The 72089-nt window shown below is 41.6% G+C and overlaps 1 protein-coding gene across 1 annotated transcript; it reads right to left on the reverse strand.

Annotated features, from left to right (window-relative positions):
• Positions 1-23687: 23687 nt before the first annotated feature.
• On the reverse strand, positions 23688-58088 carry LOC124272766. The gene is made up of 14 exons (XM_046707971.1): positions 57958-58088; positions 55490-56754; positions 53753-53836; positions 52971-53488; positions 45091-45115; positions 44751-44920; positions 34293-34368; positions 34120-34136; positions 33509-33536; positions 33194-33259; positions 32363-32422; positions 31689-32188; positions 27870-30683; positions 23688-27467 (listed from the first exon to the last, which is right to left on the reverse strand). The coding sequence occupies exons 2-14, from the start codon at positions 55614-55616 to the stop codon at positions 23838-23840; spliced, it is 8115 nt and encodes a 2704-aa protein (XP_046563927.1). The 5' UTR covers positions 55617-56754; positions 57958-58088; the 3' UTR covers positions 23688-23837.
• Positions 58089-72089: the final 14001 nt, after the last annotated feature.

The raw sequence follows: 72089 nt of genomic DNA on the forward strand, positions 1-72089 counted from the left end.
TTCACAGGAGATCCCTGACTGCCTTATGTATAAAGTTCACAGGAGGTCCCTGACTGCCTTATGTATAAAGTTCACAGGAGATCCCTGACTGCCTTATGTATAAAGTTCACAGGAGGATCCCTGACTGCCTTATGTATAAAGTTCACAGGAGGTCCCTGACTGCCTTATGTATAAAGTTCACAGGGAGTCCCTGACTGCCTTATGTATAAAGTTCACAGGAGGTCCCTGACTGCCTTATGTATAAAGTTCACAGGAGATCCCTGACTGCCTTATGTATAAAGTTCACAGGAGGTCCCTGACTGCCTTATGTATAAAGTTCACAGGAGGTCCCTGACTGCCTTATGTATAAAGTTTTCAGGAGGTCCCTGAATGCCTTATGTATAAAGTTCACAGGAGATCCCTGACTGCCTTATGTATAAAGTTCACAGGAGATCCCTGACTGCCTTATGTATAAAGTTCACAGGAGGACTGCCTCATGTCCTGACTGCCTTATATATAAAAGTTCACAGGAGGTCCTGACTTCCTTATGTATAAAGTTCACAGGAGGTCCCTGACTGCCTTATGTATAAAGTTCACAGGAGGTCCCTGACTGCCTTATGTATAAAGTTCACAGGAGGATCCCTGACTGCCTTATGTATAAAGTTCACAGGAGGTCCCTGACTGCCCTTATGTATAAAGTTCACAGGAGGTCCCTGACTGCCTTATGTATAAAGTTCACAGGAGATCCCTGACTGCCTTATGTATAAAGTTCACAGGAGGTCCCTGACTGCCTTATGTATAAAGTTCACAGGAGATCCCTGACTGCCTTATGTATAAAGTTCACAGGAGGTCCCTGACTGCCTTATGTATAAAGTTCACAGGAGATCCCTGACTGCCTTATGTATAAAGTTCACAGGAGGTCCCTGAATGCCTTATGTATAAAGTTCACAGGAGATCCCTGACTGCCTTATGTATAAAGTTCACAGGAGGTCCCTGACTGCCTTATGTATAAAGTTCACAGGAGGTCCCTGACTGCCTTATGTATAAAGTTCACAGGAGGTCCCTGACTGCCTTATGTATAAAGTTCACAGGAGGTCCCTGACTGCCTTATGTATAAAGTTCACAGGAGGTCCCTGACTGCCTTATGTATAAAGTTCACAGGAGGTCCCTGACTGCCTTATGTATAAAGTTCACAGGAGGTCCCTGAATGCCTTATGTATAAAGTTCACAGGAGATCCTGACTGCCTTATGTATAAAAGTTCACAGGAGGTCCCTGACTGCCTTATGTATAAAGTTCACAGGAGGTCCCTGAATGCCTTATGTATAAAGTTCACAGGAGGTCCCTGACTGCCTTATGTATAAAGTTCACAGGAGGTCCCTGACTGCCTTATGTATAAAGTTCACAGGAGGTCCCTGACTGCCTTATGTATAAAGTTAACAGGAGGTCCCTGACTGCCTTATGTATAAAGTTCACAGGAGGTCCCTGAATGCCTTATGTATAAAGTTCACAGGAGGTCCCTGACTGCCTTATGTATAAAGTTCACAGGAGGTCCCTGACTGCCTTATGTATAAAGTTCACAGGAGGTCCCTGACTGCCTTATGTATAAAGTTCACAGGAGGTCCCTGACTGCCTTATGTATAAAGTTCACAGGAGATCCCTGACTGCCTTATGTATAAAGTTCACAGGAGATCCCTGACTGCCTTATGTATAAAGTTCACAGGAGGTCCCTGACTGCCTTATGTATAAAGTTCACAGGAGCTCCCTGACTGCCTCATGTATAAAGTTCACAGGAGATCCCTGACTGCCTTATGTATAAAGTTCACAGGAGATCCCTGAATGCCTTATGTATAAAGTTCACAGGAGATCCCTGAATGCCTTATGTATAAAGTTCACAGGAGGTCCCTGACTGCCTTATGTATAAAGTTCACAGGAGGTCCCTGACTGCCTTATGTATAAAGTTCACAGGAGATCCCTGATGTATGCCTTATGTATATAAAGTTCACAGGAGATCCCCTGACTGCCTTATGTATAAAGTTCACAGGAGATCCCTGACTGCCTTATGTATAAAGTTCACAGGAGGTCCCTGACTGCCTTATGTATAAAGTTCACAGGAGATCCCTGACTGCCTTATGTATAAAGTTCACAGGAGGTCCCTGACTGCCTTATGTATAAAGTTCACAGGAGGTCCCTGACTGCCTTATGTATAAAGTTCACAGGAGGTCCCTGACTGCCTTATGTATAAAGTTCACAGGAGATCCCTGACTGCCTTATGTATAAAGTTCACAGGAGGTCCCTGACTGCCTTATGTATAAAGTTCACAGGAGATCCCTGACTGCCTTATGTATAAAGTTCACAGGAGGTCCCTGACTGCCTTATGTATAAAGTTCACAGGAGGTCCCTGACTGCCTTATGTATAAAGTTCACAGGAGATCCCTGACTGCCTTATGTATAAAGTTCACAGGAGGTCCCTGACTGCCTTATGTATAAAGTTCACAGGAGATCCCTGACTGCCTTATGTATAAAGTTCACAGGAGATCCCTGACTGCCTTATGTATAAAGTTCACAGGAGGTCCCTGACTGCCTTATGTATAAAGTTCACAGGAGGTCCCTGACTGCCTTATGTATAAAGTTCACAGGAGATCCCTGACTGCCTTATGTATAAAGTTCACAGGAGGTCCCTGACTGCCTTATGTATAAAGTTCACAGGAGGTCCCTGACTGCCTTATGTATAAAGTTCACAGGAGGTCCCTGACTGCCTTATGTATAAAGTTCACAGGAGGTCCCTGACTGCCTTATGTATAAAGTTCACAGGAGGTCCCTGACTGCCTTATGTATAAAGTTCACAGGAGATCCCTGACTGCCTTATGTATAAAGTTCACAGGAGATCCCTGACTGCCTTATGTATAAAGTTCACAGGAGGTCCCTGACTGCCTTATGTATAAAGTTCACAGGAGATCCCTGACTGCCTTATGTATAAAGTTCACAGGGAGATCCCTGACTGCCTTATGTATAAAGTTCACAGGAGATCCCTGACTGCCTTATGTATAAAGTTCACAGGAGGTCCCTGACTGCCTTATGTATAAAGTTCACAGGAGATGTATAAAGTTCACAGGAGGTCCCTGACTGCCTTATGTATAAAGTTCACAGGAGGTCCCTGACTGCCTTATGTATAAAGTTCACAGGAGGTCCCTGACTGCCTTATGTATAAAGTTCACAGGAGATCCCTGACTGCCTTATGTATAAAGTTCACAGGAGATCCCTGACTGCCTTATGTATAAAGTTCACAGGAGGTCCCTGACTGCCTTATGTATAAAGTTCACAGGAGATCCCTGACTGCCTTATGTATAAAGTTCACAGGAGATCCCTGACTGCCTTATGTATAAAGTTCACAGGAGGTCCCTGACTGCCTTATGTATAAAGTTCACAGGAGGTCCCTGACTGCCTTATGTATAAAGTTCACAGGAGATCCCTGACTGCCTTATGTATAAAGTTCACAGGAGGTCCCTGACTGCCTTATGTATAAAGTTCACAGGAGGTCCCTGACTGCCTTATGTATAAAGTTCACAGGAGGTCCCTGACTGCCTTATGTATAAAGTTCACAGGAGGAGGTCCCTGACTGCCTTATGTATAAAGTTCACAGGAGGTCCCTGACTGCCTTATGTATAAAGTTCACAGGAGGTCCCTGACTGCCTTATGTATAAAGTTCACAGGAGGTCCCTGACTGCCTTATGTATAAAGTTCACAGGAGATCCCTGACTGCCTTATGTATAAAGTTCACAGGAGGTCCCTGACTGCCTTATGTATAAAGTTCACAGGGAGATCCCTGACTGCCTTATGTATAAAGTTCACAGGAGGTCCCTGAATGCCTTATGTATAAAGTTCACAGGAGGTCCCTGACTGCCTTATGTATAAAGTTCACAGGAGGTCCCTGACTGCCTTATGTATAAAGTTCACAGGAGGTCCCTGACTGCCTTATGTATAAAGTTCACAGGAGGTCCCTGACTGCCTTATGTATAAAGTTCACAGGAGGTCCCTGACTGCCTTATGTATAAAGTTCACAGGAGATCCCTGACTGCCTTATGTATAAAGTTCACAGGAGGTCCCTGAATGCCTTATGTATAAAGTTCACAGGAGATCCCTGACTGCCTTATGTATAAAGTTCACAGGAGAGTCCCTGACTGCCTTATGTATAAAGTTCACAGGAGGTCCCTGACTGCCTTATGTATAAAGTTCACAGGAGATCCCTGACTGCCTTATGTATAAAGTTCACAGGAGGTCCCTGACTGCCTTATGTATATAAAGTTCACAGGAGGTCCCTGACTGCCTTATGTATAAAGTTCACAGGAGATCCCTGACTGCCTTATGTATAAAGTTCACAGGAGGTCCCTGACTGCCTTATGTATAAAGTTCACAGGAGGTCCCTGACTGCCTTATGTATAAAGTTCACAGGAGGTCCCTGACTGCCTTATGTATAAAGTTCACAGGAGGTCCCTGACTGCCTTATGTATAAAGTTCACAGGAGGTCCCTGACTGCCTTATGTATAAAGTTCACAGGAGGTCCCTGACTGCCTTATGTATAAAGTTCACAGGAGGTCCCTGACTGCCTTATGTATAAAGTTCACAGGAGGTCCCTGACTGCCTTATGTATAAAGTTCACAGGAGGTCCCTGACTGCCTTATGTATAAAGTTCACAGGAGGTCCCTGACTGCCTTATGTATAAAGTTCACAGGAGGTCCCTGACTGCCTTATGTATAAAGTTCACAGGAGGTCCCTGACTGCCTTATGTATAAAGTTCACAGGAGGTCCCTGACTGCCTTATGTATAAAGTTCACAGGAGATCCCTGACTGCCTTATGTATAAAGTTCACAGGAGGTCCCTGACTGCCTTATGTATAAAGTTCACAGGAGGTCCCTGACTGCCTTATGTATAAAGTTCACAGGAGATCCCTGACTGCCTTATGTATAAAGTTCACAGGAGGTCCCTGACTGCCTTATGTATAAAGTTCACAGGAGGTCCCTGACTGCCTTATGTATAAAGTTCACAGGAGGTCCCTGACTGCCTTATGTATAAAGTTCACAGGAGGTCCCTGACTGCCTTATGTATAAAGTTCACAGGAGGTCCCTGACTGCCTTATGTATAAAGTTCACAGGAGGTCCCTGACTGCCTTATGTATAAAGTTCACAGGAGGTCCCTGACTGCCTTATGTATAAAGTTCACAGGAGGTCCCTGACTGCCTTATGTATAAAGTTCACAGGAGGTCCCTGAATGCCTTATGTATAAAGTTCACAGGAGATCCCTGACTGCCTTATGTATAAAGTTCACAGGAGATCCCTGACTGCCTTATGTATAAAGTTCACAGGAGATCCCTGACTGCCTTATGTATAAAGTTCACAGGAGGTCCCTGACTGCCTTATGTATAAAGTTCACAGGAGATCCCTGACTGCCTTATGTATAAAGTTCACAGGAGATCCCTGACTGCCTTATGTATAAAGTTCACAGGAGGTCCCTGACTGCCTTATGTATAAAGTTCACAGGAGATCCCTGAATGCCTTATGTATAAAGTTCACAGGAGATCCCTGACTGCCTTATGTATAAAGTTCACAGGAGGTCCCTGACTGCCTTATGTATAAAGTTCACAGGAGATCCCTGACTGCCTTATGTATAAAGTTCACAGGAGGTCCCTGACTGCCTTATGTATAAAGTTCACAGGAGGTCCCTGACTGCCTTATGTATAAAGTTCACAGGAGGTCCCTGACTGCCTTATGTATAAAGTTCACAGGAGGTCCCTGACTGCCTTATGTATAAAGTTCACAGGAGATCCCTGACTGCCTTATGTATAAAGTTCACAGGAGGTCCCTGACTGCCTTATGTATAAAGTTCACAGGAGATCCCTGACTGCCTTATGTATAAAGTTCACAGGAGGTCCCTGACTGCCTTATGTATAAAGTTCACAGGAGATCCCTGACTGCCTTATGTATAAAGTTCACAGGAGATCCCTGACTGCCTTATGTATAAAGTTCACAGGAGGTCCCTGACTGCCTTATGTATAAAGTTCACAGGAGGTCCCTGACTGCCTTATGTATAAAGTTCACAGGAGGTCCCTGACTGCCTTATGTATAAAGTTCACAGGAGGTCCCTGAATGCCTTATGTATAAAGTTCACAGGAGGTCCCTGACTGCCTTATGTATAAAGTTCACAGGAGGTCCCTGACTGCCTTATGTATAAAGTTCACAGGAGGTCCCTGACTGCCTTATGTATAAAGTTCACAGGAGGTCCCTGACTGCCTTATGTATAAAGTTCACAGGAGATCCCTGACTGCCTTATGTATAAAGTTCACAGGAGGTCCCTGACTGCCTTATGTATAAAGTTCACAGGAGGTCCCTGACTGCCTTATGTATAAAGTTCACAGGAGGTCCCTGAATGCCTTATGTATAAAGTTCACAGGAGGTCCCTGACTGCCTTATGTATAAAGTTCACAGGAGATCCCTGACTGCCTTATGTATAAAGTTCACAGGAGATCCCTGACTGCCTTATGTATAAAGTTCACAGGAGGTCCCTGACTGCCTTATGTATAAAGTTCACAGGAGATCCCTGACTGCCTTATGTATAAAGTTCACAGGAGGTCCCTGACTGCCTTATGTATAAAGTTCACAGGAGGTCCCTGACTGCCTTATGTATAAAGTTCACAGGAGGTCCCTGACTGCCTTATGTATAAAGTTCACAGGAGGTCCCTGACTGCCTTATGTATAAAGTTCACAGGAGGTCCCTGACTGCCTTATGTATAAAGTTCACAGGAGATCCCTGACTGCCTTATGTATAAAGTTCACAGGAGGTCCCTGACTGCCTTATGTATAAAGTTCACAGGAGGTCCCTGACTGCCTTATGTATAAAGTTCACAGGAGATCCCTGACTGCCTTATGTATAAAGTTCACAGGAGATCCCTGACTGCCTTATGTATAAAGTTCACAGGAGATCCCTGAATGCCTTATGTATAAAGTTCACAGGAGATCCCTGACTGCCTTATGTATAAAGTTCACAGGAGGTCCCTGACTGCCTTATGTATAAAGTTCACAGGAGATCCCTGACTGCCTTATGTATAAAGTTCACAGGAGGTCCCTGACTGCCTTATGTATAAAGTTCACAGGAGGTCCCTGACTGCCTTATGTATAAAGTTCACAGGAGGTCCCTGACTGCCTTATGTATAAAGTTCACAGGAGGTCCCTGACTGCCTTATATGTATAAAGTTCACAGGAGATCCCTGACTGCCTTATGTATAAAGTTCACAGGAGGTCCCTGACTGCCTTATGTATAAAGTTCACAGGAGGTCCCTGAATGCCTTATGTATAAAGTTCACAGGAGGTCCCTGACTGCCTTATGTATAAAGTTCACAGGAGGTCCCTGACTGCCTTATGTATAAAGTTCACAGGAGATCCCTGACTGCCTTATGTATAAAGTTCACAGGAGGTCCCTGACTGCCTTATGTATAAAGTTCACAGGAGGTCCCTGACTGCCTTATGTATAAAGTTCACAGGAGGTCCCTGACTGCCTTATGTATAAAGTTCACAGGAGGTCCCTGACTGCCTTATGTATAAAGTTCACAGGAGGTCCCTGACTGCCTTATGTATAAAGTTCACAGGAGGTCCCTGACTGCCTTATGTATAAAGTTCACAGGAGGTCCCTGACTGCCTTATGTATAAAGTTCACAGGAGATCCCTGACTGCCTTATGTATAAAGTTCACAGGAGATCCCTGACTGCCTTATGTATAAAGTTCACAGGAGGTCCCTGACTGCCTTATGTATAAAGTTCACAGGAGATCCCTGACTGCCTTATGTATAAAGTTCACAGGAGGTCCCTGACTGCCTTATGTATAAAGTTCACAGGAGGTCCCTGACTGCCTTATGTATAAAGTTCACAGGAGGTCCCTGACTGCCTTATGTATAAAGTTCACAGGAGGTCCCTGACTGCCTTATGTATAAAGTTCACAGGAGGTCCCTGAATGCCTTATGTATAAAGTTCACAGGAGATCCCTGACTGCCTTATGTATAAAGTTCACAGGAGGTCCCTGACTGCCTTATGTATAAAAGTTCACAGGAGGTCCCTGAATGCCTTATGTATAAAGTTCACAGGAGGTCCCTGACTGCCTTATGTATAAAGTTCACAGGAGATCCCTGACTGCCTTATGTATAAAGTTCACAGGAGGTCCCTGACTGCCTTATGTATAAAGTTCACAGGAGATCCCTGACTGCCTTATGTATAAAGTTCACAGGAGATCCCTGACTGCCCTTATGTATAAAGTTCACAGGAGGTCCCTGACTGCCTTATGTATAAAGTTCACAGGAGATCCCTGACTGCCTTATGTATAAAGTTCACAGGAGGTCCCTGACTGCCTTATGTATAAAGTTCACAGGAGGTCCCTGACTGCCTTATGTATAAAGTTCACAGGAGATCCCTGACTGCCTTATGTATAAAGTTCACAGGAGGTCCCTGACTGCCTTATGTATAAAGTTCACAGGAGATCCCTGACTGCCTTATGTATAAAGTTCACAGGAGATCCCTGACTGCCTTATGTATAAAGTTCACAGGAGGTCCCTGACTGCCTTATGTATAAAGTTCACAGGAGATCCCTGACTGCCTTATGTATAAAGTTCACAGGAGGTCCCTGACTGCCTTATGTATAAAGTTCACAGGAGGTCCCTGACTGCCTTATGTATAAAGTTCACAGGAGGTCCCTGACTGCCTTATGTATAAAGTTCACAGGAGGTCCCTGACTGCCTTATGTATAAAGTTCACAGGAGATCCCTGACTGCCTTATGTATAAAGTTCACAGGAGGTCCCTGACTGCCTTATGTATAAAGTTCACAGGAGGTCCCTGACTGCCTTATGTATAAAGTTCACAGGAGATCCCTGACTGCCTTATGTATAAAGTTCACAGGAGGTCCCTGACTGCCTTATGTATAAAGTTCACAGGAGGTCCCTGCCTTATGTATAAAGTTCACAGGAGGTCCCTGACTGCCTTATGTATAAAGTTCACAGGAGGTCCCTGACTGCCTTATGTATAAAGTTCACAGGAGGTCCCTGACTGCCTTATGTATAAAGTTCACAGGAGGTCCCTGACTGCCTTATGTATAAAGTTCACAGGAGATCCCTGACTGCCTTATGTATAAAGTTCACAGGAGGTCCCTGACTGCCTTATGTATAAAGTTCACAGGAGGTCCCTGACTGCCTTATGTATAAAGTTCACAGGAGGTCCCTGACTGCCTTATGTATAAAGTTCACAGGAGGTCCCTGACTGCCTTATGTATAAAGTTCACAGGAGGTCCCTGACTGCCTTATGTATAAAGTTCACAGGAGGTCCCTGACTGCCTTATGTATAAAGTTCACAGGAGATCCCTGACTGCCTTATGTATAAAGTTCACAGGAGGTCCCTGACTGCCTTATGTATAAAGTTCACAGGAGGTCCCTGACTGCCTTATGTATAAAGTTCACAGGAGGTCCCTGACTGCCTTATGCATTAAGTTCACAGGAGGTCCCTGACTGCCCTTATGTATAAAGTTCACAGGAGGTCCCTGATTGCCTTATGTATAAAGTTCACAGGAGGTCCCTGACTGCCTTATGTATAAAGTTCACAGGAGGTCCCTGACTGCCTTATGTATAAAGTTCACAGGAGATCCCTGACTGCCTTATGTATAAAGTTCACAGGAGATCCCTGACTGCCTTATGTATAAAGTTCACAGGAGGTCCCTGACTGCCTTATGTATAAAGTTCACAGGAGGTCCCTGACTGCCTTATGTATAAAGTTCACAGGAGATCCCTGACTGCCTTATGTATAAAGTTCACAGGAGGTCCCTGACTGCCTTATGTATAAAGTTCACAGGAGGTCCCTGACTGCCTTATGTATAAAGTTCACAGGAGGTCCCTGACTGCCTTATGTATAAAGTTCACAGGAGGTCCCTGACTGCCTTATGTATAAAGTTCACAGGAGGTCCCTGACTGCCTTATGTATAAAGTTCACAGGAGGTCCCTGAATGCCTTATGTATAAAGTTCACAGGAGATCCCTGACTGCCTTATGTATAAAGTTCACAGGAGATCCCTGACTGCCTTATGTATAAAGTTCACAGGAGGTCCCTGACTGCCTTATGTATAAAGTTCACAGGAGATCCCTGACTGCCTTATGTATAAAGTTCACAGGAGGTCCCTGACTGCCTTATGTATAAAGTTCACAGGAGAGGTCCCTGAATGCCTTATGTATAAAGTTCACAGGAGGTCCCTGACTGCCTTATGTATAAAGTTCACAGGAGGTCCCTGACTGCCTTATGTATAAAGTTCACAGGAGATCCCTGACTGCCTTATGTATAAAGTTCACAGGAGGTCCCTGACTGCCTTATGTATAAAGTTCACAGGAGGTCCCTGACTGCCTTATGTATAAAGTTCACAGGAGATCCCTGACTGCCTTATGTATAAAGTTCACAGGAGGTCCCTGACTGCCTTATGTATAAAGTTCACACTGGAGAAGTTCACCCTGACTGCCTTATGTATAAAGTTCACAGGAGGTCCCTGACTGCCTTATGTATAAAGTTCACAGGAGGTCCCTGACTGCCTTATGTATAAAGTTCACAGGAGATCCCTGACTGCCTTATGTATAAAGTTCACAGGAGATCCCTGACTGCCTTATGTATAAAGTTCACAGGAGGTCCCTGAATGCCTTATGTATAAAGTTCACAGGAGATCCCTGACTGCCTTATGTATAAAGTTCACAGGAGGTCCCTGACTGCCTTATGTATAAAGTTCACAGGAGGTCCCTGAATGCCTTATGTATAAAGTTCACAGGAGATCCCTGACTGCCTTATGTATAAAGTTCACAGGAGGTCCCTGACTGCCTTATGTATAAAGTTCACAGGAGGTCCCTGACTGCCTTATGTATAAAGTACACTGGAAGTCCCTGACTGCCTTATGTATAAAGTTCACAGGAGGTCCCTGACCTGCCTTATGTATAAAGTTCACAGGAGGTCCCTGACTGCCTTATGTATAAAGTTCACAGGAGGTCCCTGACTGCCTTATGTATAAAGTTCACAGGAGATCCCTGACTGCCTTATGTATAAAGTTCACAGGAGATCCCTGACTGCCTTATGTATAAAGTTCACAGTATAAAGTTCACAGGAGGTCCCTGACTGCCTTATGTATAAAGTTCACAGGAGATCCCTGACTGCCTTATGTATAAAGTTCACAGGAGATCCCTGACTGCCTTATGTATAAAGTTCACAGGAGATCCCTGAATGCCTTATGTATAAAGTTCACAGGAGATCCCTGACTGCCTTATGTATAAAGTTCACAGGAGATCCCTGACTGCCTTATGTATAAAGTTCACAGGAGTCCCTGACTGCCTTATGTATAAAGTTCACAGGAGGTCCCTGAACTGCCTTATGTATAAAGTTCACAGGAGGTCCCTGACTGCCTTATGTATAAAGTTCACAGGAGGTCCCTGACTGCCTTATGTATAAAGTTCACAGGAGATCCCTGACTGCCTTATGTATAAAGTTCACAGGAGATCCCTGACTGCCTTATGTATAAAGTTCACAGGAGGTCCCTGACTGCCTTATGTATAAAGTTCACAGGAGATCCCTGACTGCCTTATGTATAAAGTTCACAGGAGGTCCCTGAATGCCTTATGTATAAAGTTCACAGGAGGTCCCTGACTGCCTTATGTATAAAGTTCACAGGAGGTCCCTGACTGCCTTATGTATAAAGTTCACAGGAGATCCCTGACTGCCTTATGTATAAAGTTCACAGGAGGTCCCTGACTGCCTTATGTATAAAGTTCACAGGAGGTCCCTGACTGCCTTATGTATAAAGTTCACAGGAGGTCCCTGACTGCCTTATGTATAAAGTTCACAGGAGGTCCCTGACTGCCTTATGTATAAAGTTCACAGGAGGTCCCTGAATGCCTTATGTATAAAGTTCACAGGAGGTCCCTGACTGCCTTATGTATAAAGTTCACAGGAGGTCCCTGACTGCCTTATGTATAAAGTTCACAGGAGGTCCCTGACTGCCTTATGTATAAAGTTCACAGGAGGTCCCTGACTGCCTTATGTATAAAGTTCACAGGAGGTCCCTGACTGCCTTATGTATAAAGTTCACAGGAGATCCCTGACTGCCTTATGTATAAAGTTCACAGGAGATCCCTGACTGCCTTATGTATAAAGTTCACAGGAGATCCCTGACTGCCTTATGTATAAAGTTCACAGGAGGTCCCTGACTGCCTTATGTATAAAGTTCACAGGAGGTCCCTGACTGCCTTATGTATAAAGTTCACAGGAGGTCCCTGACTGCCTTATGTATAAAGTTCACAGGAGGTCCCTGAATGCCTTATGTATAAAGTTCACAGGAGATCCCTGACTGCCTTATGTATAAAGTTCACAGGAGGTCCCTGACTGCCTTATGTATAAAGTTCACAGGAGGTCCCTGACTGCCTTATGTATAAAGTTCACAGGAGGTCCCTGACTGCCTTATGTATAAAGTTCACAGGAGGTCCCTGACTGCCTTATGTATAAAGTTCACAGGAGATCCCTGACTGCCTTATGTATAAAGTTCACAGGAGATCCCTGACTGCCTTATGTATAAAGTTCACAGGAGGTCCCTGACTGCCTTATGTATAAAGTTCACAGGAGATCCCTGACTGCCTTATGTATAAAGTTCACAGGAGGTCCCTGACTGCCTTATGTATAAAGTTCACAGGAGATCCCTGTATGCCTTATGTATAAAGTTCACAGGAGGTCCCTGACTGCCTTATGTATAAAGTTCACAGGAGATCCCTGACTGCCTTATGTATAAAGTTCACAGGAGGTCCCTGACTGCCTTATGTATAAAGTTCACAGGAGATCCCTGACTGCCTTATGTATAAAGTTCACAGGAGGTCCCTGACTGCCTTATGTATAAAGTTCACAGGAGGTCCCTGACTGCCTTATGTATAAAGTTCACAGGAGGTCCCTGACTGCCTTATGTATAAAGTTCACAGGAGGTCCCTGACTGCCTTATGTATAAAGTTCACAGGAGATCCCTGACTGCCTTATGTATAAAGTTCACAGGAGGTCCCTGACTGCCTTATGTATAAAGTTCACAGGAGGTCCCTGACTGCCTTATGTATAAAGTTCACAGGAGGTCCCTGACTGCCTTATGTATAAAGTTCACAGGAGGTCCCTGACTGCCTTATGTATAAAGTTCACAGGAGGTCCCTGACTGCCTTATGTATACAAGGTCCCTGACTGCCTTATGTATAAAGGAGGTCCCTGACTGCCTTATGTATAAAGTTCACAGGAGGTCCCTGACTGCCTTATGTATAAAGTTCACAGGAGAGGTCCCTGACTGCCTTATGTATAAAGTTCACAGGAGATCCCTGACTGCCTTATGTATAAAGTTCACAGGAGATCCCTGACTGCCTTATGTATAAAGTTCACAGGAGGTCCCCTGACTGCCTTATGTATAAAAGTTCACAGGAGGTCCCTGAATGCCTTATGTATAAAGTTCACAGGAGGTCCCTGACTGCCTTATGTATAAAGTTCACAGGAGGTCCCTGAATGCCTTATGTATAAAGTTCACAGGAGATCCCTGACTGCCTTATGTATAAAGTTCACAGGAGGTCCCTGACTGCCTTATGTATAAAGTTCACAGGAGATCCCTGACTGCCTTATGTATAAAGTTCACAGGAGGTCCCTGACTGCCTTATGTATAAAGTTCACAGGAGGTCCCTGACTGCCTTATGTATTAAGTTCACAGGAGGTCCCTGACTGCCCTTATGTATAAAGTTCACAGGAGCTCCCTGATGGCCTTATGAATTAAGTTCACAGGAGGTCCATGACTGCCTTATGTATAAAGTTCACAGGAGGTCCCTGACTGCCTTATGTATAAAGTTCACAGGAGGTCCCTGACTGCCTTATGTATAAAGTTCACAGGAGGTCCCTGACTGCCTTATGTATAAAGTTCACAGGAGATCCCTGACTGCCTTATGTATAAAGTTCACAGGAGATCCCTGACTGCCTTATGTATAAAGTTCACAGGAGATCCCTGACTGCCTTATGTATAAAGTTCACAGGAGATCCCTGACTGCCTTATGTATAAAGTTCACAGGAGATCCCTGACTGCCTTATGTATAAAGTTCACAGGAGATCCCTGACTGCCTTATGTATAAAGTTCACAGGAGGTCCCTGACTGCCTTATGTATAAAGTTCACAGGAGATCCCTGACTGCCTTATGTATAAAGTTCACAGGAGATCCCTGACTGCCTTATGTATAAAGTTCACAGGAGGTCCCTGACTGCCTTATGTATAAAGTTCACAGGTCCCTGACTCCTTCATGTATAAAGTTCACAGGAGGTCCCTGACTGCCTTATGTATAAAGTTCACAGGAGGTCCCTGACTGCCTTATGTATAAAGTTCACAGGAGATCCCTGACTGCCTTATGTATAAAGTTCACAGGAGGTCCCTGACTGCCTTATGTATAAAGTTCACAGGAGATCCCTGACTGCCTTATGTATAAAGTTCACAGGAGGTCCCTGACTGCCTTATGTATAAAGTTCACAGGAGATCCCTGACTGCCTTATGTATAAAGTTCACAGGAGATCCCTGACTGCCTTATGTATAAAGTTCACAGGAGGTCCCTGACTGCCTTATGTATAAAGTTCACAGGAGGTCCCTGACTGCCTTATGTATAAAGTTCACAGGAGGTCCCTGACTGCCTTATGTATAAAGTTCACAGGAGGTCGATGACTGCCTCATGTATAAAGTTCACAGGAGGTCCCTGACTGCCTTATGTATAAAGTTCACAGGGGTCCCTGACTGCCTTATGTATAAAGTTCACAGCAGGTCCCTGAATGACTTATGTATAAAGTTCACAGGAGGTCCCTGACTGCCTTATGTATAAAGTTCACAGGAGGTCCCTGTTGCCTTATGTATTAAGTTCACAGGAGATCCACGACCGCCTCTTGTATAAAGTTAACAGAAGGTCCCTGACTGCCTTATGTATAAAGTTCACAGGAGGTCCCTGAATGCCTTATGCATAAAGTTCACAGGAGGTCCCTGACTGTCTTATGTATAAAGTTCACAGGAGGTCCCTGAATGCCTTATGTATAAAGTTATGTATAAAGGTGAGGAGATCCCTGACTGCCTTAGGTATAAAGTTCACAGGAGGTCCCTGACTGCCTTATGTATAAAGTTCACAGGAGGTCCCTGACTGCCTTATGTATAAAGTTCACAGGAAATCCCTGACTGCCTTATGTATGTAAAAAGTTCACAGGAGGTCCCTGACTTGCCTTATGTATAAAGTTCACAGGAGATCCCTGACTGCCTTATGTATAAAGTTCACAGGAGATCCCTGACTGCCTTATGTATAAAGTTCACAGGAGGTCCCTGACTGCCTTATGTATAAAGTTCACAGGAGATCCCTGACTGCCTTATGTATAAAGTTCACAGGAGATCCCTGACTGCCTTATGTATAAAGTTCACAGGAGATCCCTGACTGCCTTATGTATAAAGTTCACAGGAGGTCCCTGACTGCCTTATGTATAAAGTTCACAGGAGATCCCTGACTGCCTTATGTATAAAGTTCACAGCAGGTCCCTGACTGCCTTATGTATAAAGTTAACAGGAGATCCCTGACTGCCTTATGTATAAAGTTCACAGGAGCTCCCTGACTGCCTTATGTATAAAGTTCACAGGAGGTCCCTGAATGCCTTATGTATAAAGTTCACAGGAGATCCCTCACTGCCTTATGTGTAAAGTTCACAGGAGATCCCAAAATGCCTTTTGTATGAAGTTCACAGGAGATCCTGACTGCCTTATGTATAAAGTTCACAGGAGATCCCTGACTGCCTTATGTATAAAGTTCACTGGAGGTCCCTGTTTGCCTTATGTATAAAGTTCACAGGAGATCCCTGACTGCCTTACGTACAAAGTTCACAGCAGGTCCCTGAGTGCCTTATGTATAAAGTTAACAGGTGGCCCCTGACTGCCTTATGTATAAAGTTCACAGGAGCTCCCTGACTGCCTTCTGTATAAAGTTCACAGGAGGTCCCTGAATGCCTTATGTATAAAGTTCACAGGAGATCCCTGACTGCCTTATGTATAAAGTTCACAGGAGATCCCTGAATGCCTTATGTATAAAGTTCACAGGAGATCCCTGACTGCCTTATGTATAAAGTTCACAGGAGATCCCTGACTGCCTTATGTATAAAGTTCACAGGAGATCCCTGACTGCCTTATGTATAAAGTTCACATGAAGGTCCCTGTTTGCCTTATGTATAAAGTTCACAGGAGATCCCTGACTGCCTTATGTACAAAGTTCACAGGAGGTCCCTGAGTGCCTTATGTATAAAGTTCACAGGAGGTCCCTGACTGCCTTATGTATAAATAAACTGTTCACAGGAGCTCCCTGACTGACTGCCTTATGTATAAAGTTCACAGGAGGTCCCTGAATGCCTTATGTATAAAGTTCACAGGAGATCCCTGACTGCCTTATGTGTAAAGTTCACAGGAGATCCCTGATGCCTTATGTATAAAGTTCACAGGAGATCCCTGACTGCCTTATGTATAAAGTTCACAGGAGATCCCTGAATGCCTTATGTATAAAGTTCACAGGAGATCCCTGACTGCCTTATATATAAAGTTCACAGGAGGTCCCTGTTTGCCTTATGTATAAAGTTCACAGGAGATCCCTGACTGCCTTACGTATAAAGTTCACAGGAGGTCCCTGAGTGCCTTATGTATAAAGTTCACAGGAGATCCCTGACTGCCTTATGTATAAAGTTCACAGGAGGTCCCTGACTGCCTTATGTATAAAGTTCACAGGAGGTCCCTGAATGCCTTATGTATAAAGTTCACAGGAGATCCCTGACTGCCTTATGTATAAAGTTCACAGGAGATCCCTGACTGCCTTATGTATAAAGTTCACAGAAGGTCCCTGACTGCCTTATGTATAAAGTTCACAGGAGATCCCTGACTGCCTTATGTATAAAGTTCACAGGAGATCCCTGACTGCCTTATGTATAAAGTTCACAGGAGATCCCTGACTGCCTTATGTATAAAGTTCACACTGAAGGTCCCTGACTGCCTTATGTATAGTAAAGTTCACAGGAGATCCCTGAATGCCTTATGTATAAAGTTCACAGAGAGATCCTTATGTATAAAATGCCTTTTGTATAAAGTTCACAGGAGATCCCTGACTGCCTTATGTATAAAGTTCACAGGAGATCCCTGAACTGCCTTATGTATAAAGTTCACAGGAGCTCCCTGGATGCCTTATGAATACAGTTCAAAGGAGGTCCCTGGCTGCCTCATGTATAAAGTTCACAGGAGATCCCTGACTGCCTTATGTATAAAGTTCACAGGAGATCCCTGACTGCCTTCTGTATAAAGTTCACAGGAGGTCCCTGAATGCCTTATGTATAAAGTTCACAGGAGATCCCTGACTGCCTTATGTATAAAGTTCACAGGAGGTCCCTGTCTGCCTTATGTATAAAGTTCACAGGAGATCCCTGATGCCTTATGTATAAAGTTCACAGGAGATCCCTGACTGCCTTATGTGTAAAGTTCACAGGAGATCCCTGACTGCCTTATGTATAAAGTTCACTGAAGGTCCCTGTCTGCCTTATGTATAAAGTTCACAGGAGATCCCTGACTGCCTTATGTATAAAGTTCACAGGAGATCCCTGAATGCCTTATGTATAAAGTTCACAGGAGATCCCTGACTGCCTTATGTATAAAGTTCACAGGAGGTCCCAGACTGCCTTATGTATAAAGTTCACAGGAGCTCCCTGGATGCCTTATGTATAAAGTTCACAGGAGGTCCCTGGCTGCCTCATGTATAAAGTTCACAGGAGGTCCCTGACTGCCTCATGTATAAAGTTCACAGCAGGTCCCTGAATGACTTTCGTATAAAGTTAACAGGAGGTCCCTGACTGCCTTATGTATAAAGTTCACTGGAGGTCCCTGTTGCCTTATGTATTAAGTTTACAGGAGATCCACGACCGCCTCTTGTATAAAGTTAACAGAAGGTCCCTGACTGTCTTATGTATAAAGTTCACAGGAGGTCCCTGAATGCCTTATGTATAAAGTTAAGAGGTGATCCCTGACAGTCGTAGGTATAAAGTTCACAGGAGGTGCCTGACTGCCTTATGTATAAAGTTCTCAGGAGGTACCTGAATGCCTTATGTATAAAGTTCACAGGAGATCCCTGACTGCCTTATGTATAAAGTTAACAGGTGGTCCCTGAGTGCCTTATGTATAAAGTTCACAGGAGCTCCCTGACTGCCTTCTGTATAAAGTTCACAGGAGGTCCCTGAATGCCTTATGTATAAAGTTCACAGGAGATCCCTGACTGCCTTATGTGTAAAGTTCACAGGAGATCCCTGACTGCCTTATGTATAAAGTTCACTGGAGGTCCCTGTCTGCCTTATGTATAAAGTTCACAGGAGATCCCTGACTGCCTTATGTATAAAGTTCACAGGAGATCCCTGACTGCCTTATGTATAAAGTTCACAGGAGATCCCTGACTGCCTTATGTATAAAGTTCACTGAAGGTCCCTGTCTGCCTTATGTATAAAGTTCACAGGAGATCCCTGACGGCCTTATGTATAAAGTTCACAGGAGATCCCAAAATGCCTTTTGTATGAAGTTCACAGGAGATCCCTGACTGCCTTATGTATCAAGTTCACAGGAGATCCCAGAAAGCCTTCTGTATAAAGTTCACAGGAGCTCCCTGGATGCCTTATGTATAAAGTTCACAGGTGGTCCCTGACTGCCTTATGTATAAAGTTCACAGGAGATCCCTGACTGCCTTATGTATAAAGTTCACAGGAGGTCCCTGAATGCCTTATGTATAAAGTTCACAGGAGATCCCTCACTGCCTTATGTGTAAAGTTCACAGGAGATCCCTGACTGCCTTATGTATAAAGTTCACTGAAGGTCCCTGTCTGCCTTATGTATAAAGTTCACAGGAGATCCCTGACGGCCTTATGTATAAAGTTCACAGGAGATCCCTGACTGCCTTATGTGTAAAGTTCACAGGAGATCCCTGACTGCCTTATGTATAACGTTCACTGAAGGTCCCTGTCTGCCTTATGTATAAAGTTCACAGGAGATCCACGACTTGCCTTTTGTATGAAGTTCACAGGAGATCCCTGACTGCCTTATGTATCAAGTTCACAGGAGATCCCAGAAAGCCTTCTGTATAAAGTTCACAGGAGCTCCCTGGATGCCTTATGAATACAGTTCAAAGGAGGTCCCTGGCTGCCTCATGTATAAAGTTCACAGGAGGTCCCTGAATGCCTTATGTATAAAGTTCACAGGATATCCCTGACTGCCTTATGTATAAAGTTCACAGGAGATCCCTGACTGCCTTCTGTATAAAGTTCACAGTAGGTCCCTGAATGCCTTATGTATAAAGTTCACAGGAGCTCCCTGAATGCCTTATGTATAAAGTTCACAGGAGCTCCCTGACTGCCTCATGTATAAAGTTCACAGGAGATCCCTGACTGTCTTATGTATGAAGTTCACAGGAGGTCCCTGACTGCCTCATGTATAAAGTTCACAGGAGGTCCCTGACTGCCTTATGTATAAAGTTCACAGGAGATCCCTGACTGCCTTATGTATAAAGTTCACAGGAGGTCCCTGACTGCCTTATGTATAAAGTTCACAGGAGGTCCCTGAATGCCTAATGTATAAAGTTCACAGGAGGTCCATGAATGCCTTATGTATAAAGTTCACAGAAGGTCTCTGAATGCCTTATGTATAAAGTTCGTAGGTGATCTCTGAATGCGTTATTTATAAGGTTCACAGGAGATCCATGACTGCCTTATGTATAAAGTTCACAGGAGATCCCTGAATGCCTTATGTATAAAGTTCACAGGACATCCCTGACTGTCTTATGTATAAAGTTCACAGGAGGTCCCTGAATGCCTTATGTATAAAGTTCACAGGAGATCCCTGACCGCTTTATGTATGATGTTCACAGGAGGTCCCTGACTGCCTTATGTATAAAGTTCACAGGAGATCCCTGAATGCCTTATGTATAAAGTTCACAGGAAATGCCTGACTGCCTTATGTATAAAGTTCACAGGGGGTCCCTGACTTCCTTAGGTATAAAGTTCACAGGAAATCCCTGACTGCCTTATGTAAAAAGTTCACAGGGGGTCCGTGACTTCCTCAGGCATAAAGTTCACAGGAGGTCCCTGGTTGCCTTATGTATAAAGTTCACAGGTGATCCCTGACAGTCGTATGTATAAAGTTCACAGGAGGTCCCTGACTGCCTTATGTATAAAGTTCACAGGAGATCCCAAAATGCCTTTTGTATAAAGTTCACAGGAGATCCCTGACTGCCTTTTGTATGAAGTTCACAGGAGATCCATGACTGCCTCATGTATAAATTTCACAGAAGGTCCCTGACTGCCTTATGTATAAAGTTCACAGGAGCTCCATGAAGGCCTTATGCATAAACTTCACAGGAGGTCCCTGACTATCTTATGCATAAAGTTCACAGGAGGTCCATGAATGCCTTATGTATAAAGTTAACAGGTGATCCCTGACCGTCGTATGTATAAAGTTCACAGGAGGTCCCTGACTGCCTTATGTATAAAGTTCACAGGAGGTACCTGAGTGCCTTATGTATAAAGTTCACAGGTGGTCCCCAACTCCTTTATGTATAAAGTTCACAGGAGCTCCCTGAATGCCTTATGTATAAAGTTCACAGGAGGTCCCTGAATGCCCTATGTATAAAGTTCACAGGAGGTCCCTGACTGCCTTATGTATAAAGTTCACAGGAGGTCCCTGAGTGCCTTATGTATAATGTTCACAGTAGATCCATGACTGCCTTATGTATAAAGTTCACAGGAGATCCATGACTGACTTATGTATAAAGTTCACAGGAGGTCCCTTAATAAGGACATTCGAAAAGATCCTCAGAAATCCACTGTATTTTCTGACACTGCAAACTTATTCACTCACTAGATGACCAATAAGTATCTTCCTTCAAGCAGCATATATAGGATACCATGTTATACATGCTTTCCGTCTATGCGTGTTCGTTCAGTGGTGATTCGGAGTATAGATATCTTCCCTACAACATATGTTTGTTATGAGAGTTAATAAGCATCGGCAATATAGGTGACTGTCACTGTACTATATGTTTGGGCAACATAGAACTTTGTGGTCCAAAATCGACTATTTATAGATCAATGGCACATAGTTGGACTGTTGTTGGGTGTGGCGGTATACAACTATTAATGCATCAAAGTAGTTTGAAGGCCCACTTCAGCCTATGTAATAACGTGTTGAAGATTGTGTGTGCAATCTTAGTTTTGTTGTTCTACCATTGGGAAAGACGGCAGATGTATAGATAAGCATGTCGGCATATTTTATATGACTTTATGCCACAGTCATCGTTGCGTGTTTTCGTTATCAGTCTGGTCAGTACGTGAAATTCGTTGACAACATTTCATGGCTAATGGTTTGAGGACAAATTGTTGTATGTTAATTCTTACCCGCAATCACTAGGACGTTTCCTAAATCTCATTACACGTGTCGAACCGTTCCTACTTCACTGATTGATATTGAACAAACGTCAAATATTGATTGTGTAAAATACCAGAACATGGAGGTCAGGGTGGAGATATAGAAATGTTTCTTCAGTCTGCTCTAAAGACAAAACAGGTCATTTATGCAGGCAGTGGTGTCTCATTTCTTTTGAGCGAGAAAACATGACTAAGATTTGAAGGCTCCTTGCTTTGTTTCAGACATATTTAATCGGTGTCAACAACTTTGCATTTAAAGTCGCGTTTATTGTGACAAAAGACAAACCCTTATACTCACGTTCGTCGTGGTCGGATGCCATTTCATCGATTCCAACAGTCGATCAATGGAAACTAGGTTAGAACTTGATACAGGCCCAGGTTATAATCAGACACACAGCATTCAAACCGCGTCCTGACATGGTATAGTTACAAAGTTTCATTAGAACAAACAGGATACATATAAGCTGTGGACATGCTATCAACCATTCACAGACCCGTATTGCCCCTGACGTCATCGGGTATGGATTAAACGAAAGATCCATTGCGTTCACGAAAATCATGTCATCGTTATTATCCCTGTCAAATGCTTGTAAATCTATTTCTCTCGTTCGTGAAAACATTCAGGTCATATACATGGTGTAAATACGCCCAAGAATATATCCACACACGATTCAGGTATTTTTGAAGCTTTATTCTTAGCAAGCACAAAACAAAACACAAAACACTTAAGAATATGCAGTGCTAAAGATTCTACATTACATAAATTACTTTTACAAATACTTGTTTCTCAACTTGTTATACAAATGACATGAAGTAATAAAATGCACTTCGTCTTCAACTGCAGTTACATTCAAATTAGCAAAACAATATTTACATGTTCCTCTCCAGCAACTCTTCCCCTCTATACAGACTAGTCACAATGTATATCATTAGGAGTTATAATGATTAAGTTTCACATCCCCAAAGGTAAATGAAGCATTGATATATACTCTTTAAAAAAGTAGGGGAACTACTTTTTTAATTTACGATTGAAAACATTTGGAGATATATCGGAGTTAATCAATGTTGACATAATAATAACGAATGTATTGAGAGTGCATCACTTGCACTTCCTTATGAATAGTTGTTTGTCCAGTAATCGCTCTTGACAAATGATTTGTGTATGACGTGTAATTTGCACGTCTCCGATCTCATTTTCGAACAGAAAACCCGGCTAGAAACAAACACTAACAACTGTGTGATGCAAGATGAGTGTTAAAATTAATGGTCTACAGTGATTTATCGACCTTCTTGAAACCGTCAAAATGAAAAAAATGGCACCCCATGCATGCACGTGTATGGGGCCACTGTGGTGCATGCCATGCGTTGTGTTTAGGGGAGGTGATAAAGAGACATGGTGGTGCGTTCATAAAATATCTGTCTTTGAAAAGTTTATTAACGTACGTTTTGTAAGAGAATATTTTTCAACCTCACAGGATATATAGGATTTATATTGTTCAAACGGAGGAACGTAGAATTGAGAATATTTTATCATTTGTTAACATTTGGAGAAAAGCCTACCCAATACGTTTAAATCTTATCTCTTTTGAAATAGTAAATCAAGTGCCGCTCATAAAGGGCCCAAATTAGATTTGTTCAAACTATACTAACACAATGTGACCTAAAATATTGTTGTCACACAATCTCTTCAAGTGAAAAGGCAAACTGGATATTTAAAGCTGATAAATTTGTGAACAAAGACGGTGACATCTGATCTGAAATTTCCTGTTACTCTAATTCATGTATATATCTATGAAATACAGGGTTGAAAGTTTAGACAGATATATTAAACTGTACGGAAATTATTTTAATATTCTAGTAACTCGCATGTGCACTTATACACATTTCTACTGGACGTTCTTGACATCATGCTGGTTAATGTTGGGGTTTCAGTGTCAACACGTTTGGGTACCACTTTGAAAAATATCATCACCCCAATGACAACATTTGTGCTCAATGCATTCAAAACACATCTCGAAGTATTTGTTTCTTGTCCAAATCTTCAGTTATACATATGGCATGCAACGAAGTGACCGTTCCAATAGTAACACGCGTCCTCATTGTGTTCTTTCTGCTGAAAAGGTTACGCATCATCTCTCGGGGTCCCTTCTATATTGACGTAAGAATACTAACAACATCATCGTGGCCACGTGATTCTGCAACTTGCAAGGGAGTGTGACAACGCTTGTTCTTTTCATCATCTCATCAGCCATACCTTTTGTGACAAAGTACTTGAGGATGTCGACATTGCCACCAAGAAATGTCATATGAAGAATGGTGTCCCATCCCCAACCACAACTGACAGATCACACCCTTTACTCACAAGGAAGTCAAACAGTTCTCTGTGACCCTTGTTTGCTGCTATCATCAAGGGTGTCCTGTTGTATTGTCCTCTACTCTCTATTCCAACTATGTCGTTTGAGAGGAGGTACTTGCAGATGTCGACATTACCACCAAAACATGCCACGTGAAGAATGTTGTTCCCATCCCCATCCACAACTGACAGATCACACCCTTTACTCACAAGGAAGTCAAACAGTTCTCTGTGACCATTGCTTGCTGCCACCATCACGGGCGTCCAGTTGTATTGTCCTCTACTTTCTATTCCAACTATGTCGTTTGAGAGGAGGTACTTGCAGATGTCGACATTACCACCAAAACATGCCACGTGAACAAAGTTGTCCCTGTTCCCATCCACAACTGACAGATCACACCCTTTACTCACAAGGAAGTCGAACAGTTCTCTGTGACCCTTGCTTGCTGCTACCATCACGGGCGTCCAGTTGTATTGTCCTCTACTCTCTATTCCAACTATGTCGTTTGAGAGGAGGTACTTGCAGATGTCGACATTGCCACCAACACATGCCACGTAAAGAATGGTGTCCCCATCCCCATCCACAACTGACAGATCACACCCTTTACTCACAAGGAAGTCGAACAGTTCTCTGTGACCCTTGCTTGCTGCTACCATCACGGGCGTCCAGTTGTATTGTCCTCTACTCTCTATTCTAACTATGTCGTTTGAGAGGAGGTACCTGAAGATGTCGACATTGCCACCAACACATGCCACGTGAAGAATGTTGTCCCCATCCCCATCCACAACAGACAGATCACACCCTTTACTCACAAGGAAGTCAAACAGTTCTCTGTGACCATTGTTTGCTGCCATCATCACGGGTGTCATGTTGTATTGTCCTCTACTCTCTATTCCAACTATATCTTTTGAGAGGAGGTACTTGCAGATGTCGACATTGCCACCAACACATGCCACGTGAAGAATGTTGTTCCTGTTCCCGTCCACAACTGACAAATCACACCCTTTACTAACAAGGAAGTCAAACAGTTCTCTGTGACCATTGTTTGCTGCCATCATCACGGGTGTCATGTTGTATTGTCCTCTACTCTCTATTCCAACTATATCTTTTGAGAGGAGGTACTTGCAGATGTCGACATTGCCACCAACACATGCCACGTGAAGAATGTTGTTCCTGTTCCCGTCCACAACTGACAAATCACACCCTTTACTAACAAGGAAGTCGAACATTTCTCTGTGACCCTTGCTTGCAGCTATCATCAAGGGCGTCCTGTTGTATTGTCCTCTACTCTCTATTCCAACTATATCTTTTGAGAGGAGGTACTTGCAGATGTCGACATTGCCACCAAAACATGCCACGTGAAGAATGTTGCTCCTGTTCCCGTCCACAACTGACAGATCACACCCTTTACTCACAAGGAAGTCGAACATTTCTCTGTGACCCTGGTTTGCTGCTACCATCACGGGCGTCCAGTTGTATTGTCCTCTACTCTCTATTCGAACTATGTCGTTTGAGAGGAGGTACTTGCAGATGTCGACATTGCCACCAAGACATGCCCGGTGAAGAATGTTGTCCCCATCCCCATCCACAACAGACAGATCACACCCTTTACTCACAAGGAAGTCGAACAGTTCTCTGTGACCCTGGTTTGCTGCTACCATCACGGGCGTCCAGTTGTATTGTCCTCTACTCTCTATTCGAACTATGTCGTTTGAGAGGAGGTACTTGCAGATGTCGACATTGCCACCAAGACATGCCACGTGAAGAATGTTGTCCCCATCCCCATCCACAACTGACAGATCACACCCTTTACTCACAAGGAAGTCAAACAGTTCTCTGTGACCATTGCTTGCTGCTACCATCACGGGCGTCCTGTTGTATTCTCCTCTACTCTCTATTCCAACTATGTCGTTTGAGAGGAGGTACTTGCAGATGTCGACATTGCCACCAAGACATGCCACGTGAAGAATGTTGTCCCCATCCCCATCCACAACAGACAGATGACACCCTTTACTCACAAGGAAGTCGAACAGTTCTCTGTGACCATTGCTTGCTGCTACCATCAAGGGCGTCCTGTTGTATTGTCCTCTACTCTCTATTCCGACTATGTCGTTTGAGAGGAGGTACCTGCAGATGTCGACATTGCCACCAAGACATGCCACGTGAAGAATGTTGCTCCTGTTCCCGTCCACAACTGACAGATCACACCCTTTACTCACAAGGAAGTCGAACATTTCTCTGTGACCCTTGTTTGCAGCTATCATCAAGGGCGTCCTGTTGTATTGTCCTCTACTCTCTATTCCAGCTATGTCGTTTGAGAGGAGGTACTTGCAGATGTCGACATTGCCACCAACACATGCCACGTGAAGAATGTTGCTCCTGTTCCCGTCCACAACTGACAGATCACACCCTTTACTCACAAGCAAGTCGAACATTTCTCTGTGACCCTTGTTTGCAGCTATCATCAAGGGCGTCCTGTTGTATTGTCCTCTACTCTCTATTCCAGCTATGTCGTTTGAGAGGAGGTACTTGCAGATGTCGACATTACCACCAAAACATGCCACGTGAACAATGTTGTCCCCATCCCCATCCACAACTGACAGATCACACCCTTTACTCACAAGGAAGTCAAACAGTTCTCTGTGACCATTGCTTGCTGCTACCATCACGGGCGTCCAGTTGTATTGTCCTCTACTCTCTATTCCAACTATGTCGTTTGAGAGGAGGTACTTGCAGATGTCGACATTGCCACCAAGACATGCCACGTGAAGAATGTTGTCCCCATCCCCATCCACAACAGACAGATCACACCCTTTACTCACAAGGAAGTCGAACAGTTCTCTGTGACCATTGCTTGCTGCTACCATCACGGGCGTCCTGTTGTATTCTCCTCTACTCTCTATTCCAACTATGTCGTTTGAGAGGAGGTACTTGCAGATGTCGACATTGCCACCAACACATGCCACGTAAAGAATGGTGTCCCCATCCCCATCCACAACTGACAGATCACACCCTTTACTCACAAGGAAGTCAAACAGTTCTCTGTGACCATTGTTTGCTGCCATCATCACGGGTGTCATGTTGTATTGTCCTCTACTCTCTATTCCAACTATATCTTTTGAGAGGAGGTACTTGCAGATGTCGACATTGCCACCAACACATGCCACGTGAAGAATGTTGTTCCTGTTCCCGTCCACAACTGACAAATCACACCCTTTACTAACAAGGAAGTCAAACAGTTCTCTGTGACCATTGTTTGCTGCCATCATCACGGGTGTCATGTTGTATTGTCCTCTACTCTCTATTCCAACTATATCTTTTGAGAGGAGGTACTTGCAGATGTCGACATTGCCACCAACACATGCCACGTGAAGAATGTTGTTCCTGTTCCCGTCCACAACTGACAAATCACACCCTTTACTAACAAGGAAGTCGAACATTTCTCTGTGACCCTTGCTTGCAGCTATCATCAAGGGCGTCCTGTTGTATTGTCCTCTACTCTCTATTCCAACTATATCTTTTGAGAGGAGGTACTTGCAGATGTCGACATTGCCACCAAAACATGCCACGTGAAGAATGTTGCTCCTGTTCCCGTCCACAACTGACAGATCACACCCTTTACTCACAAGGAAGTCGAACATTTCTCTGTGACCCTGGTTTGCTGCTACCATCACGGGCGTCCAGTTGTATTGTCCTCTACTCTCTATTCGAACTATGTCGTTTGAGAGGAGGTACTTGCAGATGTCGACATTGCCACCAAGACATGCCACGTGAAGAATGTTGTCCCCATCCCCATCCACAACTGACAGATCACACCCTTTACTCACAAGGAAGTCAAACAGTTCTCTGTGACCATTGCTTGCTGCTACCATCACGGGCGTCCTGTTGTATTCTCCTCTACTCTCTATTCCAACTATGTCGTTTGAGAGGAGGTACTTGCAGATGTCGACATTGCCACCAAGACATGCCACGTGAAGAATGTTGTCCCCATCCCCATCCACAACAGACAGATGACACCCTTTACTCACAAGGAAGTCGAACAGTTCTCTGTGACCATTGCTTGCTGCTACCATCAAGGGCGTCCTGTTGTATTGTCCTCTACTCTCTATTCCGACTATGTCGTTTGAGAGGAGGTACTTGCAGATGTCGACATTGCCACCAAGACATGCCCGGTGAAGAATGTTGTTCCTGTTCACATCCACAACTGACAGATCACACCCTTTACTCACAAGGAAGTCAAACAGTTCTCTGTGACCCATGCTTGCTGCTATCATCACGGGTGTCATGTTGTATTGTCCTCTACTCTCTATTCCAGCTATGTCTTTAGAGAGGAGGTACTTGCAGATGTCGACATTGCCACCAACACATGCCACGTGAAGAATGTTGTTCCTGTTCCCATCCACAACTGACAGATCACACCCTTTACTCACAAGGAAGTCGAACAGTTCTCTGTGACCCTTGTTTGCTGCTTTCATCACGGGTGTCCTGTTGTATTGTCCTCTACTCTCTATTCCTAGTATGTCGTTTGAGAGGAGGTACTTGCAGATGTCGACATTGCCACCAAGACATGCCAGGTGAAGAATGCTGTCCCTGTTCACATCCACAACTGACAGATCACACCCTTTACTCACAAGGAAGTCAAACAGTTCTCTGTGACCATTGCTTGCTGCTTTCATCACGGGTGTCCTGTTGTATTGTCCTCTACTCTCTATTCCTAGTATGTCGTTTGAGAGGAGGTACTTGCAGATGTCGACATTGCCACCAACACATGCCAGGTGAAGAATGTTGTCCCTGTTCACATCCACAACTGACAGATCACACCCTTTACTCACAAGGAAGTCAAGCAGGTCTCTGTGACCCTGGTTTGCTGCTAGCATCCCGGGTGTCCAGTTGTATTGTCCTCTACTCTCTATTCCAACTATGTCGTTTGAGAGGAGGTACTTGCAGATGTCGACATTGCCACCAAGACATGCCAGGTGAAGAATGTTGTCCCTGTTCCCATCCACAACTGACAGATCACACCCTTTACTCACAAGGAAGTCAAACAGTTCTCTGTGACCCTTGTTTGCTGCTAGCATCACGGGTGTCCAGTTGTATTGTCCTCTACTCTCTATTCCAACTATGTCGTTTGAGAGGAGGTACTTGCAGATGTCGACATTGCCACCAACACATGCCAGGTGAAGAATGTTGTCCCTGTTCACATCCACAACTGACAGATCACACCCTTTACTCACAAGGAAGTCAAGCAGGTCTCTGTGACCCTTGTTTGCTGCTAGCATCCCGGGTGTCCAGTTGTATTGTCCTCTACTCTCTATTCCAACTATGTCGTTTGAGAGGAGGTACTTGCAGATGTCGACATTGCCACCAAGACATGCCAGGTGAAGAATGTTGTCCCTGTTCCCATCCACAACTGACAGATCACACCCTTTACTCACAAGGAAGTCAAACAGTTCTCTGTGACCCTTGTTTGCTGCTAGCATCACGGGTGTCCAGTTGTATTGTCCTCTACTCTCTATTCCAACTATGTCGTTTGAGAGGAGGTACTTGCAGATGTCGACATTGCCACCAAGACATGCCACGTGAAGAATGTTGTTCCCATCCCCATCCACAACTGACAGATCACACCCTTTATTCAAAAGGAAGTCGAACAGTTCTCTGTGACCCTTGCTTGCTGCTTTCATCACGGGTGTCCTCTTGTATTGTCCTCTACTCTCTATTCCAACTATGTCGTTTGAGAGGAGGTACTTGCAGATGTCGACATTACCACCAAGACATGCCACGTGAACAATGTTGTTCCCATCCCCATCCACAACTGACAGATCACACCCTTTATTCACAAGGAAGTCGAACAGGTCTCTGTGACCCATGCTTGCTGCTATCATCACGGTTGTCCTGTTGTATTGTCCTCTACTCTCTATTCCAACTATGTTTTTTGAGAGGAGGTACTTGCAGATGTCGACATTGCCACCAAGACATGCCATATGAAGAATGTTGTCCCTGTTCCCATCCACAACTGACAGATCACACCCTTTACTCACAAGGAAGTCGAACAGTTCTCTGTGACCCTCGCTTGCTGCTTTCATCACGGGTGTCCTGTTGTATTGTCCTCTACTCTCTATTCCAACTATGTCGTTTGAGAGGAGGTACTTGCAGATGTCGACATTGCCACCAAGACATGCCATATGAAGAATGTTGTCCCTGTTCCCATCCACAACTGACAGATCACAGCCTTTACTCACAAGGAAGTCGAACAGTTCTCTGTGACCCGTGTTTGCTGCTACCATCACGGGTGTCATGTTGTATTGTCCTCTACTCTCTATTCCAACTATGTCGTTTGAGAGGAGGTACTTGCAGATGTCGACATTGCCACCAAGACATGCCACATGAAGAATGTTGTCCCTGTTCCCATCCACAACTGACAGATCACACCCTTTACTCACAAGGAAGTCGAACAGTTCTCTGTGACCCTTGCTTGCTGCTTTCATCACGGGTGTCATGTTGTATTGTCCTCTTCTCTTTATTCCAACTATGTCGTTTGAGAGGAGGTACTTGCAGAAGTCGACATTGCCACCAAGACATGCTACGTGAAGAATGTTGTTCCTATTCCCATCCACAACTGACAGATCACACCCTTTACTCACAAGGAAGTCGAACAGTTCTCTGTGACCCTTGCTTGCTGCTATCATCACGGGTGTCATGTTGTATTGTCCTCTACTCTCTATTCCAACTATGTCGTTTGAGAGGAGGTACTTGCAGATGTCGACATTGCCACCAAGACATGCCACGTGAAGAATGTTGTCCCCATCCCCATCAACAACTGACAGATCACACCCTTTATTCAAAAGGAAGTCGAACAGTTCTCTGTGACCCTTGCTTGCTGCTACCATCACGGCCGTCCAGTTGTATTGTCCTCTTCTCTCTATTCCAGCTATGTCGTTTGAGAGGAGGTACTTGCAGATGTCGACATTGCCACCAAGACATGCCATATGAAGAATGTTGTCCCTGTTCCCATCCACAACTGACAGATCACACCCTTTACTCACAAGGAAGTCGAACAGTTCTCTGTGACCCTCGCTTGCTGCTTTCATCACGGGTGTCCTGTTGTATTGTCCTCTACTCTCTATTCCAACTATGTCGTTTGAGAGGAGGTACTTGCAGATGTCGACATTGCCACCAAGACATGCCATATGAAGAATGTTGTCCCTGTTCCCATCCACAACTGACAGATCACACCCTTTACTCACAAGGAAGTCGAACAGTTCTCTGTGACCCTTGCTTGCTGCTATCATCACGGGTGTCCTGTTGTATTGTCCTCTACTCTCTATTCCAACTATGTCGTTTGAGAGGAGGTACTTGCAGATGTCGACATTGCCACCAAGACATGCCACGTGAACAATGTTGTTCCCATCCCCATCCACAACTGACAGATCACACCCTTTATTCACAAGGAAGTCGAACAGGTCTCTGTGACCCTTGCTTGCTGCTATCATCACGGGTGTCCTGTTGTATTGTCCTCTACTCTCTATTCCAACTATGTCGTTTGAGAGGAGGTACTTGCAGATGTCGACATTGCCACCAAGACATGCCACATGAAGAATGTTGTCCCTGTTCCCATCCACAACTGACAGATCACACCCTTTACTCACAAGGAAGTCGAACAGTTCTCTGTGACCATGTTTGGATGCTACCATCACGGGTGTCCTCTTGTATTGTCCTCTTCTCTTTATTCCAACTATGTCGTTTGAGAGGAGGTACTTGCAGATGTCGACATTGCCACCAAGACATGCTACGTGAAGAATGTTGTTCCTATTCCCATCCACAACTGACAGATCACACCCTTTACTCACTAGGAGGTCGAACAGTTCTCTGTGACCCTTGTTTGCTGCTCTCATCACGGGTGTCCAGGCATATCGTCCCTTCTTTTCCATGTTAACTGTATTTTGTGATAGAATACGTTTCACCACATCTACATTTCTACTCATACAGGCAACATGAAGGACGGTGTCATTATAATCATCAACCTCACTAATTTCACAGTCGTGTCTGATCAAGAAGTTAACTATTGACAAGTACCCTCCCCTTGCAGCCACCATGAGTGGGGTTCTCCCCAGCCTGCCTCGACAGTTGATATCAGCCAGGCCCCTAGTCACAATATGTGTCACGGCATCCAGCCTGCCCCCCTGACAAGCCTCGTGTAGAGTAGCTTCTCGGTTGGTCTTAATCAATTCAAGGTCGCCTCCATCTTTTTCTGTGTTTGGCAGCTGTGGCCGTGTATCAGCTTCATTCTTATAACAAAGGTCTGGAATGACAATAATACTGTGTTATATAAAAACATACTTCAGTAGCGCCTTACTGCAAACGTTAACGTTATGCATGTATGGAGGGAGGGAAAGATGTATAACATCTTGTGAGTATTGCCTCTTGTATTTCCAAGGGGCGGTTTCTTTCAGTTATAAATTCAGTCTCAACTCACGTTTGTCTTCTATTCTAACATCTGCCTTTTCGCTTCGGTCTCCCGTTGAAGTAGATGTTGCTTCAAGAAAAAGAAAAAATGTTTAAAGATTAGTCAGAGGACAGACTTAACGACCCAACCACTTATGTACAGGCTCTTATCATGCATAAACACAATCAACTGATAACATTGCATTTATACATCTGTCAGTGATCAGTCAGTTCGACAGTGTCCACAAGTAATATTTTTCCGTCTAAATTTCGTTTTTAACCTGCAGTGAAAACACAATAGCTTAGACATAATTTTAAACGTAATTGTTTCACATTATTTACAATAACTTTATTGTTGATCGATCATGTCCAAGATAAATATGAAGGCTGATAATCATGAGAGGCCATTGCATTCTGACTACATTTTGTTGTTGGAGAGAGTTTCTGTACGTGGACATTGTGTGAGGGTGATATGACGCCATGTTTGTTTAGAGACTCCGAGAGTGGCACCTACCTGACCATTTATAGGGGCATATTTATCCACACATGTAACCAGCTGACATCGCTTTTATTCGTGGACCTCGGAGGGCTTGCGGAGAAACATACCCATACTATAATATGACTTTTGTTCATATTGTTTCCAATAATAAATTAAAACTATTGTTAAGCTATTGTTTGACAAAACAATTTTCATTAATTGAGGAGCTTAGTTTGAAGTCAATGAGCAAACGTTGTCCCTGTAGGAAAGATTAAGCTCGATAGTTTGGTCGAACTTCATATAGATGGAGTGTTATATTTTCCCACGAGGTCAAATGTGGTCTGTTGTTTTATTGGCGTTCATTTGAATCTTCAGATCACTTACAGAATCCAGAATCAGACTGTGAGATTGAGGATGATCTTGGCCTCATCAAAAGGGACAGTCGTACATCTGAAAGCAAACATATGTAAATGTATAGTCAGGTATTTGATTGTTATAGTCAGGTATTTGATTTGTGGTGACAATTATTCAATACATAGTTATACATAAGTGATATCATGTGCATAATAGTTTGCAATTGGGAAGTTTTGATGTCCATGTCATAGTTCCCGCGTGATCCCGTCGAGAAGGTTGCTCTGTAAATCATGTAAACACTATCTATATGTTTTGGGTGCCAGTATTAAAAACATGTGAACCCACCGGTCAAGTGATCCTGGTGCAACTTTTCCTGAAAAGAGAAATTCAAGATATGTAAGTAACAGTTTTCATATATGTCAAATACGATGTAAATATTGGGTAAATAACGGTGACAGTTCCAATTTCCATTTCAATTCCCAATAAACGCCTCAAACCACTTTCCATTTCCAAATTGTGGATTTTGTTGCTTGTGATGTATGATCGTGATGAAACAAGGTTGTCGTAAAAACCGTTGGTCCAGTTCAAAATTGAACGTCGTTCTTGCAAGGCATTTAGACGTGAATACATGACACGTTTTATGGGTAAAAACTTCTTTTTATTCTTTTTACGACGTTTCAGAGCTAATTCTTGTTCCATTATTCATCTACAACACAGGACGATCATGGTATTTGTGCGAAAGCTGACAACGCATTGCCTATGAGAGTTCTGGAGCATATTAAACCAAACATGTATACAATGAAATGTATGAATATGTCGGTGCTGATGCTTCCACTACAGAACAAGAAAACTGTTTTCATAAAAACGGTGAAAACTATGCAAATATTATTTTGACACCACTACCCAGGAAGCAATATTTTTGACAAATACACGAATGAGTTGTGTTAATTGTTTACCTTTTCTTGTAGGATATCTGTAAAAGAAATCACATGACAAACAATGTAAATATTTACTCAACAGAATAGTTGATGATCACGTAAGTTGTTAAAGAATTTCCAAGCACAATGGAATATTGAAAGATCAATATTTAACTAAAGCCAACATATATCATAATTGATCTGTATCTTACCTTCCTGTTTTTGTTCCAGCTGCTCGATCCTCTTCAGAAGAACGTCATACTGGAATATAAGTATTCGTTCTGTAAACTAGTTCAAAGGATTCATTAAGATGAAGTTGTAATGGCATTTCAAGGTCTAAGTCCAAGTAGTACACAACGAGGTTTGTGCCTGTATGGAAGAAAGAAAGTATACAGTGTACAGACATTCTTTTATTTTTATTTTTTTTAACAAAATTCATATACAAAAGTAAGAGTTTGCAGCTGACCATCATACCGATCTGGTGCATTTCAGCGACTGATACCCGAGGTTTGGCTCACTGCCAGTGGATGGATTCACTTCAGGGCCAAAATGATGTTACTCCGTTGGCCACAATGATCTAAAGTCCACAACTAGACAGCATTATAGCAAATATAATCCTAAAACATTCAACAGGTTTGGGGGGCTTTGTTGAATACGAGAACTTCAATCATTTTATGTAATATCTACGGCATGAAAACATAAAAAACATAAAGAATAATCCCAAAATATCAAATGGCGCCCGTTTACCTCAAGACTGATCTGAACAGCAATTTTCATCCCGAATTATATACAGGTTAAGGATTTCTGCTCCGAAAACGAGCACTATATCTATTTTAAGTCAAATCCAATGTTTCGCCATGAAAGCATTAAATTCAGAAATAGTCAAAAGCCACCAGTCTTCTACTGAAAAGATCTGTTTTGAAGGTTTAAAACACGAAATATTCAACGGTTTAGTTCTGCTCCGGAAATGGGCATTAGACGACAAACAAACGGACGAATAAACGGACATGATCGCTGCATCTCGCCAGCTTTTCGAATCGGGTAGAAAAAATTGTACATCTATTTATATTGGTGTCTTCTGTAGAAATATATGGCGCGAATGTATATAAACGCCATATAAAGATATCACGATTGACTGTGTAATTTTCGGTTGTAGGTTCACAAGCTAACCTTATAAATACAGATGTACAGCAGCATATCTTCTTAACAAAAGTGTCATGGCAAGATGGCAGATACATCTAAAGAAATGCAAAAGGTGAGGTCAATAAACGTTCCAGGAGTAGGAATCATCCTAAATGTTTAAAGACACCTCAAAAATCAGTAACCAGCGTGGCATCTAAAATATCAAAGAGCCTGTCAATCAAGGCAAGCTGTAGAAACTGAACCACATCAGGAAACGAATCTGAAACACAATTCAACAACCATGAGCAAGTTGTTCCAAGGGCGTTGGCTTGTATACAAAGTACACAAAAAGCCACACTTAGAACTAAGATTAGCTTGATTATTGAAAAGGTCAAGGTCATTTGTATTTTGCTTTCTGGCACCCTTCGCTGAGGTGCAAGAGCGTTGGTTTACAATTTCTGTAGCGATACGATCGTTTGTACAAATTGACCCAGGAAGAAGGAGTCAAGGTAATACTCAACTTGATAAAATGGCTTGGGTTTTTAAACTTATGATCAAGTCATATGGGTTGAGATAAGATTCCATTTATGTTATCATCTTCGATGGTGTTTCTAGTACAATATTATTTCCATGCCTTCAGGACATGGCTCCAAAAAGGATTTTCAAATTCAATAATATTCTGAAAATTTGCGCCATATTTTAGTATATCTTTTTATGGGAAACTGCATGAATTACTTCCATTTGCTTTTCTGACATATCTAGGAGTGTGGATAAGTTCATGGCATTGACAAAGGTTTTGATATCAATCATGCGTAAACCCCCTGCTTTATAATCTTTAATTAAAATGCTCCGTTTGATTTTGTCAATTTTATCATCACAAATATATCTCAAAATATTCTCTCAATGGAAGTAATAAATTCATCTGGTAGTTTAGGTAAAGACTAGTAACAGTAATTTTGCCAGTCAATGTCATTTCCGAAATTGGGAGTCCATCAATTTGCATCAAATCAATGATCCTGGATGCTTCCCATTTCATAATGATTATGTTATAATATACTGAATCAAATAAATAACTTCATAATTCATATATACAATAGTGCTAAAAATAATTTTTCACGTACCACTGGTCACGTGCTCTTATCATTCCACGTGCATTCGATCGCAAATGTTTCCAACAAATGTACAAAGTGAAAAACATTTTAAAGCGCTATTCAGAACAGCCAGTTCTTATGCCGCGCCTCTCAAATGTGCCGTCGGCATAGTGGAAACAGGAACGTCAGTAAACGTGACGTTGCAAGGGTGACAATGGGAGGGGGTGGGGGTCTGTACAGACTCGACTGCAACAAACTGGCACCACTGCTGTTCGCCCTAGGCCAGGTCGATCACGTGTGACGTCACAGGCGGAGGACGGCAAATCGTGTAACGTCATCTCCGTGACCGTTTTTGGGACGGATACAGGAACCAAAAATGAGTTTTTTAGGGGTCCATTGTGGCCACAAACCACCCGAAACCGGCTGAGAGCTCTTCACCTTCGTGTTTGAAGACCATATCGCGGAACCATTTTGACGCCATTACATCGACTCAAGCGTTTGCTGTGGGCCCGACGACACCTCCGATGGACTCAGAGTGACTGGAATCGAGTTACCCTCTGATTCGCTGATGATAGGATGAGAGTGTGGAGGCTACGCCGCGAACGTTATACCCAGTGTTGTGTACAGGAAGTTGACAGATTTGGGGGTGGAAGTGTCATGGTTTGGGGTGCTTTCTGTAGGATTGCTCGTTCCCGACTTCTGGGTATCCGTGGAAACCTTAATGCTGCAGGTTACCACGACTAGGTGCTAGCCCCCGAACTTATTCCATTCATGGCAGCACATGGTCAGGTCTGCACTTCAACATGGCAATCCCACACCCCACACATGCATCTTGACCAGGAATAACCTGCAGAACTCGGGAATCAACGTTCTTGACTGGCCGTCAAGTTCACCTGATCTATATCCAATCGAGCACATCTAGGATGCTCTTGGTAGACGTCTGCGCACTCTCAGGAACCAAGAATTTGCAGGATCTTGGTGCTGCTCTGCAGGAACAATGGCGCCAACTCCCCAATAGACAGTACATTGGGAGGCGTCGCTTGGCAGTTGTGAACACACGGGTGGCAATGCACGCTACTGAACATTTGAAACATACGATTTAATTTAATAGTTTGACTCAGTATATGTGTTACTTTCAACATCACTTGTAAACAAGAAGAGAGAGGGCCTCCTTTTCAGGATCGAAAACAGCTGGCACGGCAACTCAACGACCTGTCTTGTGTCTTCGGTGTAAAAAATGTTGTAGTGCAGAGTTTTGTCGAAAACTGTTGGGCTGTTACTTCAACGAGGATAATGGCGCGTTAACTTTCATTCTGTTTCCAGTATGATGTGATGACAAGAATTTACAATTATGAACTTCGACCCATGTAGTCGAAGAGCACGGGGGTGATTTTTGTACCGAGAGAAGCCAAAAGGTTTGAACATGTATCCTGATGTAAAATTGCCTCACGAATCCAAAAAATCCAGTCTTACAAATCAAATCAATACAAATCAATAGAATGCATGTGTCACTCAAGGTCAGTGTTTTATCAACGAAAAAGATGGTAAGGGTAATTCTATAAAATCACTTGAGGGGAGATAACTCTGTAAATGACATTCTTTAAAAGTATCACACACCTCAGTGTGTGGCAACATACATCTCACCTCAAGTTCAAAATCTGATGTATCTATACCAAATAGCAGTGATGAGGTTTGTGGTGTAAACCTCAGACCTGAAAATGTCAAGAACACCAACCATTGAGGAATATTTGGAGGATCTTGTGTGTTTTGTAGGAAATTGAGAAAAAGAACCATGGAAAAGTCAACCAAGTCAACCAAGTCAACGAGCCTGACCACCCGATCCCGTTAGTCGCCTCTTACGACAAGCATGGGTTACTGAAGGCAAATTCTAACCCGGATCTCCATGGGTTATTCAAATTCCATCATTCCATCAAAGTCAAATTCCATCATTCATGTATAAAGGCATATTTAAACAAAGCTGATAGACAATTCCAAGCTAAAACTGAGCCTGTTAAGAAGCTACCCAGACAGGAACATGCAAAGGCATTTGACGAGATATGTACTTACATAGAATCTGCTGTCATCCACAAACAGCACCCAGAATACCTTGCCACATTATACCAGAAGTACATATGTCTGCTGATAGAAGCTGGTATTGATACAAGTAGCTACTGAATTGAAAAGTTTGAAAGTAAGTTACTTGAGCAGTTTCAAAATAAAGTGAAAATTAGTACCCTATTGTGTAAAGGGAAGAAAGTTGTATTTCACATTGATGCTGATGAGAGCAAACTTGCCACATCCAGTGTTTTGCAAGCTTCTGCAGAAGAAGCCAAAGAAAGGACCCTGGTAGAGGAATCAGAGGAGATTACTGAATTTTCTCAGAGCCTACGACCACATCATGAATGAGACACGAAACTCATGGCAAAACAGCCCAATACTGTGTGATGTACATGGAGCTGGAAGATGTCACAAAGGAATGCAAACAAGCATGGCTCAAACGGGACCATGAAGATGTTGAAAGTCTTGCTAATTGAAAGTTGCTTGAACCCTTTCCAAACACACATCTGTACTGTATAACAACGGGAAAACCACTAGCAGAACATACTGCTGATGGATGATCTTGTAAACTGCATTCATACAGGTGAAATGTGGTACAAGGAACTTCAGATGGCTGTTTTTCTGACCAGGCTAGATTTGAAAAACCAATCCCAAGAAGAAAGATTCAGAATTTCACTGCTGAAGCTTTTAAGGCCAACATTCAGACTAAAGACAAGAAACTGAAAGAACTTCAGTATTCTCTAGATTTGTTTGGTCGACTTTTATACCCCGCCTCTGCTCGTCAAATGATCTCGCTGAAGTATTCAGGTTCCCTCTTACACCTCTTCCACTTTCACTTGGGCAAATGGATGGTTCAATCTACAAGACTGACAAGTCCAAACTGATGAAATGTTTGGAAGAAAAGGTAACAGACATTCAGTTCCCAGATAACGTTGATGTGTGTGTCATTGATGGAATGTTCCTCATCCAGTCTCTTACTAACCTTCCTTCAAGATATGTAGACATTGCCAAGTTCATCCTACAGATCCTCTGCAAATATTGAACCCGAGTATAATTTGTATGTGACACTTATGCAAGTCCATCAATACAGGACATTGAGCGAAGAAAACGTGAAGCTTGACCAGGAATAACCTGCAGAACTCAGGAATCAACGTTCTTGACTGGCCGTCAAGTTCACCTGATCTATATCCAATCGAGCACATCTAGGATGAAGCAAAAGGCACGGTAGTCAGTGGTCTAGGTCAGAACAGGCCTTCCAACTTAACAAATGCATTGACATCTGCGTGTTTCAAGTCATCCTTCTTGTGAGTTTTGGCTGATGAACGGAGAAGTCACACATTTCGTCACATTTTAGGCACCACAACACTCTACTTATCTCTTGAAGATACATCGTATGTGTTTGCCGCTGACAAGGGAATTGTGGTGAGGACTGTTGTTCCACATCTTTAATGTACACATGAAGAGGCAAGAATCATTTTTCATATCTACAATATCTGCCAAGATTTGAAGAAAGCACACATATCCACTGATTCCTTGTACGTTTGAATCACCACATATAAAGATTTGGATGGACACAGGTCACAGCAGCAACAATACAAGGAGATACATAAACTTTAATGCAATTGCCAAGGTCATTCGGAAAGGGGTATCTGACTCCTTGCCGTCATCTCATGCATTTACTGGATGTGACTATACTTCAGCTTTCGTTCGAAAGGGGAAAGTGCATCCACTTCAACTTCTTGAATCCTCTGTTGCATTTCAGGCTGCATTTACATGTCTAGGAAACACCGAGGTGGTACCTTCACACGTTGCTTCAGGATACTTCACGTGTGTGCGTGCATGCTTGCATGTTTTTCGGGCCTGATGACCTGTTTCGTATGATGAAGAAATGTTGGATACTTATTACACTTTAAATACATGTCCAACTACATGTATATATACTAAAAAGCAAGTCATGTCTCTTTCTGAAAACCACATTTACAGAGTTATCTCCCCTTAAGTGATTTTATAGAATTACCCTTACCATCTTTTTCTTTGATAAAACACTAACCTTGAGTGACACATGCATTTTATTGATATATTTGAATTTCTTACACATTTTTATATAATTGAAAACCTTAAATACTGTATTATATTTTACTTTAGTTTCATTACAATGGACTTACAGGAGGTAAAATGACAAATATTTGTAAATCTACGAAGAAAAACAATATCTCATGACATACGACTCTGTTAAACATTATATTTTGTGAAATTGCACATTTATTTTTCTTCTTTACATTGCAACCAGTTTGGGTGAAATACTGAGTATTTGTAGTTGGAAAACGGCATTTGAAAGGATGCAGCAGTGTACCTGAAAAAATGCTGTCATTGCTTTCAACAGTGAAACAAGCCTGCCTCATTGTCATTTTCACATAAAGTGGCAATCAAGTGTGTTGTAGTAGCTATGTATAACAGTCGAAGCAAGGCTAGGAAGGGAGGTAATACTCGATTGACTTGGAAGTAAACACGAGAATGTCACCCTTTTGTCTTATTTAGAAGACCTCAAAAGGCCAATGGTAACGAAACGTGGTTACAGAAGTGTCTGCTGAGATTGGAACATTCCTCAAACGTAGGTTGAGTAACCGGAAAGTAACTCAGAAACAATCGGCACGCGCATTACGCTTTATAAATCATTGACCCAATGCATGTCACTAAGCGGGCGAGGGTATTCCACGCAAAAGTGCTGAGTTTGGAGACAGGAATTCGATATGTATGCTTTCGTAAGTGACCTAGACAAGAAACCTGCTAAAATCCAGACTAATACGCTCTTACGTGTCATTGGTAAAGAGGACAGACTCTTTTACAACACATTCTAATTTGCACGTGAAGAGGACCGAGATTCAAGGAAGATATTAATGGCAAAGTTTGCAGAGTACTGTAACCCAAGGAAAAATATAACTTTTGAACGATACATTTTCGGAAGTAAAATCAGGATCCCGAAGAGAAATTTGATACATTTCACACTGACATTAGAAACAAGTGTGCCAAGCGTGAATTTGGTGAGTTAAGGTACTCATTAGTGCGGGGTCGCAATGCTTTTGGGCATTAAAAATGAAGAACTTAAGTGTCGACTCTTACGAGTCAAACACAAACCAAAGTCTGCAGGAGGAGAAAGCTGTTGCAGTGGGTTATGTGAAAGACTAGTAAATCTGTATGGGGAAAAAAGTTCAGTTATTGAGATCTCCAAACTCTCATCTACCACGTCAAAAGCTATGACCAACAGTTTGAAGAGTGGTTTTGCCAGACATGGTATTCCGGAAGTGATGGTCTCAGACAATGGACCTCAATATGCTGCAGATGAATTTGCAAGATTCATCAAGGAGTATGCTCATTTCCACATGTGATCCGAAATAAGCTGAGCAAGCAGTTAGAAGCAAAAAGACTCTCCTGAAGTCATCTGAAGATCCATACTCAGCACTACTTAGCCGTCGTGCCACTCCATTACGCCGTGGCAATAGTTCAGCTGAACTGATGTCAAAGAAACTCCTCACAAAACGTCCAATAGATCCTGAATGTTAAGACCCGAGATACATCAAAACTCCTTAATCATGAACAGCACAAACGCCAGACTGAACAGTTCAACTTCAAAAGACGACATGTTGTACGGTCTCTACCGGCTCTCACAAGGGGAGATGAAGCATGGATTCCTGAGAGAGCTGAGACAGGAACTCTGGTGAAATAGGTAGGACTAAGATCTTACATTGTGCAGAGGACTCATTCAGGACAATACCGACGGAACAGACGACACGTTAGATTGCTGCCAAAGGAAAATGTGTCCCAAGAAAAGTCCAACACAATTACTTCCAAGTTGTCAACACCTTCGAACCAAAAGTCTCTATAACCACACGACAAGTGCCAGACTGTCCTCAGTATTGTCTGAAAAACTATGTAACACTATGTGGTACGCTGTAAAGAGTTCCAGAGAGATAGTGGCATTATGACCGTCTCTCCCAGTGAGGCATGTGCTAGCAGCATTTTCCTCATGCTTTATGGCCAAATACATTCACGTCAGCTAGTTAGTTTTTGAGTTCAGTAGATACTATACTGAGTCAAAAAAGAAACTTCACATTCTTTCTTCAGGGCACTTTAAAAGTACAAGAGATGGTAAGATGGTTAAATTGTTATTATTTCATTGCTGAGATCTGTGTGATGTACTCGATACACTGACAGTGCCATAATCAGTTCCATTAGGCTACACCGCCGTTCCAAAACATGGGTATACAGAATGTCAAGTCACCAGAATAAAAATGCGAAATTTCTCAGCTCAATATCGTGTATGGCCGCCCCGCGCATTCATCACTGCCAAACACCTTCTCTTCATCGACTGCCTGATGCTTGTGAACACGTGGTTGGGGATTCTGCGCCATTGCTCTTGCAAGGTAGCGCCAAGTTCCTGCAAATTCTGAGGTTGGTTCCTAAGACCACGAAGCCTTCTTCCAAGTGCATCCCAAACGTGCTCTATTGGATTAAGGTCCGTGGACCTCGATGGCCAGTCCATGACGTTGATTCCATGACGCTTTTTCCAGCGTTTTGAAGGGAATTTCGTGTCAACATCGCAGTATGCGGCCGAGCATTATCATGCTGGAACTGTAGACCTGGGCCATGAACCTCCATGAAAGGAACGAGTTCAGGGGTGAGCACCTGGTCGCGGTATACAGCAGCTGTGAGGTTTCCACGGATCACCAGCAGTCGGGAACGCTTGTTCCCCCAGAAAGCACCACACACCATGCAATTTCCGCCCCAAATCTGTCGACTTCCTGTACACAACATTGGGTATACCGTTCACGACGTCGTCTCCAGACTCTATGCCTGCCGTCCGCGAATCTGAGGGTAAACCTGGATTCATCGCTAAAGACGACTCGATTCCAGTCTCTCTGGGTCCATCGGAGGTGACGTTGGGCCCACAGCAGACGTTGACGTTGATGAAACGGCGTCAATATTGGCCCACGATATGGACGTCGAGAATGGAGATTGGCAGCCCGCAACCGATTTCGAATTGTCTGTGAGGACAGTCGACCTCTAAACATCTCAGCCCTGGTTCGTGAAGCCGGCAGAAATCTGTCACGTAGGTGACGTAGGACGATTTGACGGTCTTCTGCTCGTGACGTCACACGTGGACGACCCGACCTTGGGCGATCAGAAGTGGTGCCAGTTTGTTGTAAACGACCTCGCAAGTCATACACAGTACGACGGCTGCATCCCATTGCTCTTGCGACGTCAATAACTGATCTTCCCGCTTGCAACATGCCAACGGCACATTCACGTTGCACATTTGACAATCGTGGCATTTCAAGTACCGTTAGAACTGTGGTTTAAAAGTGTTTTTTCAATTCTTGAGGCCAATGCAAACACGTGCATATGAAGAAAACTTCGATGCGAAGATCACGTGATCGACTGCACGTGCAAAACCTGATTTGGCACTAACGTCATTTGCACGAGGAATGGATGGGTTTGAGTGGGTTTTGCTAACGTTTTTTCCAGAGTCGAAAGATAAGGATCCCATTTCGGATACATAGATGTATCATCAGAGAAAAATTATACATTATTTTTCAAATTACATTTTGTGAAGTTTCTTTTTTGACTCAGTATATATTGAATAGTCATTTATGTTCTCTATTACATCAGAGAAGATGTAGTGGTAGCTATGTATATCAGACGAAGCAAAGATGGGAAGGGGTAACTCTCGATTGACTTGGAAGTGAACACTTGAATGTCACCTAAAAAGACAAACGGTAACGTAACGAAATTTATATCCGAGAAAAAGCCAAGCACGGGTTTTGGTTTTCTCTGGGTTTTTTTCAGTTTTATCAAGCACGTTGCGAGAAGAAACCTTGAAAAATGCAATCTTAGATGATTACTTCACTGGTCTAATTGACGTACAGGCTTAGGAGTATTGAGAGACACACCAAGAAATAAAATCATGTCGAAACTTGGATTAGAACTACTAAAGTCGGTCATAAATATGACTGTAATAGACAGATATATTATATTTGCGAAAACGCTTTCTTTCTGAACAACACATTGTTTTACATTCCGGGGGTTGAAGTCCCAAACGGGCTTCAAACCCGTATCGCCTAATCACCAGTTAACAGTCAACAGCATAACCCACTCAGCCACCAAGGCCTTCACAAAATGGGAGTCTGACAACTGGTACTTCAGATCATGCATGTTGTGTAGCCCTCTGATGGCCGAAAGCTATGGATACACACTAAATGCCTGTTCACAACAATTCAGTGGCTTCGTCTTACAGCAAATACATATTAACTTCAAAAACAGTTGTCACAAAAGTAAGCAAACAAAGTATTTGCGCTCGATACCTTTCTTCATGGGCATGCTTTAAAAAACATGAATACACACCTCTCGTCTTTGAATAGGGGCATGTCCATTGTCATTTGCACCAGTAGTAGCTGCCTCCAGATTTGGAGATTTGTCAGTAGCGGGTAGTCCAGAAAGTGCTGATACTATCCTCTTTTCATCTGCAGCTGTATCTAATCCAGGATGGGAAGCCTCCTGCATTCTAGTCGTTTCTGTGACAACATGAAAATCTTATAAACAAATGTGCTTATGCAACATGTTCACTGTCATTAATAGTTTCGAGGGTTTGGTTAAACCAATCAATCGGTTATATTTAGCCTTGCCTATTCAGTTATTACCTCGTGGCAAAACTGGGCAAAAGTAATATAAATTATTTCCAAACCTGTCACTGTGCCTTGTTCCTGGCTCTGTGAATAAACAGAAACAAAACAAATTGACAGCATTTTTATGGAGAGAAATATAAGTTGTCTGTAAGTGAATATCGGGGTTAAGGGGGTATTAAATTGGTTCTGGACGGTGATCATATACTTGTATTCATAGAAAAAGGTATCACAACACTTTGCTTTTTAACCTCCATTTAGTTATTCCATATTAAAACTATGTTTACTTGTATGATTATGTTTTACTCTTCGGTTACACCATGCATTGATTTTAGATATGCACGTGCTACGAATAAGGGTGAGCATCACGTGGAATACGTGTAAACGTCATTAAGCAAATATCAAGTTTCAGTTACATGTAACTGTTCTTACAGTTACAAAAATTGGAAAATCAATTTGATTTCGCTGTTGATAAGCAAATATGGGGCCTGCTCGACAACTGTGCGAAGATTGCAACGTATTGGTGTGTGGAAGGCATCATATCACTGAGGGATATTTTTCAGGAGAAGTTTGTTGTCATCCATCAACTATCAGCCGATTGAAACTAATGATGTTAAGGACCGTCATTGTTTAGGTTGACCACGAGTAGCAATGTCAAGCGGCGTGTTAAAAACAGAATGGCTTCCACGTCGTCGTTTGGTCCAGCCGAACCTTCCGAAATCGACCGGGTGTTAGAGCCACACGTTAATTGTTATCCCCAGAGCACAAAGCAGCACGACTAACTTGGGGTCAAGCTGGAATTTGAGGTCTTGGAGAAGGGTCCACTTGTTCATAATTTGGTTAACAAATGATGGCCATGCTTGTGATTGGCGCCGCAGAAACACTGCATATGCCCAACAGAATATTTTACAGCAAGTACCATTTGGTGGGGATTAACTGATGATGTGGCAGTGCCTCTTACATGGCTGTAAACCTGACTTTGTGACGATCAGACAAACTCTGAATGGACGACGTTACATCATTGATATCCTTGACAAGACTGTTGTACCAGATTTCGATCACCATCCTCTGAACACTAGTCCAAATCTCAATCACATGGAGCATGTTTGGGCATTATGAATATACCAGAGATACTCTCCAGTATCAAATCTTGATGTATTGGAAAACGCCCTGTGTGGCTGTGATACACTTAATGAGGAGGAGGGTAATGGGAGTTATTGCAGTTGACAAAGGTTACACAAGATATTGACATTGTGCTCCTTCATTGATACTTGTGTAATTTCTTGGGCAATGAATGCCAGAATCTTGAAATTGACCACACTTATTAGATCCGTGAAGATCCGGGTTAAAATTGGTCTCCGGTAGCCCATGCCTGTCGTAAGAGGCGACTAACGGGATCAGATGGTCAGACTCGCTGACTTGGTTGACACATATATCATCGTATGCCAATTTGGTAGAACGATGCTCATGGATTGTCTGGTTCAGACTCGATTATTTACGGACCGCCGCCATGTGACTGGAATATTATTGAGTACGGCGTTAAACAACAAACAAACCAACCCTCCAATCAACCACACTTATTAACGTCATACTACATTGTACCATAGATAACAACACTTGAAAATGAGTCAATTTTCTGTCATGTTTCCTTCTCTGAATAAACTACAGTTTAGTTTCTTTTTGCGTTTAGATTTGCCATTTTATTACTCCCTACCAGCCTTAACGACAGACACCCATCCATCCATCCATCCATCCATCCATCCATCCATCCACCTGAAGAGCCGTTGAACGGCGAAAGATCTTGTGCTGATATAAAGGAGTTTTGGCAAGCAGAAATATCTGGGCTCAAAATATATATACATTATATATCCCTGAAGAGTAAAGAACGAAACATGCTGGGGAAAAAGGCATTCTGTTTTTATTTATGTAATACATACATACTTACGTACATTCATACACAGAGATACATACATTTTATACACATACATTACATATACATAATACATACATACATACATACATACATACGTACATACGTACGTACGTACGTACATACGTACATACGTACATACATACATACATACATACATTTCCATGTTTATTTCAGTACTTAATAAGGCCACAGGCCTAAAGTACATTAAAATACAAAATATACAATCAGACATAGTATAAAAATATAAATAGAATTGTAAAAGCTCATCCAGCTAGATTGCAGACTCATTTTGCAATTATGTTACATATGTAAATGGATGCATGATAAATGAACATAGCTAAATCTTGCAGAACTTTACCATTTGTATTTGATAACAATAAATGAAATATTTAGTTAAATTTGGGTATGTAAAGTAATAGGGTTGCAGATATCTTTCTCTCAGTTGTAAGTCAACAGGACATACAATCAGAAAATGATATTCATCTTCAACTGAACTTAAGTTACAAACATTACAAATTCTTTGGTCCCAATTAATTTTTTTATAACGTCCCGTTTCAATAAAACGATCATGGGAGGAACATCTAAAACGTGAAAGAGCAGTTCCGAACTTTTTAACGGTAATCTTATAAAGGTAATCTTCCTGTCTTATTTGTGATTTAAACAGTTTGTAATAAAAACACTTATTTGATAAAGCCAGTGAAGCAGTCCATGTCTGTATATACATATCTTTTAGCCTTTGTGTTAATGACAACACAAAATTTTATTTTGAATACACATTCTGATTTTGCCAAATTTGTCCGTAACCACTACTGAAAAGTAACTCTCTAACTCCAGTAACCCAGTTTATCATTCCATTTTTATCATAAAGTAACATCATATTATAACATTTTATTGGGAGTCTGTATGAAGGCATATCAAGAAGTCTTAACCAGTATTTGATAACCCTAATATTTAAGTGTAGATAAAGTGGAAACCGACCACACTCACCATATACCATCAGGCTAGATGTACTTATTTTCACACCTAAGAATGTTTTAAAGGCATATAAATGAATTTTTCTATCACATCAAACTTTTGTAAACCCCACACTTCTGAACCATATAATAAAATTGGGAGTATTTTAACATCAAATATTTTGAAAAATGATTGGTATGAAATATTTCCCAACAAACTCAAGTGTTTGAAACTACTTACAAAAGCCCTTTTTGCTTGGATTGCTGCCTGATATGAATGTTTCTTCCATAACAGATCACTACTGAAGTAAACACATAGAGATTTATAAAATCCTGTAGTTTCTAACTTTTCTCCTTTAAAAAAACAATACTCACTACGTGATAACTGACCCCCATTCTTAAATAAAAGAACTTTTGTTTTATTTCTGCTGACTGTTAATTTCCATTCATCACAGTAAGTTTCAAGTTCATTGATTTTTCTCTGTAGACTGTGGATGAAAACAGAATAATATCATCTGCAAACAACAGTAAGAATAACTGGGTTATATCTGGATGAAGCTGGATACCGTGATTGCAGTTCTCATTACTTTGAGTAGCTAATTCAGTAATGAAAAAAGTAAATAGAAACGGACTTAAAATGCACCCTTGTTTAACTCCTAACTGGCTGATAAAAGTTTTTGAAATTTCATTATTGCTACGTACACATACTTTAACTTTGTCATAAATAATACATAAAAGTTTATTCATTTTGATACTTAGACCATGAGTTTTTAAAAGACTCCATAGCTTATGTCTCTGCACTGAGTCAAATGCCTTGGCAAAGTCAACCGAGAGTACGTAAAATATCCCTGACACTAAGGTAAGTATTTACTAAAGGTACATTATCAATATTGTTGAATAACCTTCTTTAAAACCTGCTTGTTCCTCATTAATTTTATTGAAAATTTACCTTTTGTTGATTATATAGGTTAAATATTTTGCCAAATATACTAAGTAGAGTAATGCCTCTATAATTGTTTATGTTATTCAGATTTCCTTGTTTATGTATCGGTACAATTATTCCTACTGACCATGATTCTGGAAATGTTCCATTTTCTAGAATGACATTGAATATAAGTTCAAGATAAGGCACAATAATATTTGATGAGTGTTTAAAAAACTCTGGAATAATCTGGTCTAAGTCTGGTGATTTGTTATTTTTAAGATGGTGAATACTCTCCCGAATCTCCTCTCTACTAATAAGGGAATCAAGTACATCATTTACAAACTGAGTATCTGGATGTGGTTGGGTATCACCTTGTGTCTCTTGAGTCTGATAAGCACAGGGCAATTCAGTATCAGTGAATGAACATAAGTCTTTAAAATAACGGTACCAGTCGCTAATGTTGATATTATTCACCTTCTGATCTTTACCTAGAATGTTAAGTTCTGTCCAAAAAATTTGGAATCATGAACACTGTTTTGCAATAGTTGATTTTTCTCTTGAAAGTACTTTTGCCTTTTTCCTTTGCAAATAGCAGTATATTTGTTTCTAATGTTGTGATAATATCTGAGAGATTCTTCGTCCTTACAACTTCTAAAATGATTAAGAGCCCTACATGTTTTCTTCTTTAAGAGATCACATTCAGCATCATACCATTTACTCAACTGTTTTGATTTAGGTTTTCCAACAGGTATTTTCATGTCTGAACCAGCCAATTTCAAAGCATCTACTAAATAATTAATGCTCACATCAACATTTGACAATGCTGTATCAACTGAATTATCAAGTAACTCTGGAAGTGGGTCAGAAAAAAGTTGATCTCTAAAATCTTGCAAATTGTCATTATCCCAGACAAACTTAAATGGTGTATTGCCTTGATCATTCCTATCCCTGGAAGGATAATGCCTTTTGGGTACTCGCAGTTTCAGTGTAACTGGCAGGTGAGTGGAATCTGAGCGAGATTCAACTCCAAAATTTAAAACATTTTCAAATATTATGGAAGAAGCTACAATATAGTCAATTACACTTGTACCATTTTCGCCAATAAAAGTGAAATCACCAACACTTTCATCAGTACCGCATCTTCCATTCATTATATGAATATTCAAAACTGAGCATAAACCAATTAAACATCTTCCAAAGTTGTGGACAATTTTATCAAGAGAAAACCGTTTAAGATGAAAATAGTCAGATATGAAATCAGACATGAAGTGACTATGATTCTCAGTATACTCTAATATGCCCTCCTCAACAAAGTCAGATTTGGTCCCAGTCCTGGCATTAAAGTCACCACCACATAATAAGTGCACAGTTTTATGAACTGATAATAATTCCAGTAATTTCTCTTGGAAAAGAGTGATGCTATTTTCACAAGTTGGACTAAATTTATTATACCATGAGGAGCTCTCTGGGTGAACATACACACAAGAATACAGTAAATCATGTTCTGTTCCACGAAGAGTTTTGTCAAATAAAATGAAAATAGCATTTTCTGATATATCTGTCCGTTTTAAATATATATACAATTCCTTCCTAACTAAGACTGATATACCACCAGAGAGTCTACCATGTGAGGACAATGTATCAGCATCTTTGTTAACAATTTCAAAATCTTGAAGAACATTACCTAGATCAAGATCATTACACCAGGTTTCTGTAACTCCAATAATGTCAAATGATTTGATATAATTGACAAAGTCAATGTCGCTTAATTTATTGTATTTGCGTGAAATATTCCAGAAAAGAAATATCACAACAGTCATTGTCCTCAGCTGAGCCTGGAAATTCAGATGAAGCGTCCTAGAATCACTAGGATTACTGACCCTCACTCGGCCCTGGCCAGAACCCTAGTGCGACTGCCCCCTGGTGGAAGCGTGGGATCTGAGCTGTCTACTGGATGGTTGATCCTGCTGAGTGGTGCGGTTCTGAGAATCCTGTGAAATGTCCTCCCTGGGAATCTTTCACAAGTTTGTTCCCTTTGTAATAAAACCTAGTGTTAGGATTCTCACCACGAAACTTGTATAGTTCCTGTCTCTGGTGGTTTGTGAGGTCGTTTGCAATGCAGACACCTTTCTGCTTCAGTACGCTCCGTAGTTTCACTGAGTGCCATTTGTCCTCCCAATGGCACATGCGGACAATTATGGGCCTGGTTTTATTGGCAGTTATACTCGTAATGCGGTGACGCCTTTCTATGTCTCGTGGCACAAGAGATTCAAATCCTTTGATTTCCTGGCGTCACTGAGGATTTCCAACACCTTGGTCTTACTCTCAGTGTAAGTTTGGTTGTGTCCCTCAGCCTCCGGTACTCCGTATAAAACCATGTTGTTGCGTCGGCCTCTTCGTTCCTGATACTCGATACGGAATTCAAGATCACCAACATACGAATCGAGTGACTCCTGATTTCGCCACGTATACAATGGTGACGTTACACTTGCAAATTTGTCACACACATCTCCTTTAGCACAAAAAGCCGCTGGTGGAATCCAAGAATACTCTAAATCCTTCACATAAGATCCCAAGAATGATCCAGCACACACCACAGTGACCACGTATGTATGTATGTATGTATGTATGTATGTATGTATGTATGTATGTATGTATGTATGTATGTATGTATGTATGTATGTATGTATGTATGTATGTATGTATGTATGTATATATGCATGCATGTATGTATCTATGTATCTATGTATCTATGTATGTATCGATGTATGAAAATAATGGTTGCATAAATATGTAACTGATATATCAATAGCCAAGACTTCAGTGTTAAACGTGTAATAACATTGAACATAAAGAATATGTTCTTCTAATATATGGTCAACATGTTGCGCATATCTGAGGACAGTGAGTAAGAACTCTTAAAAATTTCGTCGTTAAGGCTGGTAGGGAATAATTACATGGCAACTATAAACGCAAAAAGGAAACTGTAGTTTAGTCATAGAAGGGAACATAACAGAAAATTGACTCATTTTCAAGTGTTGTTAACTATGGTAGTATGACGTTGATAAGTGTGGCTGGTTGGTTAACAACTGATGGCCATGCTTGTGTTTAACGCCGCACTCAACAATATTCCAGCTACATGGCGGCGGTCCGTAAATAATCGAGTGTGAACCAGACAATCCATTAGCATCGTTCTACCCAATTGGGATACGATGATATGGGTCAACCAAGTCAACGAGTCTGATCATCCGATCCCGTTAGTCGCCTCTTACGACAAGCATGGCTACTGAACACCAATTTTAACCAAACACAAGCATGGCCATCATTTGTTAACCAAATAATGAACAAGTGGACCCTTCTCCAAGTCCTCAAATTCCAGCTTGACCCCAAGTTAGTCGTCCTGCTTTGTGCTCTGGGGATAACAATTAACGTGTGGCTCTAACACCCGGTCGAGTTCGGAAGGTTCGGTTGGACCAAACGACGATGTGGAAACCATTCTGCTTTTAACACGCCGCTTGACATGGAGGAAATTCTTGGGTAGGGTTCTGTCCTCACTTTGGATTGTTACTCGGGGTCAACCTCAACAATGACGGTCCTTAACATCATTAGTTTCTGGTCAATCGGCTGATTCATGACAACCAACATCTGAAGAATATCCCTCAGTGACAGTAGCCCATTCCCATTCTGTCTCACACCCTTAGGAGGCACAAATCTTCCAATCCTGACTCTCCAAACGTCGACCGGAATGCCCATCGTGATGTGTATCAACTTTAGTCAAAATTGCAGGGATTTTGTATGCAATAAAATTTGATTTTCCGAGGAGCGTGAGAAAAACCGAATACGCTATTCAAGGAAGATAATCATACCTACCTACCTACCTACCTACCTACCTACCTACCTACCTACCTACCACACACACACACACACACACACACACACACACACACACACACACACACACACACACACACACACATACATACATACATACATACATACATACCTTTCTATGTTTATTTCAGTACTTAATAACGTCACAGGCCTATAATACATTACAATACAAAATATACAATCAGACATAGTATAAAAATATAAATAGAAACATATTTTATATGCATATATATCAGTTACCTCTCTGTCACTTTGTTGTTGTAGCTGAGAAGCATGTAGAAGTTTTAGAAAGGGTTCCAGTAAGGTGACCATATCTTGAGTAGGATTAGATAGAGAGCCCAGAACTTGAGAGATGCTCTTCAAATGCTGTATCCTTTCAAGGAATGTCTCCCGTGTCTGACACACATTCTCGTCTATAACTCCACGAAAGACATTAAAATTCACCTGAGTTTCGTCAATTACAGCTCTTATGATTGACCTGGCCAAGCATGAGTTGTATCCAGCAGCTGTCTCGGGTCTGCTTGATGGAGTAGAAAACGTGAGGATCATGACAGGGTGTGCAGGCGAGAAAACACAAACATTACATATGACGCTTTCGGGTACTCGCTCCTGCCATGATCCTTCTGTAAGATTCAGTAAAGTACGACCTGCTATGATCACAGCACAGTCTTGTTGAAGCAGCTCCTCCAGTCGCTCTGTGATCTGGGAAAACTCGGCTGAAAGGTACTTGCACACACTTCGAGGAAAGATCCAAACGGCTGAAACACACGCAAAACAATGACTCTATCGTCACCTTGAAATATCAAGTATTTATATGTATTGGAATCTTGCTTGTTTGTTGATTGGTCTGTTGTTTAATGTGAACTGAGCAATATTCCAGCTATATGCCGGCGGTCAGAATCTTGTATTGTCATGATGTACACATGTAAGTACCGCCGTTTTCGTTTAAAGTTAAAACTGAAATTACTGTTATGAAATCAATTCCACATTTAAGGCTATGGGATGGTAGAGGAATTACTCACACGGTTGCTTTGATTCTTCACGCAGTATACGTAGCATTTCATTTTGCTCAGCCCGTGATAGTACGCTTGATGGGAATACGTAATCTGAAATCAGGGCGAGAGACACATTAATGTTTGAACAGTAATACAATTACTTGATAACAGTTTAATCTGGAGTCACTGTATTTTTACAAATAACTGCAAATGTAAACCATAGTCATTTATAACATATATCTGCATTGTCGTTGTAATGAAAGCCATTTGCCAAATCAACGTTATTGGTGTATCAATATCGTGATTGTAACCTGCTAATTTCTTGGTGTAAAACGCTAAGAGCTCGTGACACAATATCTTGTGAGTGGCTTCAAACTACAGGGCAGCCATACTTTTGATGATATCTGACAAGGCCAGAATAAGTATATTCCAGTTTTGTTTTTCACTTTATCCGCTCTACCAATAACAACATCATTGACTTTTGATCCTTGTCAGTGCAATGCCTCCTCAACACCCATGCTTTAAAAGATGATTGTCCTCATTGATGGGACACTTTGGTCCATTTGAATAACTGACAAAGGTTGTGAACAAGAACGGGTCTTGGCAGCTGTGAGTAGTAACTTGTTATAGCAGCTCACATCTGTGGTGAAGTTGAGTCGTACATTCGGCATTCAATTAGTAGATGAAATACATTGAAGGAGTAGTCGGGAAAGTAATTTGGCACTATACAGTGAATATTACCCGATGCATTAGGAAGTAAAACACCCCGATCGGCTACTATGGATGCTATCTCATTTTCATGTATTGTTGAATGGGGAGTTTCACCAACATATGAAGATTAACAATCACATTTTTGTTGGTCTGAAATTCTTCCGACTTTGGTGAGATTGTGACGAGTCTGACCTTGAATTTGACTCATTACGTAAAGAATATCTCACAATATTAAAGGTAAATTTTGCTCATGTCTTCGAAACGTAAGTATTGCTTATTGGAGCAAAGCTAGCACGTTATATCCACTCAAAGTTTATTACTGTTTATTGTCCTTATTTCAACTCATCCATACTTTATAAGATCAATCATCTTGTCATGTGGATGGCCACTTCAGTGACCTTACCTTCAGTGAAAGCCACAAAAATATTACCAAAGGATATGTACTAAATGTCATCTTCTTACGGAACATAAACATGACCCTTCAGTTATGGGATCGTGAGATTGAATGTTACTTTCAAGTAAGAGTCCTCGAAAGATATAAACTATACTCCAAGTTTTCATCAGGTGACATACTACGAAGATGAAAGAATAAACAATACTTAGACATTGTCAAACGAACTTTACTGATATTCCTTCACTGTGACCTTGATCTTATTGGTAAATCAGCCGTGACCGTTTCAGATATATTTTTTTTTATCTTTTGTCTAAAGTAAATGGTAACCAATACAGGACAGTTTGACTTGTTGGACCCATGTCTTGAAAATGTTGTTACGCAGGATACGTAGAAAAGGATATGATTTGGCTCAGCACATCACGTCTTCTAAAAGCATGTTCAAAGGAAATATGAATATATTTGACAATGGTCTTTACTTTTAACGTGACAGAACGATCACTCGAATGATCTTATAGACGATGAAAGAGAAATTATTTATAAAGATATCCCTTAGATGTGCAAGAACTGTTTTCTTATTTGTCCTGATGTAACGATGATTGATGAAGTCAGATCCTACAACCCCCCTGTTTTAAAAGGGACTGCTAATTGTTTTCTATTACCTGAGATCATTGCACTTCCGTCAGGTTCATTAGAGACAGATGTACCATCATATGTCTTCCCGTACGACATGAAGTATGGCCCATCAGAACTGTACGAGCTGGTCACGCTGGAGTCACTGTCTGACATTTTGAAAGAAGTCAATGCTCTCTTGTCATTCGTAGACAACTAAAACGTCGTAACCACACTTCTTTGTCAACACGACGAATTTTGTTGTCTTTCACTTCGTATGCCCTTGGCCCCTCTTTGTCATAAAAAACAATCCCTTCACAATACCGCACGGCAACTTCTAATACACAACCACTGTCTACCTTATGGAAGCGTACCTTAACAAGGTCATCTGGAGCATCAATGAAAGTCCCATCTTTTAAAACTATCACGTTTTCTTTGATCTTGTTTAGTAAACAGTCAGTTAAGACCTGTGGGTCAAGTGCTAATTTAAACCCTTCAATGTGCGGCACTTTGGTGCCATACTCTGTGTATTTCTTTTGCTGCTCAGCAATTCCAACGTAAAAGGAACCTCCATTCTCCACCTTTGACATTGACGTCACATTGTCCTTTAGTTTCAGGTTCGTCCAGATGTGATCTGTGAAACTAGAATCACAATTCCCAATCTTTCTCAAGATGTCAGCTTTCAATGCCTTGTTTTCTATGTTCCTATTTTCGTGATATTTCTGTGGGTTATGGAACAAAGATGCACTCTGTCTCGTACTGCCGCCGACAGTGTCAGTTTGAGTACTCTGGTATTCAGAACTGTGTGTTCCTTTTGGCTTGGTTGTGGATAGTAAACATGCTACAGTGATATATGAGGGATTTTCGTTGGCAATATCGTCCCGTATTTTCGTATTGAAATCCACAGTCGCTACTCCACGTGCCTTTTTCACATTCAGCAATATGAAGTCAGTATCATTCCGAAAATCAGACAAGGATAGGTCTGACAGCCATTGTCTTCTGTATACATCTACATACAATTGTCCATCCTCAATGAGATCCGACAAATGCTTTGTAATTGCTTCACCAAACTGTTCCAGACACCTATCTTCCGGTTCCTGGCCGTTAATGTGGACCAACAGATCCCCACCTCCACTGTTCCTTATGGCTGATACAACCTTATCTATTCTGCCAATTACTTTTTTCTTTTCATTCAAATGTCCAGATTTCTTCCCATCGCAAATAATGGAACGTTCCGTGTGAATGACAAACAAATTCGGAGCACAGGATATTTCTCCGTATCTCTTTTCAACGCTCTGACACTTCTTACATGAACCTGAAAAAGGAACTTCAGTGTGTTTACTTTTGTTGATGTTTTATGTGTTAAGTATCAAGTCCACCAATATATGAACATGTTAATTAATCCATTGCTTGAGTTAAATTGAGTTAGTGACACAGAAAACACAACTCATTTATACTGCCATAATTTCAAACATTTGTTGATGCCATTTAGTGTCATGCACCTGATCTTCGTTGGCAGTATACCACATATACTTTCTCCAACTAAATGGTACATACTTTAGGTGTATTGACGTACGACTCACTTTCTTTCATGTTATGACCTCTAAATGTTTGCAGTTGCAATATCATGTTGTAACTGAGTAACCAATAAGATCATACGCGCCGGCATTTTTACTATTGTTTAATTGATATGTGTGATTAATATGATTAGGTCCAGTATATGGGGATGTTACTGAATTCATTGTGTTAGGCGATAATGTTACATATACTTTCTGTGACAATGTTTCAACCGTTAAATATTATACCTGTTGATTCAGTAATGGGAAGCGAGTGTTATATTAAGACTTTACCAGACATTTTATTTAGACAAAATGATCAGTTAAAGGCTGACCTTATACAGGGGACCTTATTCCAAAATCATCTGCTTTATCCTTTTTCCATGTTCAATTACTGTTCCTGAGAAGTGAACAGTACCATCATTGTCTTTATTGCTATAATCACTGCTCTTGTTTTATAATACCTGCGAATTACTTCTACCACACAATTTTGCATTGCCATAGTGATACCTTTGTATTGATTTGTGAACTTAATTAACTTTAGAATACAACAAATTTAGAATTGCAAGTACAGCACATTTCTTTGTTGTTGTTTTTTGTTGGACTCCTTCCCGGTAAACTATTTTCAGCTTTGGTATCAAAAACGTAACAACTGATGGAGTTCAGTGTTGTAAGTTATAAGTTGTAAGCCATCCATGAAAATCTACAGTGACACAAAGTATTGTTTTTTGCACAATTGTAAAGAATACATTTTTTAAACTGAATGACTGACATACGGTTTTTAACGTACGAGTTACGGTTTCAATGTGTGTGTGTGTGTGTGTCTTTGAGAGAGAGAGAGAGAGAGAGAGAGAGTGTGTGTGTGTGTGTGTGTGTGTGTGTGTGTGTGTGTGTGTGTGTGTGTGTGTGTGTGTGTAACTGACCACGTTTTTCTAAACAGTCAAACATGTATATTGGTTTACCTGTCAGATCTTTTGCCGATGCAGTCCCATCCACGCCAGAGTCATCCATGCTTGGTATGTTTTCATCATGAATTGCTCGTTTCCTCAACAAGCTTCATGTCATGAATGTGGAAAGTGTTTTGTCGCTTCTGTTATCTGTAATGGAAAAAAAGTATTTCCATATGTATTTCAATTTGGCTGGGTGCTTGAGATTTGGTGAGTGTCTGCATGTAATGCACATTTGTTATGTAAAATTACCACTTTTTAAGTTAGGGTCAGAGGGGTACACAAAGTATTTCGTCTGGACTACCAGTTTTGGTGTCCGAGGGGGTTAAACCGCTGACTTTGTATTTTCGATCACACTGAGGGTGTGCGTTCGAATCCTGGATGGGACTCAACCCTAAAAATTTTAAGAATCTGTACTCTGCTAAGAAAGTGTTATAAAAAATATAACTGTGTTACATGAATAGTATTGGGCACAACCTCGGTTTTCAGCAAACAAACTTAAATGGGATTTAAGAGTCGGAGCCTGAATTAAATAAATGGATGAAATGATTGTTTATGTAAATATAGATAACCATTCTTCTTTTTAAGACACACAACAAACTGAAATGGTTTCAAGAAGTGAATGTCACTTTTGCTAACACATATTTGAGGATTGTCTTTGTTTCAACAAGAGGTTAAAATCACAAACTGTTTGGTTTAGCTACGCAAAGCCACAGTAATGAGATTTGGTTTCTGATACGAGATGCCCATATAATTTATAGGAACATGCATATAATCAGTAAGTCCATGGATTTCAGAGTTCAGGTAGTGTAAGAGTAGTAAAACATGTCAGTTGGAAGCTGCTAGAAAACGGGCATCTGCCACACTCGACCTGAAGCATACAATTGGGTTTGGGGGCGAACAGGAGGGAGTATTAAAGATCAAAGAATTTTGTTGTTTGAGACAATGTCATCGCTTAATGAAAGTATTGTCTATTCCATTGGCTTTACTTACATCACTGAGAGAATTATGTCTGGTGTGTAGGAAAATACATGCCATTCCGGATTTCTGTTATTTACTAACCTTGGGCCCATATTTCATATATTACATCCCTACAACTTACCATCATCTAATCATGGCCAATCAAGAATAACCCTTCCCTACACTTTGTCTATCTGGCTTCATACCATTATCTGTAATCACAACAACTATCAGTAATGTCGACATAACCTCTTCATGTCTATAAACTCGAATATCCTTCATGCATACATTCTCCTTGTGCATAATTTTGTGTGTCACTTGCTTGATAACGGTGTAAGAATCTACACTGAAACGTTGCATCTATTGCAATAAAGACGTTGTCTATCCATAAAACCTTTTTCTGCTTCTAAATGCCACATAAAGAAGTCCTGTGCTAACAACCTCTCACTACAAAGCCGGAGGAGATATCAATCATTTTGTTAGTACAAACAACTAAGTTGCAATGGGACCAACAACCATTATACGAGTTCCTTTGAAGTTCTAATAAAGTCAGCATCTGTTTCAAAAGCCATAAGTGCCATTATCCAAACCAGTGTACACAACCGTTTGTATCTAAGCTATGACCATTTGAATTCATTTTTTAAAGTTCACGAAAGAAGTATTTCCTATTACTGTTAGCGACATGATCCATTCTGGATGTACTATTTTTAGGAACCAGTTGACAGTTGCAATGTCCCAGCTTAACTTCTACCATACGTTCCCGAATTTGTTCAGGTAAACAATTAACTAGCCTTTGCGTGTGTTTTATTTGTTTTTATGACGGGTGACACCGGTGGGGCGGGATAAGTTTGCGAACACCTTGTATAATCACTAACTGATAGTGATTCATACACTATCTCTAAAATCATATCTCATAATATGAATCTTCAGATCGAATGGTCCAGAGTCCGCTGTCATAAAGCCATAATAGTGCTGATTGAGTTGTTAATGAAAATAAAATCACATATTCATGATATAGACGACATTTTACAATCGACTGCTTTTGGCAGAGACTTCATACGGATCAAGTTGTTTTACGGTACTAAAGTATTTCCCAAACCAGTAGTAAGACTATTCGAATACCAACCGTTTGTTGTTGTTTGTTGTTGCAAAGCGAGCGAAGAATGAAAGGGAAAGGGTGTTGACCTCGACCTTCCTCGAGTCATCACTATTAGTGAGTAGCAATTCATTCTTGAGAGTTTGAAATCGTGCAGTGTGGAAGATATCTATTATGATTATTGAATAGATGTTGTCGCTTTTGTTAACTGCTGCCCATTAGTGTCTTTATAATCATAGCCACGTGAAACCAGTTTCTTTTCAGTTTGTCTCTGCCTTATAATGGTGAAACCATGTCAACATCAACCATCTAGCGTAAACAAGTTTTTACCCACCGTGAGTCACGCTATATGACTATATTTTGGTGGGCACTATATGTTGTGTATGATTTGTGGTCCATTCGAAACTACTCGTGTTAGGCAAGCCGGGTGACGTCTCCTACCCCTCTCGTGGCAATGTTTACGACTGGACCTTGTGTAAGCGCAAAAAAAGTCTAGTACTATTTCCAAGGAAAGATAACTCTGAATTTCCACACATGGCTACTCCCAGAATATCCCATATCGCGTGGGCAAAACAGCTATACAGTCATACCCTTCGTAAAGATGTTAAATTGTGTTTTGCATAGTTTAGTGAAGTTTCAAAGTCCGAAGATGCCGCCATTTCATGTTTTGAAATGCGTTTTACTATGCGCGATTAAATTGGTTTGCCACGATTCTTGGCAATAATGGCGTACTATACAGGTACGAGTGTTTTTGTGGGTCGAGGATAGAGGCGAGTAGTTACGAATGGTGTGTGGTCCTGTGCGTAGAGCTCAAGTCACGAATCAGTTGAAGTTATGCAACGTCGAGCGCAGGCCTCCTTGGATAGGTGACCGTGTTTGGTTGCTTGGCTTCTGAGAGTTTCTAGAACTTCAGTCCTGCCCTACAACAATGCACGTGTGATACATGTGGTCTCACCTTGGGCAAGTGAGTTTGTTCAAAACTGCCTCTGATCACCCAGTAGAAAATGGATACCCGATGAGGTAAAGGCATGTTACTATTAACCTTCCAGCGCCTCACAGGCAGCTTGGGTTATCCGGGATAATAATAACTTCTATTTCAAAGTAAAAACAGGTATCAATCACACAATACAAAACAGAGAATGAGAATTTGTGAAACATATCTACTCTATTTGACATTTCAGCTGCACATTTAGTAATATTTTGATAATCCCGGACTTTGCATATTAATGTTTGGAAGGTTGGCAATCGTTTCTGTTTATGGTCAAATACATGTATAGTCTTTTTGAAAATCAAGATGATTATGTTTAGTGGGTATCCTTTCTTTTTATTTCTGTTTGAGCTCGTTCTTTTAGCCAACCTTCAAGTTTGGTCCACAGTGGCCGTACAAGATCACATTCCCAAACTATATGCTGCAATGTATCTGTTTTGTAGGAACAAAAGTCACATCTGTTTGACTTGGTATAGCCCATTCTTTGTAATCGGATTTTAGTTGGTAGGATGTGGTGTAGGATTTTGTACTGGAACCACTGGATGTTTGAATGGGTGGTGCACTGAAAAGGTATCATGTTATATTTGGTCCATGTTTTGACAGGGATGTTACATTGCAACTCAAGATCCCACTTCTTAATATGTTGGTTTTGATACAGTGTTTCCCAATAAGTGTTGAATAATAATACCTTGATCCTTTGTTGTCTGTAAAGAGATGTCTTAGATTTAGGGGCGATGTATAGCCCGTTTTTATATTGTATCGTCCTCTGTAGTTAAACTGTTTTAGATTTAATTACTAGTTTAAAATATATATCTGTGATAATCTAGTTGTTTAACAGTCCTTCGTTGACAGGTGTTTATAATTTAATTTTTTAATTATCATAAATCTATACCTTGTTTTAGTCACGATATGGCTGAAATATTGCCGATGTGACCCTAAAATCTTAACTCACTCACTCACTCTTAGATTTGGGGGAAAATTGGTAATTCAACTTAAGTTTTTATTTCTAAATTTCCAAATAACTTGATTTATGTTTTTGTCGTTTGTATCAAACGGTAATGAAGAATGAAGTTTGTCTTAAGATCGTATTTGTTTTTAAATTGGATGAAGTTTAGAAGACACCCATTTTCATCCAAAAGATCATTTATAAAGTGGATTCCTTTCAAGTTCCAGTCTGGGTATCAGATGCTTTATTGTTAATCATGATATCACAGTTATGCCAGATTGTATTGGCTGAGAAGATCTGTATCCGCTTGTGGTTTGATATTTTTTAGGATGAAACCAGGTGAACATAAAACGGATTTCTAATGTTTGCAATAATTACAATTATTATCAATAACTTTCGTCCATGGTGATGGTTTCGATTATATAATCTAGATCTAAACTAAAATTAATACCCAACAGTGGGATCAAGTGTGAAGGAATCTTGATCCCAATTTAGTTTCCACTTGGGGTATAATTTCATTCTGGAACGTTTCTTTGATCCCAACCACAAAATCCTAGTTTTAACAACATTTACCTTCAGTCCAGAGATGCTTGCAAATTGTTCCAAGGTTTGCATTACAGCATAAAGACAACGCTCAGTGGCATCAAGCATACACGTGGTATCATCAGAAAATAGTGCTAAGAGATATTCGATATTATCAGCCTTTATGCCCAGGATGTTTGAGTTATTTCTGATCATATTACCAAGTATCTCCACAAATAATATGAAGAAGTATGGGGAGAGCGGGTCTCCCTGTCGAAAGCCCCTTAAAATTTTGAAAAAATCAGAGCCAAATCCGTTTAGCAGTATGCAAGTTTCAATGTCATTATAAAAAGTTTTAACCCAATTTCGAATAGAACTTCCGATATTATCTAAGAATTTCCAGTCTTCCTTTTCAAAATCTATAAGTAATCATAGTCCTGGTATCTGATAACTCTCTCATTATATTCTATTAAATCATAGACAAGTCTTGTAATTTCACCTGTATATCTTCCTGTCATAAATCCTCTTTGATCTTCGTCTATGATGCTGTCAAGAACAGTTATTTTCTCTCTTGGATATTGCCAAAGAACCAATTTTGTTGAAAATGGAAAACAACGATATTGGTCTCCAGTTTTTGATATATTGTTTAGGTTTGGTTCCTTTTGGTATGCATGTAATCAAACCTCTTCTTAGTATCATTGGTAGCATGTCTTGCCTACATGATTCGTTCAAACAACATACAATATATTTGCCCAAATCTATCCAAAAGAAATTTATGAATTAAATCCATCAGGTCCAGGGCTTTTATTCATTTTAAGGGATTTAACAGCTGAAAGAACTGCATTTAGTCAAGGGTTTTGCCATTTCGTCTGATAGTTTAAGAATTTTATAATCAGCTAAAAGGTTATTGAGATCGACATCCGATAGCTCATGTTTATAGTATAAGTTTTCATAAAATGACTTCAGTTCCTTTTCAATTTCCCGTTTGGTTGTAACAACATTTCCATTCTTGGTCTCAATACGCATAAAGGCCTTGTTGACGAAATTTCTTGATTTAATCAGATTCTGATTACAGCGTCCAGTTAGCAACTAGTCAGATGGATACTAGGCGCTGTATACATGACTTATTATTATTATTATTATGTTTTACAGATTAAAAATTGTATGCAGCAGAGAGGGTTCGGGTGATCCTGGCACAGTCAGGCTGATAAGGCTCATCATCAGCTGAGGGCCCTTGCCCACTCTACACGCAGCCCAGACAGCGAATGGGACTTCTCGCAGGAAACGCTGCCTATTCGAACCCACCAACAACTTTCCGGAGAATATGAAGACTCCCCAACACTGCAGCCTTCTGCATTACCCAGAGTGTCAGAAGGGCTGTACTCCCGATGGAGAACCCGGGCACTCTCCTGATCTGCGCCAAGAGATCAGGAGGTACCAAACCAAGGGCACCGAGAACAATGGGGAGCCTGGCGACAGTGTACTTGGGATGGAAGCGAGACATTTCAAAGGCGAGGTCCGCATATTTATCATGCTTTTCCTGAATCTTGCCAATCACATTGGTGTCAAAAGGGACAGAAAATTCAATGATATAAATAAATTCATTGGCCTTATCAAAAAGGACAAGATCAGGTTTGTTGGCTGGAATTCTTTTGAGGCTGTATTCCTATTCCTATTCCACGGAAGCAAAAAAGGAAGCCCTCAGTTTCACATTTAAGACCAGCCGACTTCATCCAGGCAAAGGAGTCGGTGGGATTGCTAGTCTGTTCAACACACTGCATGTACACACGATGCAATGGCTTCTCAGAAAGCTTCTCCACAAAAGACCGACTCTGGGCAGACTTGGTGAAGGACTTCACCTGGTTTACTCCCATCACTGTACCGTCCAGCAGTACATCGCCATCAACAAAATCAACCTCAAATCTCAGATTCTGTCCAACAACCTTGGCACGCTTAAAATAGCTGTGGAATTCCTTGCTTTCATCATGAGTCTTCACATGCATCACTAGAGGATCATCCGATAAATAAATATGTGCAAAAGTACACAATAAAATTCTATCATGAAGAGCCTCCACATTAATCAAACCCCGACCTCCAGAATTGATTGGCATGTATAAACGGTTAAGAGAGGAACGAGGGTGGTGGGCTCTGTTATCAGACATGAGCCTTCTGGACAGACGGTCAAAACTCTGGATGTCTTGTTTTGTCCAATCAACTACTCCAAAGGAATAGGAAAGGACTGGCACAGCAAAAGGATTGGTGGCTTTGACCTTGTTTCGAGCATTTAGCTCTGAGCTCCAGATTTTCTTTTAACGAAATTTATACTCGGCCCGAAGTGTTTCTTGAATCTGGGCATTCTGGAGCTGGTTTCGAACTTGCATTCCAAGATAGGTGTAGGCCTGATCTTCCACAAGATGCTCAATAACTCCTCCCCCTTGTAACTTGACCGATCCATCATTAGTTACCTTGCCACGTTTCAAATGAAGAGTATTACATTTGTCGAGTCCAAATGTCATGCCAATATCATTAGAAAAGGTCACGACAAGGAGAACCTGCTCTTTCAAATTGGAATCTCCTTTGGCAAGGAGTTCGATGTCATCCATGTAAAGGAGATGAGTAAGAGGTGTTGGGGATCTGTGCTGAGGAGGTCCGGGATGGTAACCCTCCTCTTTATTGAGCAGAAAGCTCAAAGGATTTAGAGACAAACAAAAAAGCAAAGGACTAAAGAAATCCCCCTGAAATATTCCCCTTCTGATTTGAATAGATTCCGAAGTCTGCACCTGCCCTTGTGAGTACATCTCAAGTTGAGTCGACCAGCAACTCATTAAAGACTTGAGTAAATCAAGTAGTCGCTCAGGGAGGTCAATACAATGAAGAGACTTCAGAATCCATTCGTGAGGGACAGAGTCGTATGCTTTTTTGTAGTCAATCCAGCACATGGAGAGGTTGCGGTGATATGCTTTAGCCTCTTCCAAAATCATTTTCTGTACAAGAAGTTGATCCTTGCACCCTCAACATCCCTTTCTTGCTCCCTTCTGCTCTCTGTAAATTATATCATTGGAAGAGCAGTAAGATGACACAAGGTTTGTCAAACACCCTGTGAATATTTTGTATTGTGTATTTAAGCATGTGATAGGGCGGAAGTTTTTGGGATCAGTCAAGTCTCCTTTCTTGGGGAGAAGTATTGTTCGACCTTTGCAGAACCATGGAGGAACATCACCTGTGTCCACGAGAGTATTGAAACAGTGTAGTAATGGTGTTTGGACACAGGGGAACAGTTTCCAATACCGGTTTCGAATGCCATCAGGCCCTGGAGCTGTATTAGATTTGGACTTTTTTATAACACTTCTCAAGCAATCTGGTGAGATGTAACAGACAAACGACCTAGTTACCTTCTCATGCATTGCATGGTCATAATCACGTACCCATGGTGCCTCAAGGTTACAGTTGCCGGGTACAGACCACAACTGTTTCCAGAACCTTTCATTGGCATCCATGGGAGGCCGTTTGTCATGTTCACCATCACCCTTTGTTTTCAGTTGCCTGTAGAAGTGCTTTTCATTGTTTCTAAAAAGTTTATTTTGTTTGATGAATTTATTTTTATTTTCCCATTTTTTCTTTCTTTCAGTCCAAACCTTTATTTTGGCCTTAAGGGAATCGACAATTTGGAGAAGTACTTTTTCTTTTGTTGTCTTGTATTGTAATTTTAATTTTCTCCAAATTGACTTTTGCCGTTTTGACATTGGACTCCCTGATGATCTTAACTTCAGGCACAGCTCTATCCAGGAAATGTATTTTCTAGTTTCCGTTAGTTTTACTTGAAACCAGTTTTTCTTTGGTGTATTGTTCTTAGTAGTAGATGTTTTTTCTTTGGAAACTGTGTGAATTTCCTCCAAGGATCGAGCGGCAGCATAGACACAACAATTAACTTCATGTAATGAACAGTCCGATGAAAGTTTCATAGAAATAATATCATTTAATAAATTGATTTCATTTTGGGGAAAAGATTCATTTGTTTGTTTAATTGGCCTCCGATTTTCTAAAGGTATGCCAGATATTTCATCATAAATAGAATGAAACAAAATAAACACAGGATTTTCGGAAAGATCTGCAACCGAGGAAGAGGAAGAGTGAGGATCTGAAATTTCGGGGCCAATTGGCTCTATGCCGGAAGAGTTTCCATCAGCAAGAGGAAAGAGGTTGACACGGACGTCCATTAGAAGTTTTGGGTCTGCTGCCACTTGAGCATCCTGTTCATGCAAAGGTTCCTGACGGGCACCAGTTGTGGGTTGAACTGGCTCACGGGCAAGAGATTTTAAGCAGCCGGAATTGATCTCGATTTTGCTCCGTCAGGTAAGCATACATGGGCATGACATTGTCCCAATGCAGCTTAAGCGACTTGCCATTGATACGTGGATTTTCAGGCCATCCTGTCGCTCTCGCACACTCAAGTAGTGTGGTTTTAAGGTGGTTTGACCAAGATATTCTTGGTCGGGTTCTGTGCCTTCCCCTGGGGCAAGTCCCATCTCCAGTATGGTTGGTGTCACTACCGGAGGAAGGCTGACTGGGCTGCGGAAGTGAATTTAAACTTTCCTTTTGGCTGTCTGTAACCCAGTGAAAAACCAGCTTCAGGGGGTCAGCCCTAACTGGGTGATGCACGTTTAGTTCAGGGAATATAATTCCCCTATCTAGGCCCACCACGGAGAGGCGTACATCATCAGGCCCTTATTATTATTATTATGTTTTACAGATTTAAGATAGTATGCAGCAGAGAGGGTTCGGGTGATCCTGGCACAGTCAGGCTGGTAAGGCTCATCATCAGCTGAGGGCCCTTGCCCCCTCTACACGCAGCCCAGACAGCGAATGGGACTTCTCGCAGGAAACACTGCCTATTCGAACCCACCAACAACTTTCCGGAGAATATGAAGACTCCCCAACACTGCAGCCTTCTGCATTACCCAGAGTGTCAGAAGGGCTGTGCTCCCGGTGGAGAACCGGGGCACTCTCTTGATCTGCGCCAAGAGATCAGGAGGTACCAAACCAAGGGCACCGAGAACAATGGGGAGCCTGATGACAGTGTACTTTGGGTGCAAGCGAGACATTTCAAAGGCGAGGTCTGCATATTTATCATGCTTTTCCTTAATCTTGCCAATCACATTGGTGTCAAAAGGGACAGAAAATTCTATAATATAAATATCTCCATTGGCTTTATCAAAAAGGACAAGATCAGGTTTGTTAGCTGGAATTCTTCTGAGGCTGTATATGGGCCTATTCCACAGAAGTTTGAAAGCATCATTTTCCATGACGCCCTGGACATGTTCAGGGTCGTACCATGGATGGACCTCGGAGTCAAAGCCACAGGCATGGCGGAGACGGTAGTAAAAGCAACGAACCATGCCATCATGTCGTTTAAGATATGCTGTTTGTGCCAAGGAAGGGCATCCACTGACAAGGTGTTGGACGGTCTCCGTGAATTCATTGCAAAGTCGACATTTCATATTGATATTTTCTTTAAGAATCACATTTAGGCGATTGCGAGTGGGAAGTGACTGGTCCTGAGCAGCAAAAAGGAAGCCCTCAGTTTCACATTTAAGACCAGCCGACTTCATCCAGGCGAAGGAGTCGGTGGGATTGCTATTCTGTTCAACACACTGCATGTACACACGATGCAATGGCTTCTCAGAAAGCTTCTCCACAAAAGACCGACTCTGGGCAGACTTGGAGAAGGACTTCACCTGGTTTACTCCCATCACTGTACCGTCCAGCAGTACATTGCCATTAACAAAATCAACCTCAAATTTCAGATTCTGTCCAACAACCTTGGCACGCTTAATATAGCTGTGGAATTCCTTGCTTTCATCATGAGTCTTCACATGCATCACCAGAGGATCATCTGATAAATAAATATGTGCAAAAGTACACAATAAAATTCTATCATGAAGAGCCTCCACATTAATCAAACCCCGACCTCCAGAATTGATTGGCATGTATAAACGGTTAAGAGAGGAACGAGGGTGGTGGGCTCTGTTATCAGACATGATCCTTCTGGTCAGGCGGTCAAGACTCTGGATGTCTTGTTTCGTCCAATCAACTACTCCAAAGGAATAGGAGAGGACTGGCACAGCAAAAGTATTGGTGGCTTTCACCTTGTTTCGAGCATTTAGCTCTGAGCTCCAGATTTTCTTTAAACGAGACTTGTACTCGGCCCGAAGTTTGTCTTGAATCTGGGCATTCTGGAGCTTATCTCGAACTTGCATTCCAAGATAGGTGTAGGCCTGATCTTCCACAAGATGCTCAATAACTCCTCCCCCTTGTAACTTGACCGATCCATCATTAGTTACCTTGCCACGTTTCAAATGAAGAGTATTACATTTGTCGAGTCCAAATGTCATGCCAATATCATTCGAAAAGGACCCGACAAGGAGAACCTGCTCTTTCAAATTGGTATCTCCTTTGGCAAGGAGCTCGATATCATCCATGTAAAGGAGATGAGTAAGAGGTGTTGGGGATCTTTGCTGAGGAGGTCAGGATGGTAACCCTCCTCTTTATTGAGCAGAAAGCTCAAAGGATTTAAAGACAGACAAAAAGCAAAGGACTAAAGGAATCCCCCTGAAATATTCCCCTTCTGATTGGAATAGATTCCGAAGTCTGCACCTGCCCCAGCGAGTACATCTCAAGTTGAGTCGACCAGCAACTCATTAAAGACTTGAGTAAATCAAGTAGTCGCTCAGGGAGGTCAATGCAATGAAGAGACTTCAGAATCCATTCGTGAGGGACAGAGTCATATGCTTTTTTGTAGTCAATCCAGCACATGGAGAGGTTGCGGTGATATGTTTTAGCCTCTTCCAAAATCATTTTCTGTACAAGAAGTTGATCCTTGCACCCCCAACATCCCTTTCTTGCTCCCTTCTGCTCTCTGTAAATGATATCATTGGAAGAACAATAAGATGACACGAGGTTTGTCAAACACCCTGTGAATATTTTGTATTGTGTATTCAAACATGTGATAGGGCGGAAGTTTTTGGGATCAGTCAAGTCTCCTTTCTTGGGGAGAAGTATTGTGCGACCTTTGCAGAACCATGGAGGAACATCACCTGTGTCCACAAGAGTATTGAAACAGTGTAGTAATGGTGTTTGGACACAGGGGAACAGTTTCCAATACCGATTTCGAATGCCATCAGGCCCTGGAGCTGTATTTGATTTGGACTTTTTTATAACACTTTTCAGGCAATCTGGTGAGATGTAACAGACAAACGACCTAGTTACCTTCTCATGCATTGCATTATTATTATTATTATTATTATTATTATTATTAAACATTTTATGACGAAAAGAAGCGAGGTTTGTAAAATTATCATGAGCTTGCCAGTCTGTGCAAATAGCCTCTGGTAATATGCACAGACTGGCAAGCTCATGATAATGTTAGAAAAGAAAATTGCAGTTCCAGCTAACACTGCTGTGATGAGTTTATTCCATTCGAATCAGCCTCATGAACAAGAAAAGCAACAAAACAATAACCCTAGAATTTAAGGAAAACACACAAACTCGCAAACATAGATATATTAATTAAGAAAAAGGCCCAAATGTCAGTTTACATATGGCTGCTATGAGGGATTTAAAATAAGATATTAATTGTGTAGGTATGTTTACCAAATGCGCATACGTACGGGATTCAAATCTTCCGCACCTAGTTCTCAGAGAGGAAAAAATCTGTATGTTTCCCACGGATAGATAGATGGCATTTCCAACATTGCTATTTCATACATAAAAAAACATGCAATTGTCACGCTAGTTCTAAAGAAACATAGAGCTAATGAAAACAATTTTGAAAAAATATCCGTCCAATTTCCAACCTTTCATTTGTATCTAAATGTTTAGAGAAAGAGGTAGCTGGCAAACTGAAGGCGCATCTTGAGACAAACCACATCGCAGAATCGTTCCAGTCAGCCTACGAGACATCCCACAGTACAGGGACAGCTTTGGTGAGAATCCACAATGACATCCTTGCCCAAAGAAGGTGATCTATCCAGAGCATACGATACCATAGATCATACCTTACTCCTGCATCGACTTCAAAAGTCGCATTGGGATAACAGGAACTCCGCTCAAGTGGATTTCTTCATATTTGCCAGGTCGCACACAATCTGTCAAAATCGGAGATGTACAGTTATCAAAGTCACCATTGTGATATAGTGTTCCCCAGGGATCAGTTCTCGGCCCTCTTCTGTTTGCAGTCTACATTCTCCCAATTGGTGACATTATCAGGAGGCATTTCAATGGTTTCCACATATATGCAGATGATATGCAGCTCTACACTGCATTTGAATCAGATGATGTTTCACTCATTATCAACAAACTTGAGCTCTGCATTCATAGAATCAAATCATGGGTGACCTCCAACAATTTGATGTTGAATGAGGAGAAGACAGAATTCCTACTCATTGGTTCGAAACATCAGTTTATAGAATTGGAGAGTGCTTCTCCATCACTTTCACTTGTTATTGGCGACACAAACGTCCCAACATCAGAGAGTGCCAGGAATCTTGGTGTCATCCTTGATTCCAACATATCCATGGATGCACACATCACCTCCATCAGTCGAGACTGCTACTACCAGGCGCAGAGCAAGCCATTTATTCGTGTAAGCCCGATAGGTTGCAAAACCTTATATTTAGATAGTATTGAGTGCTTGTCCAACCTTTTGAGCAACAATCATGTATAAGCCCGGGCCTGTTTTCATAATGGTACCTACGCCCCTGACTACAACATCTAAAATATCAGCAAAGTCCGCCACTACCTCGATACTGACACCTGAAAACTTCTGACGGACTGCCTTGTCACTTCTAAACTCGACTACTGTAATTCACTCATTCACAATGTCTCCACTAAATCACTCCAGAAACTACAGTCCGTTTGAGTCAGAAACGGACCGATGAATTGCAAATTTTATCATTGTACAAAATTGCCACATAAATATAAATAGTACACATGTTTATCATTTACTAATACCCAACAGCTTTCTTATATTTGAAAATTTTCCGGACTCCACCAAAAAAGTTGTTTAAGAAACTATCATCATTGAAAACGCAAAAGTTGTTATCTGTTGCGGCGGGGTAAAACCGCAGAAACGGAACAGCCACTATCTCGTCGAGCACGGGATACACATGCCTGATGAAAAATGAAGTTGAATGCTGACGTGAAACAGTTGATGATTAAAGTGTACGAGTTTTTCCGTGCTGAAGCCGAAAGGGGCAAACCATTTTATGCCATTAATAAATTCAGTATCAGCAAGGGTACTGACAAATGTTCTGGAACACAAACATTGTGAGGGTGATGCGAAGCAGGTAGGGGTCGTGTCAAAATCAAACAAATTAAAACATTTGGACAACTTTCAAAAGAACCTTGTAAGGCAGTCTATCAACAAGCTCTATTCTGAAAACAAATACATGCCGCTGAAAATTTTAAAAAAAGCATTTGAAGCAAGAACACAACCTCAGAGTATCAAAGTACACACTCAGGCGACTCTAACACTCTTTCGGGTATCGTTATAAGAATTTTTTGGGGGAGAATAGGTCAGTACTCTGTGAACGCCCTGATATCGTTCGGCTTGAGAAATAATTTTCTCAGGGTTATAA

This window comes from Haliotis rubra, unplaced genomic scaffold (genome assembly GCF_003918875.1).
Source record: "Haliotis rubra isolate DU_JTF1 unplaced genomic scaffold, ASM391887v1 Scf1727, whole genome shotgun sequence".
NCBI lineage: Eukaryota > Metazoa > Mollusca > Gastropoda > Lepetellida > Haliotidae > Haliotis > Haliotis rubra.

Bases quoted from the DNA above. Each gene is read 5' to 3' on its own strand.
- LOC124272766 (XM_046707971.1), bottom strand. From the start codon at position 55,616: ATGTCAGACAGTGACTCCAGCGTGACCAGCTCGTACAGTTCTGATGGG. The intron at 45,116-52,970 runs GTAACTGATATA...GTTTATTCACAG, and splicing joins AACAACAAAGTGACAGAGAG to AGCCAGGAACAAGGCACAGT. The intron at 32,189-32,362 runs GTGAGTTGAGAC...TTGTCATTCCAG, and splicing joins TGTTAGAATAGAAGACAAAC to ACCTTTGTTATAAGAATGAA.